General features: G+C 45.5%; 4 protein-coding genes across 4 annotated transcripts; 1 reads left to right on the forward strand and 3 right to left on the reverse strand.

Moving 5' to 3' along the window:
* Window positions 1-616: 616 nt before the first annotated feature.
* LOC139832592 (uncharacterized) lies at window positions 617-1,477 on the reverse strand. The gene has a single exon (XM_071822382.1). The coding sequence runs from the start codon at window positions 1,475-1,477 to the stop codon at window positions 617-619; it is 861 nt and encodes a 286-aa protein (XP_071678483.1).
* A 9,418-nt stretch (window positions 1,478-10,895) lies between these two features.
* On the forward strand, window positions 10,896-13,862 carry LOC127306521 (WAT1-related protein At5g45370). Its single transcript, XM_051337170.2, has 6 exons — window positions 10,896-11,251; window positions 11,367-11,483; window positions 11,567-11,843; window positions 12,393-12,548; window positions 12,841-12,992; window positions 13,292-13,862. Exons 1-6 carry the CDS (start codon window positions 10,977-10,979, stop codon window positions 13,497-13,499), a joined length of 1,185 nt encoding a protein of 394 aa, XP_051193130.1. The 5' UTR covers window positions 10,896-10,976; the 3' UTR covers window positions 13,500-13,862.
* Window positions 13,863-14,369: 507 nt separating this feature from the next.
* On the reverse strand, window positions 14,370-16,637 carry LOC127306520 (9-cis-epoxycarotenoid dioxygenase NCED1, chloroplastic). The gene has a single exon (XM_051337169.2). The coding sequence runs from the start codon at window positions 16,517-16,519 to the stop codon at window positions 14,588-14,590; it is 1,932 nt and encodes a 643-aa protein (XP_051193129.1). The 5' UTR covers window positions 16,520-16,637; the 3' UTR covers window positions 14,370-14,587.
* A 7,169-nt stretch (window positions 16,638-23,806) lies between these two features.
* Window positions 23,807-29,826, reverse strand: LOC127306518 (DNA polymerase alpha-associated DNA helicase A). Its single transcript, XM_051337166.2, has 6 exons — window positions 28,362-29,826; window positions 27,966-28,249; window positions 26,564-27,601; window positions 24,987-25,155; window positions 24,691-24,848; window positions 23,807-24,513 (listed from the first exon to the last, which is right to left on the reverse strand). The coding sequence occupies exons 1-6, from the start codon at window positions 29,398-29,400 to the stop codon at window positions 24,265-24,267; spliced, it is 2,937 nt and encodes a 978-aa protein (XP_051193126.1). The 5' UTR covers window positions 29,401-29,826; the 3' UTR covers window positions 23,807-24,264.
* Window positions 29,827-72,089: the final 42,263 nt, after the last annotated feature.

Genomic DNA, 72,089 nt, shown 5'->3' on the forward strand with positions numbered 1-72,089 from the left:
ACCACGGTATCCTGGGCATCCATAATTGCATATCAATGGTCGTTCATGGCTAACTTTGAGTTTGAGGGAACAACCACGACGCCAGCTGGAAGCCTACAAGTGGGCACAACACCGTGTTCATGAACGATTCTGACCGTTGTGCCTTCATGTTGTAGATGCTGCAGGAGAACCGCTCCTTTCCCAAATAGAAGTCCTCATCGTGACTGTGTGGAATAAGATATGGTTCCCCATGTAAGTGGTGTACTTGTGGGGGATATGGACGGACCGGGAGCACCAACGCCCAAGGAAGAGCATCTGATCGTCTCAAGTGGCTAGTGCATATGTGGATTGCCTAGCCCTTTCTATTAGTTCGGACTTTTGGTTCAAGTGGCTAGTGCATGAAGCTTAACATGGTATCAGAGCCCCAGGTCTCAAGTTCAAATCCTGGCTTTCACATGGTTTCGCAATTAAGCCTAAAAATTGCTGTTGCCCCCCTCTGCCACCGCTGTTTCGGTGTGCTCTTCTTCTTTCACGTGTTGACTTTCTCTTCTCCCGTCACACGCGAGTGGGGGTGTTGTGAAGTGTATATGTGGATTGCCTAGCCCTTTCCATTAGTTCGGACTTTTGGTTCAAGTGGCTAGTGCATGAAGCTTAACACTATGCTCCTCTTAATCTTCCATCGCGACTTCTCAAAGTCAGCTACAAACACATTGAATTTGGTCGACATCTCTGTGTCCAATCCACTCAACAGAGGCCAGAGAGGTTCGGCTACTTTGTTGGGGTCCACCCTCTGGATCACCAGCAACGCACCGCCGGATTCCACGAGGTAGCAGTTAGGAGGTTTGAGGCGGCCTAGGTTCTCGATGGCGCGGTCAACCCGAGACACAGACGGATCAGCGGTGCCCTGGTCTACACAAAGGGAGAAGAGGCCGTGGTTATAGCTGAGAACATAGAGCTTGCCTCGATAAAATATAATGTCTTTGACTATTGTTAGCTGTTGATCGCCGCTTGCCACCAACGCCCAGGAGGCTGCCCCTGGTCTGCATAGGAATATCCTGGGATGACCTTTCTCGCCGGCGATTGCGGCGACAAGGTTATTACCTCGGCACACCACTAGCTTCCACATCGATGGCAGCCCGGGGAGCACCATGGTGGTAATAGTGGAGAAAGGGCTCACAAGAGTCATGGCACCGTCATGGCGCTGGAACACGAGCCACTCGCCGCAGGAGCTCTGCGCGTGAGTCCTTCTATGGCCGCTGAGGTTGATCGGAGGCAGCGGCTGGAACGCTGAGCCGGGCAAGCTGTAGAAGGTCCGGTCAGGTAGCGCGATCCAAGGAAACTGTGGGGGCAGGACAGTGTCGGCCGAGCGCCACTCGCAGCATACAGCGCCAAAGCGAACGCGATCGACATGGCTAGGGCCTAGGGAGGCGGCGGAGCACGACGCCCGCGAGATCCCCCGGGAGGCTAGACCAGGATCTCTCCTTGTCTTGTACAACATGTCGGCGTCGCACGCGACTACGTGACAGCTTACGTGCGTTCGTCATCGATCCGATGTCGCGGTAACAGAGGCAAAACCCTGGCTTCCCGATCCGAACCCTAAATCCAGTATATACGAACAACACCCAACTCGCAGCCCAGCCCAGCCCACTCTGCACCAACACGGCCCACTGGAGCTCCTTCCAAAATTAGGAAGTCCAATACAGCCCGCCCAGCAAATGGACTGCCGATGGCGACGGCCAACCAAAGGTGGGGAAAAAGGTTCACAGGAGTAGTCTCTACTCAGACCGTGCGCCGAGCCCGGGGGGATCGGGATCGGCGGCGAGGGCGGCGGCGGCGGCGCGCGACGGGGAGGCGAGGCGGGCGCACGCGGCGATGGTGGGGGCGCAGTTCATCAACGCGGGGTACCACGTCGTCGCGAAGCAGGCGCTCAACGTCGGCGTCAATCGTGTCGTCTTCTGCGTCTTCCGCGACCTCCTCGCCCTCTCCGTCCTCGTCCCCATCGCCTTCTTCCGCCACCGCGGCTCGCCCGCCCAGGCGCGGCCGCCGCCGGTCACGCGGCGCCTTCTCCTCTCCTTCTTCCTCCTCGGGCTCACGGGGTAAGCCATCCACCCGCTCGCTCGCTCGGCGTCAGACAGACTGATCGGCTGAAGCAATGCCGCTTCCCTGCTTACGAATTTCGTTCTGTGACGCGTCTGTGTGTTCAGTCCCACTGGCAACATCATATGTGGCACGAGACATCAGCGCGCCTGTCCAACACCATGTGCGTCGGAGCCGGCAAGGAGTTATCGACAGTTTTATTCGGCTCCAAATTTTGCCTGACACATTATTGGGTGCGCTGATATGAGTCAAAATATGACAGGCCCTAGGTCGAGGGCGCTATTTTTTCGAAATGGGGAAATATTTCCTCAGCTTCTGCATCCAAAGGATGCACACGACTTTTTTATTAGATTATTCACGAAATCTTACAAGAAACAATACAAAAGATCAATCTCGAAGCAACCTTACTATACCTACAGTGGGATGAAGAGGGTGACAATACACCAACTCACATCATCCAAAACTAAATGCCTTCCCAAACCGCCCAATAGCAGGTGAGAATCACATCCAGACAAGCAGACTCTCAGCGCACGCCAACGCACACGCCACAGGAGTTGCTCCCGCCGTCTTCCTCGACTCCATCTTCAAGAGATATCATCGCATTAACCTTGCAAGACCTGCCGTCGATGCCACCATGACGCCAGACGGCTCCACCATCCTGCATGTATACATCATCCCGCATCTGTCGTCGATACCCTGCAGCACCACGCCGCTGAGACTCAGCGCCAATAATATGGTAGATGAACACCACTCCACCGAAATCCGCCAACATCCAGCAGCTGCTCCAAAAATGATGCCCCAAGAGGTAGAATGACGCAGGCCGCGCCGCCATCGTCGGATCCGGGAGGCCTGGACCTAGGGTTTCCCCCGGAGCAGCACGAGCGAGAAAACCGCAGACTGCGACGACGATGCCTTCAAGAAGGTAGCAGTGCGACACGTCGCCATCGTCCGCCAACCAAGGTCGGAGCACGGTTTTCACCGGCAGCCGCGCATCCCCAACTCGCCAAGCGTAGTGCCAAGACGGCGAAGATGACGCCTTCGACAAGGTAACGACGTCGACCGCCGCCGCCATCATCCGCCAAGACCGAGGTCGAGGCTCAGTTTTCACCGGCCGCCATGACACCCCGGACTAGATCACCATTGCCGGAAACCTGTGTGAGATCCCATGATCCCCCACATAGGACTACCAGCCTAGTCGACCACCTCCGACGAAGACGAAGGCCGCCTCCACCGTCGAACCCGAGGCTGCTGCCCCGGGCGTCCTCGAACCGCGGGAGAATCCCAAGGTCACCACCCCGTACCGGCGAGAGGCGGAGGGGATGGCCCAACTGTCCCACCACCAGCCACCACCGGTGTGCCACCGATGGGAGGCAGGGGAGGCCGCAGCACCATGGCCACCGTCGCCCCTCCTTCCTCCGACCGCCGCCGCCCCACCATCACACGGGAGGCAAGAGGTCCCCCACCGCAGCCTCGAGGAGAGTACCCAGCCGCCGTCCCTGCCGCAGCAAGAGGGAAGCCCGGGGCCCCCGCCACGCCCCGCGGCCTTTGCCTGGCGGCGCCGCCGACGATGGCGGCGGGAGGAGACTAGGGTTTCAGAGGGGGGTGCGGGACGGGTATGTTGTCCTTTTTTCAGAGGGGCTCGAAAGATACCTGCTTGCTAGTAAAAAGTCAAGGGCGCTATTGAGGCAGCCGCTGGAGCTCTAAGAACTCAGGCGCCCTAGTAAAAACATCGAGGGCCCTATTTAGGCAGCCGTTGGAGCTCTGAGAACTCATGTGCCGTAGTAAACACATCGAAGGCGCTATTGAGGTAGCCGCTGGAGCTCTGATAACTCAGGCGCCCTAGTAAACACTAGTAGAAATTCTCTTAAGGCTAGCAAGCAGTGATAAGCTAAATATGAGCGAGATCACATCTTCTTTTGAGGCCCATAGCCCACTGGCCTACTCACTGCTCACATTATTTACTTGTGTCTGCTATTGGGCCCACCACACATCAGAGGGCTTCACCTAATGAGATTATGTCTGGTGGGCCTATTTAAAATAAACAACAAATACATCGTTTGCAATAACTTCTTGCTAAATTCCCTGAAAACGTCTAGCTAAAAAAGAAGTAACACATCCATAAATGCCACATACCCACACTGTCCATTTAGTAGCTAAGGCGAACACTACGCGTTAAAACTGCTCTTTTCTCGTCCCTCTCTCTAACGTCAGGAAAGGTCTTCTCATTTTAGAATTTTGTTGCTATACATATTTCCTTGGGAGCACATGAATTTCGATCGATGGTTACGATCAAATAGGCAAACTAGACTGCCCACACCAACTCAAAGAAGATAATTAGATGTATACTTTTTTATTAAGGAATGTATATAGTTAATGGTTTGGCTGGTTGGTTCAGCATGCATTCTAGTACTACTACACAGAGTTTTGATTACTCGATCGACGGTATTTGGGTTACCATCCGGTAATCCGTGTTTCATTAAGTACCGGACTTGTTTGAATTTGTTTTCAGTTAGCATTTTTAGCGAGTTTTCAGCTAACTAAGAAAAAAGTGTAATTTCCTAGTGGATGAACAGCAGCCATCTAATTCATGGTTATCTCTCCGTGAAATTGACTTTGTGTTCTTCGATACTCGCTAAAAATATGAAGATTGGGCCTAGATGTGGGCGATGAGCTGATAATCATAGATGTGGCCTAAATGTAGTTCTTTGAACACTACATTTGCCCATTTGAGTTTTACTTGGCCCCAAAGGCGTTGATCTCCATTTAGATTTGGACGGAGGTCACTCTTATTGGGCCTAGATGTGGGCGAAGAGCTGATAATCATAGATGCTTCAATGAATAGAATTTCTTAAAAATATGGGTGGAATTTGCACACGATATTTCACGCAGAGGATATACATGCATGCTTGTGCCGGGTTTTTCCCGTAGTTTTTGTTTTATGAGCGTTGTGTCCTTTTTTTTATTAGGTACGAGATAGGACAAAAAGACGAGGCGCAGATGGTCCAATATCATCTCGGGCATGCACATTCAAAGCAATTTTGTATAGAACATTACAAAGACTAAGACTGACGGGTCTAAAAAAATTAGATGCTCTGGATTATTAACTTTTGGAATCAACACGATAACATAGTCACAAAAACTTCCTGGAATACCATCACCTAAAAGAAAGCCCCTAACAGCTGAGCAAAGATTGTTCTTCAGAATGTCCCGGTGAGTTTGATAGAATAGTGTCGGGAAGCCATTAGGACCTGGCTTTTTAGTGGGTCCCATCTGAAAAAGTGTTGCCTTTGTATCCTCGTTCAAGTATGGTTTAGTGGGTTAAACATTCATCTCAACCGAGATTTTTTTTGGTAACATCAATAACAACAACATCGTCAAAGGTTTCCGAGGAAAATAAATCACCACTAAAACTTCCGCCATTACTTTGATGCTAGGGGGATCATCACAACGGGTACCATTATCAGTGAGAAGAGCACGAGTTTGTAGTTTTGTACGCCCTCTAGCCAAAGCATGAGCGTGAAAAACTACCATATTTTGTTCCCCCTCTTTGAGCCAGTCAACCCTAGACCGTTGTCATGCAATGATTTTCTCGTGCTCAAACAGTTCACAGAGACAGACGCTCAACCTTGCTTGCAATCAAGTCATTACAGTTGACCGAGACTAAAGACAAAGTGCTTTGCGTGATGTGGCCGATCCCCTGCCTCCGCCGGCCACTTCGGCGGCGGGAGGTTGGGGAATCGCCGGATCCCGGCGTGTATATAGTGTAGGTTCAAGTGGGTGGTTTGCCGGCGGCGCGGAGGAGACGATGGCGCGGTCGGTGTGGCCTTTTGTGGGGGCTGACGTCTTCTCCGATGGCGGTGCTCTGCGGGGCGTGGTCGCGGATCTTCCTCCTCTTGGCGCTCGTGGCTCGGTGGAGCTGTGGGGTGCCTCTTCCCCGTCCCGGAGGTCGTGGAGCGGCGGCTCCGGTGTGAAGCTTTTGAAGGTGAAGGTGGTTGCGAATCAGATCGAGGACGATGGCGACGAGGCGAGGTGGAGGCTCTTTCGAGCCGAGATCCGTGACTTCCTATCCGCCTGGGGTCTCCGTCCGTGTCCAAGGCAACTGTGGAGGAGCGGCGGCGGCGTGTCGCGGGACGTCTCCTTTGTTGACGGCGTCTTCAAGATCCTACAAGACTTGGGTGTATTTTTTTTGTTTCTCAGGGTATGTTCTGTTTGATCTCTGGTTCTATATCACTTGATCTTTCCCGCAAAAAAATAGTGCTTTCAGCTTACGCTAGAGATGCTTGATTTCCCGCCGCACCGAGCCGAAGCTCCCAAAACCCCACTTATGTAACTTGGCGGCCACCATGGATATTGTCCCTCGTCGAAACTACTTATTTCTATATTAATTGAGCAAATTATATATTATGATATTTATTTTCACCAATAGCCCCTGATGTACATGTGTATATACATATGTTTCTCTAGAGCTGGAACACAATTATAGGAGTAACTCGTTCATATGACTGTGCAAAATATGAGTAGATGTGTGGTGAATAATACATCTATTGAATTTACGATCTCTCAAGCATGTATGAGGGGATAAATAGAAGTGTTGCGAATCGAAGGAGAGCTGCTTGCAGAATGATATAGTTATGTGACGGTGCTGTGAGTCTCCACTAATGAATACTCGTAACCTTGGAAGATACATGAGGGCCGTCGGTGCTAATCTACACAAGTGGGAAGGCCCTAGAGAAATCGTGGCATTGAGAAATAAATTGAGAAATGTTGGAGTTTTTTTTTTTTGGTAAGAGGATTCCAGTCGGAGTAGAGAAATGGTAGGTTGCAGCTTAGGATGTGTATATATTTTACTCCGTGGGCCAAATTAATTGACGAATGGAGTAAAATTATTGTAAACTGGTGGGTCTGAAGAGTAAACAAATCATGGATCCAGATCTCTAGCTCTTGGGGGCCCACGGCGAGCAGCACTCTACTAATCTACTTGTCTACTTGTCAATCTAGGGTGGCTCCACGGACCAGGGTATCTTCGGCATCCATAATTGCAAATCAATGGTCGTCCATGGCTAGCTTTGAGTTTGAGGGAACAACCACGACGCCAGCTGGAAGCCTACAAGTGGGCACAACAGCGTGTTCATGAACGATTCTGACCGTTGTGCCTTCATGTTGTAGATGCTGCAGTAGAACCGCTCCTTCCCCAAATAGAAGTTCTCATTGTGACGGTGTGGCGAAAAGAAGATACGGTTCCCCATGTAAGTGGTGTACTTGTCGGGGATATGGAAGGACCGGGAGCACCAGCGCCCAAGGAAGAGCGTCCGATCATCCCCTATGCTGCTCGCAATCTTCCATCGCGACTTCTCAAAGTCGGCTACAAACACATTGAATTTGGTCGACATCTCTGTCCAATCCACTCAATACAGGCCAGAGAGGTTCGGCTACTTTGTTGGGGTCCACCCTTTGGATCACTAGCAACACACCGCCGGATTCCACGAGGTAGCAGTCCGGAGGTGTGAGGCGGCCTAGGTTCTCGATGGCGCGGTCAACCCGAGACACGGACGGATCGGCGGTGCCCTGGTCTACGCAGAGGGAGAAGAGGCCGTGGTTACAGCTGAGGACATAGAGCTCGCCTCGATAAAATATAATGTCTTTGACTATTGTTAGAGCATGTCTAACAGGACCCTCAAAAACCCCAACCTTCAAACCGACTTTGAGGGTTGAGAAATTGTCGTTTTGAGGGCCGAAAATCTCTGGCGCAGATCAGTGCCCTCAAACCAACCCTCAAAACAGAAGGTTTGAGGGCACTGATCTACGCCCCGGCCTTCAAACCCTCAAAACTGGACAACATGTATTTCAACCAACTTTCATACAACAAACATAACCATAATCAACAACAAATAATTGTTCTAGTTATGATTACAACATCAAATAATTGTTTCAAGCTCACAACAATCATTCTACTTAGTACAACAATGTTTGAATCAAATAGTACATAGAAAAGTAAAACAAATATCCATTACAACAATGTTTGTATCACAAATAGGACATGGAATGAATCAAATAGGCCATCATTAGCGACGGTCAAGCAGCTGCCAGTGGTGCTCGACCAGATCATTGCGGAGCTGGGTATGAGTGTTGGCATTTTCAATATCCCGATGTGTTTGAAGAAAAGCTTGAATGCGATCCGGGTTCCTCTCCGGTTGCACTCGGGTACCAACATTGTCATAGAAACATGGCAAGTTTAACCCCCTCTCATCCTCGAGTATCATGTTGTGGAGAATGACACAACACTTCATGATGTTGACAAGGGTTTTCTTGTCCCTAAAACGAGCTGGACCCCGAACAATGGCAAATCTTGCTTGCAAAACACCGAAAGCTCTCTCAATATCTTTGCGGGCTGATTCTTGTGCCCTCGTGAAATTGGCTTCTTTTTGGGATAAGGGCATCCCTCTCCTCTCTTTAATGGACTTCACAAGTGTTGCCCACTCGGGATAAATGCCATCGGTGAGATAGTATCCCATTGTGTACTCATTGTCCATGACCTTGTAATTGCAAGTTGGAGCATCACCTGAAACTAGTCTTGCAAATAAAGGGGACCTTTGAAGCACATTTATGTCATTGAGTGTTCCAGGCAAACCAAAATATGCATGCCAAATCCATAAGTCTTGTGATGCCATGGCTTCAAGCACAATGGTAGGATCATGGCTTTTACCGCAATACATTCCATGCCATGCCTTTGGGCAATTTTTCCATTTCCAATGCATGCAATCTAGACTACCAAGCATGCTCGGCCATCCCCTTTTTTCATTTATCTCCATCAACCTCTTTGTATCTTCCTCATTGGGAGCCCGAAGATACCAATCACCATACAACCGGATGACCATCTTGGCAAACCTACGCACGGACTCGGTGGTAGTATCTTGGCCAATGCGAAGATACTCGTCACAGTAGTCCGTGGGTATGCCATAGGCGAGCACCCGCATTGCAGCCTATATCTTCTGGTATGCACTAAATCCCATGGCACCGGCAGCATTTCTACGGCGTGTGAAATAATGCGAGTTGGCCTCGCAATCTTTCACAATTCTCTCAAACAAAGTACGGCGCATGTGGTACCTTCTACGGAAGAGGCGAGGTGGGTATGTCGGTACCTCGGCAAAGTAGTCTTGCATGAGTTGCTCGTGGCCGAGTGCACGGTTCCTCTCGATGCAAATGCGCCCTATCTGCGACCCCCTCCTCTGGTCCAGCAACTTCTTGCGATCCTCAAGATCTTTCACGGTGAGAATGACGACCATAATCTCCGTGTCATCGTCTTCTATCATCTCCTCAATGTCTGAATCGTCCGAAGACGACGAATCGGAAAAATACGACAACTCCATCTATTGTCAAAACATCAAACAACAATCAAACAACAATTAAACAACATTAAGGAAACAAAAAAAAGAAAAAAACAACTTACCAAGGCCGACGGCGGGGCGAAGGCGAGGTTGGGCGGAGGCGGCGGACGGCAACGCGGCGGGGAGGGACTCGGGGACGGGCTTGAGGCGGGGAGGGCGGCGGGGCGGCTGCGGGAGGCGGAGACGGGCCGGAGGCGGGGACGCGAGGACGGGATCGAGGCGGGGCGGCGGGGGACGGGCTCGGGAAGCGGGCTCGGGACAGCAGGGCAGCAGCGGGAGGCGGGCGGACGAGGGAGCTCGGAGGCGGCGCGGTGGGGAGGCGGGGCGGAGGCGAGCTCGGGCGGCGTGCGATGGGGGCGAGAGGGCGGAGGCGGAGGTCGGCGACGCGGCGGGGAGGCGGGCCGGCGGTGGTGGCGGCCGGCACCGGCGGATCGAGGGGCGGAGGAGGAGGAAGGAGGAGGCGGGAGGAAATTTCCTCCCCGTGCGTGCGTTGACCGTGTGAGGGCTTCGGCCTGGGAAATTGCCTGCAACCCTCACTGCTGCAGGTTGGCATCGGACTTGAGGGTTCGGCCTGCAAAAAAAAATTGAGGGTTTACAGTTTTGAGGGCTCTGATCTGCGCCCGTTTTTCTACTCAGCACTCAAACTGGCAGTTATTTTGAGGGTTTGACCAGTTTGAGGGCTCTGTTAGACATGCTCTTAGCTGTTGATCGCCGCTTGCCACCAACGCCCATGAGGCTACCCCTGGTCGGCATATGAATATCCTGGGATGACCTTTCTCGTCGGAGATTGCGGCGACAAGGTTATTTCCCTGGCACACCACTAGTTTCCGCATCGATGGCAGGCTAGGGAGCACCATGGTGGTAATAGTGGAGAAAGGGCTCACCAGCGTCATGCCGCCATCATGGCGTTGGAACACGAGCCACTCGCCGCAGGAGCTCTGCGCGTGCGTCCTTCTGTGGCCGCTGAGATTGATCGGAGGCAGAGGCTGGAACGCGGAGCCAGACAAGCTATAGAAAGTCCGGTCAGGTAGCGTGATCCAAGGAAACTATGGCGGCAGGACGGGGTCGTGCCGCACGGCCGAGCGCCACTCCCGGCACACGGCGCCGAAGCGGACGCGGTCGACTTGGCAAGGGAGGCGGCGAGATCCCCCGGGAGGCTAGACCAGGATCTCTCCTTGTCTTGTACAACATGTCGGCGTCGCACGCGACTACGTGACAGCTTACGTGCGTTCGTCATCGATCCGATGTCGCGGTAACAGAGGCAAAACCCTGGCTTCCCGATCCGAACCCTAAATCCAGTATATACGAACAACACCCAACTCGCAGCCCAGCCCAGCCCACTCTGCACCAACACGGCCCACTGGAGCTCCTTCCAAAATTAGGAAGTCCAATACAGCCCGCCCAGCAAATGGACTGCCAGTGGCGACTGGCCAACCAGTGGGGAAAAAGGTTCAAAGGAGTAGTAGTCTCTACTCAGACCGTGCGACGAGACCGGGGGGATCGGGATCGGCGGCGATGGCGGCGGCGGCGGCGCGGGACGGGGAGGCGAGGCGGGCGCACGCGGCGATGGTGGGGGCGCAGTTCATCAACGCGGGGTACCACGTCGTCGCGAAGCAGGCGCTCAACGTCGGCGTCAACCGCGTCGTCTTCTGCGTCTTCCGCGACCTCCTCGCCCTCTCCGTCCTCGTCCCCATCGCCTTCTTCCGCCACCGCGGCTCGCCCGCCCAGGCGCGGCCGCCGCCGGTCACGCGGCGCCTTCTCCTCTCCTTCTTCCTCCTCGGGCTCACGGGGTAAGCCACCCACCCGCTCGCTCGCTCGGCGTCAGACTGACTGATCGGCTGAAGCAATGCCGCTTCCCTGCTTACGAATTTCGTTCTGTGACGCGCCTGTGTGTTCTTCATGTAGCATCTTCGGGAACCAGCTGCTCTTCTTGGTCGGCCTCGGCTACACCAATCCCACCTACGCCGCCGCCATTCAACCGTCCGTTCCCGTCTTCACCTTCATCCTGGCCCTCGTCATGGGGTCAGTCTCACTCGCCCCCTAAAAATATTCAGAGGTTTCACATTTCTCTTTGTTCTCCATTTTAAGATTTTTGCCTGTTCCAGCACTGAAACGGCGAGATTGGGCACACATGAGGGCCGGGCCAAGGTTGGTGGCACCATCGTCTGTGTGCTTGGCGCTGTTCTTATGGTGCTGTACAGAGGAGCAGCTGTGTTTGGTGGCAGCGAGCTCGACCTTGATGTTAATCGAGTCATCACCGAAATGCTGCAGCCAGAGCCAGTGTCTTCTTGGTTCGTTGCGTTTGGGTTGGAAAAGTGGCACATTGGAGTTCTGTGCTTGATTGGGAACTGCCTCTGCATGGCAACTTATCTTGCTTTGCAGGTATTTGTGGTTTTCAGGCTTTTGTTACACTCTATTCCTTATGAGCTTTGATGCTAGTCAATTAGGACACCTCAAACTTTAGTTTTCTATCAAGCATATTCATGGAACAGTTCTGAAATCCTCTCTAAGTTAGATCGGTAATCTAGAACGACTTAAGATTGTATCAAATTTATTGAGATTTGAGAGCATTCTACTTTAATGAACATTTCAGTTTTAACAATTTTTAGTTTCTTTTCCTACAAACGACACATTCTATTTGCTATATGAGTATGACCAACTGGCAACTGCGATACTGAATTTGGTCTGTTAGTTTTGCGAATTGTTAAAAGAAGATTTGTCATGGGCTAAGCAATTGTACCCTTGTATATTCATAGGAGGGGTTGCACGTGTCTGACATTGTTAGAATAACTGTATGATTGTGTGTATTGGATTTTATTGAAGTATCTTGATATTGTGCCCTCAGTGCTGAAGCTTATGATAGAACCAATGTTCTGCAATTCGTTGTGCTTTCTCATTTGTTATACTTATCATGTTCATGTGTTGTTTCAGGCTCCGATTTTGGTGAAGTACCCCTGTAGTTTGTCATTGACAGCATACTCATACTTTTTTGGAGCTCTTTTAATGGTCATCTCAGGAGTGTTTTCAACAACTAATAAAGAAGATTGGACTTTGACTCAGTCTGAGTTTGCTGCTGCTGTATATGCTGTAAGCTCTTAGATGTTTGTAGAGTGTTCCTTTTGTCATGGCTTACACTATTACATCATTATATGCTCTCACATGTAAGTGATTATGTATCTGTTGGTGCTGCTTAATTTGTTCTGAGGTTGTTGCATCCCATTTATGGAACCATGAATTGAAATTGTACAGCTATATGTAGTACTATGGAGGAGATATTGGTTGCAATTATACTAATTTGTGTAGGCCATAAAATAAATAGTTGACACATGCCACCATAAAAATTTATTCTCAAATTCTCTTACTTTCTCCCAAATTTCAGGGAGTTGTTGCATCTGCTCTTAATTATGGTATATTGACATGGTCCAACAAAATTCTGGGTCCTGCTATGGTGGCACTATATAATCCCCTCCAGCCAGTGCTCTCTGCTCTCTTGTCGGTGCTTTTTCTTGGAAGTCCAGTTTACTTCGGAAGGTAATAGTTTATCACACGTTGTACTCTTTAATGGACTTGGCCTTTTCCTTTTTACATTCTCTTTTATGTGAAAGATACTGTTCCCAACCTCTGCTACTTACATGTTAGCAGTTATCATATACAACAACATATGGTGTTTGCACATTGATGCCTTACTCGATTTGACTATCTGATAATCCGATAGATAAATAGTCCATGTTTCTAACATCAATGGATAAAGTACTTTCTTTTTCTTCCTAGAAGTTAATGTTTATCATTACGTTTGATCTGAAATATAATCCGCTATGTTTTGCTTGCAGTATTATTGGAGGGCTTCTAATCGTCTCTGGTTTATACCTTGTCACCTGGGCCAGACGTACAGAGAAGCTGAATGGCACTGGAATATCTTATGTAAAAGTCGCAGCGGAACCACATGAAGATGCTTCTCAAGTTGTAAAAGGCAGAAACTTGAGCCCCAGATCCTCTATATCCCTTTCTAGAGTGTGGAATGTGCCACATGAATCTTGAGACGTTGGCGGACGGAGATATCCAACTTATTTTGGCATCTCCTTGTTGAGAATATATATACAAAATGCATTAGAATTTAGAAAGAGAATTGCTGAAGAGAAGATTTTAGTGAAGATTGGTGGTAGTCATATATATCCGCTTATAAATCATACTTATAACTTTCCCAGTAACACTGTAGGTAATTAGGCACAAGAGACGCCATGTTCATTCAGGTTTGCGACAATATGATAGCACTGAGGATATTGAACTGATGATCCTTGTACCAAATGCATAGCCAGCTCCACCGGCTTACTGTATATCCTGTTAAATCCCAATCCTTGCATATTTATTAACTCTGTAATCATTGGGGTCATGCTTGTGAAAGTTAGGCGAGAAAAAGGGAAAAGTTCAGTAGAGCAGGTGCGCTCTGCGCACTTGCACTTTGTTTGATTTTGTTTTTTTTGTATCTTTCAAGTTATTTATTATTTCTATTTTATTTTTTTACAAGTCACTCAAAAATAACAAATAGAATGGAGGAAAAATAGTTTGCAATTTTTCTGCAATTTTAAATTTCAAATTATTTTAAAATTCAAAATAAATTCTTTTAAAAAATATATACATAATGAAATAAAAAATTCGAAATATTTTTCCTACATTCTAGTGGTTATGTTTAGGTGATCTGGAAAATATCAAGTTCAAAAATTGTGTGGTGTGAGAGATACAAAAATAAGAAGAAAAGAGCTAGCACGGATATTGATGCAATATAGACGGTGTAGATAGGGGTGCGCACTGAGCACCTGCTCTGAAAATCCACTCTCGCGAGAAAAATTTATGTGCATCTGTGAAGTTCTTGCAGTTCATACCTTACGAGCTGACAATTCTGGAAGCATGTTTTCTGATGTAGGTATGTTCTATCAATAATTGTTCTTGTAGAACTGTAAAGGGTATTGCCCGACAATGGAATACAAAGTATATACATCACCTATTTCTCCTATGTGTATGTCATGGAATCCTATTCATGACCTATTTCATGCAGCATATTGCTGGTGTATTGTACATCACGCGTGTGATCAATGGAAGCATCGGACGCGTCGGTGTGTTTCTGATGATCAATGGTGCTGCTGTGATCGGAGCTCGGCCTGCGTGACGAACAGGCCGTGGAAGCCGTAGGGGACACGGGAGGGCAGCTGCACCTCTGCGACGATGTCCAGCTCGGGCGTCCGCGCGTCCATCACCACGAACCGGTTGTCGCCAGTGCCCTCGTCGTGCACGTAGCATACCACGTAGCCGTCGTCCTCGTTGCCGTTGCCCTCGACGTCGTCGGGGACGAAGAACGGCTCCCCGGCGAAGCACCCAGGCCCGAAGTCCCGTCGCGCCACGGTGCAGTCGCCCTCGCCGGCAAGATCAAAGTCGAGCTTGGCCACCCCGCCGATCTTTGGCATGGGGTCGCCCACACCGAAGTAGCCGTAGCGGTTGCGGCGGCCTAGGCAGCCTGGGTTGATCACGCCGAAGTCGAGGTTCCCCGCCGAGAGCGGCGTGCGCGTGACGTTGCCGGTGCGGAGGTTGATGCGCACCAGCTCCACGGAGGCGTGAACCAGCTCCATGCGCTCGAGCGCGTGCTCGATGGACAGGATGTTGGGCGCCACCATCACGATCTCCTCGCCGCCGGCCTCCTCCCACGCGTTCACCGAGTGCATCATGTTGAACCCCGGCACCTCGAACCACCGCATCTCCGACTCGTCCGCGGCGTACTTGGGGATCACGCCGAGCCGGGGCACCATGCCGGAGTCCGCGCCCACGGGCGCGCCGCCGCCCACCACCATGCCCATCGGGTTCATCACGATCTGTATCTCCGGGAATATCGCGTACCGCTCCGTGACGGCGAAGTCGTGCAGGAAGGACGGCTGCTTGACGGAGAAGATGGGCACGTCGGCGCCCTTGTTCCCGGCCGGGTCGAACCGGAAGTAGGTGACGAAGGGAGGCATGGGGCCGTAGCGGAACGCGAAGAGCTCGCCGGTGATGGGGTCCTTCTTGGGGTGCGCGGTCATGCCCATGCTGAGGCGGCCGCCGAAGTCGCACCTTCCCTGCGTGGTGACCTCGCCGGTGGCCGGGTCGACGCGCACGGCGTACGGGAGGTCCGATTCGCCGAGCGCGTAGAGGCGGCCGCCGAAGACGGCCAGGCTGGTGTTGGCGAGCCCCACGCCCTCCACCGGGTTCATCTGGCCCGTCAGCACCCTGGCCGCCATAACGGCACCGCGCGCCATCCCGGCCATGCCGTGGAAGCCGGAGAAGACGTTGGGCAAGACCGGCTCGCCCGCGGCGCGCTCCACTAGGTACTTGTACGTCTGCACGTAGCGGGAGCAGAGGATGGGGTCCGAGTCGGACGTCGTCGGGAGGAGCAGGGAGTGCAGCATGCCGTCGCCGTCGAAGAGGTGGTGCGGCCCGCGCGGGAGGTGCTGCGGGTTGGGCCCGTTGCGAATGTAGGCGCCGCCGGCGAGGCAGCGCGGGATGGTGCCGCGCACGATGGGACAGGGCGTGGGCGGCAGCTCGTCCACCGGCGCGAAGTTGGCGGACAACACGTGCCGTGGGTCCACCGACGGCCGCAGCACCGGCGGGTCGACGAACGTGTTGATCGCCTCCTCCAGCGCGTTGCAGAACGCCACTGGCAGCGAGGCGGCAGGCCGGCGGCGAGGCCGAGACGACTGAACCTGCTGCCTCGGCGCGTCAGATGCCCTGCTTGTTCTCGCCGTAGCAACTCTTGTTGCAGTTGCATTGTTTGTCTTGCCAACGAAGTGCTCCTCTTGCTCTTGTTGCTCGACCTGCTTCGGCGGCGACGTCAGGACGGTGGCGGTGGCGGCAGCCGACGGCCGCGGCGACGACGTGCTCTTCTTCCTTCTGTAGCCGGAATTCGGTGCAGCAGCAGAAGAGGCAACAGGGGAGATGTACGAGAGCCTCCTTGATCTTGGAGCATGAACAGCATTGGTTTTGGATGGGTAGAGATCAGACATGCTGAAGTTAGATGTGACAAGTGCTCCCTCCATTTTCTGCAACCTGTAGATCAGTGCCTGTTTGGATTGCTAGTGGGCAAGTAACAGATTTTTTTTGCTGGAACTCAGGTGAGTAGCAAGTTCTGATACCAGCCCGCTTGCTACTGCCTTTGCTTGCTTTGTATGCTGTGGCTATTTATAGCTTCAGTAAAAGGCAAGCCTACTTGGTGAAAATATACATTTAGTGAAAGCTTGAGGATTTATGTGGACCGTAGGATTGCTACCGGAGAGACTGGCCAATGTGAATTTTCCGTATGTTCCATTTTTTTTTATCATAACTACAAACACTCGAATGAGTCGATTCATGGTTAAAAAAGCCCAGGAAAAAAAAGTTAGTAAGCATACTTTTTGTTCTTATTTGTAAGTCGAACTATTTTAATTTTGATCATCTTTATAGAAAAAATAAGTATAATACTATTATGACATGAGACTAGTATACTATGAAACTACATTTCAAAATGACTCTAGTGGTATTAATTTGATGGTATAAATATTACTACTTATTTTCTATAAAGTTGGTTAAACTTTAAAAAGTTTAACTTAGGACAAAAACTAATCGTACTTATTCTCCCTCGCGGAGGGAGTATATGGTAGAAATTTATGTGCAAAACAGAGGGTTAGAAAACACATGAATTTTGCAAACTTGGGTATTTGCTTCCTATCAATAGTAAAACACAAAATATCCTAATAGACATGATCAAATCAAAGTCAAACCACATGAAAAATGTACAAAATGTTATAATGGCACTAAAGACCCACTCTTTTTTTTGCGCATAAGACAATGGCATTAAAAGAAACAACGAACAGTACAAAGCATCCAAGAAAAATGAAATTACTACGAGATCCTTTAGAAGCCCTTCAACTTCAACCTCTAGACCGTGTCAACGGCGCACCGCCGCTGCCGATCCTTCCTGAGTCGGCTTGACGTTGTTGGTTGCGGACGGGAAGTCGCCGAACGAGTCAAGAAGACCACATCTGTTCTGAAGACGAAGAAGAAAGATGAACTGTCGCTGAAGCTCCTTGACGATCTGAAGATCCCCACAGCCAGACGAAAACCTCGAAGACGACACCACTCCCACAAGCCTCTCGACGTTGCCGCGGAGATGGGGTTGAAGCCGGGGAGACCTTATTGCACGAGGCGGCGCCACCACCACCTGAGTACCGCCGCTACAAACGGAGAACGGAAACCACAAAACAGGGGGTGGAGCCCTCCCGCCGACGAGGGCCGCGATCCACCGCACCCCATGGCCCGAAGGCCGTAGAGGCGGGGAAGATCGGCATCGGCACCGGCAGGAGGCGAGGAGTCCTGGTCGTCTTTCGGTGAGATGCGATCTCGTGCTTAGAATTTGACAAAGAAAATTTTCCTGTTCCATAATTCTTCCTCCACTTCTACTTCAAATGAAAGAGACCCTAAAGTTTTTGAGACAATGAATTAAAATCGTGACACACATTATGGATTAGAGATGGTACAAATTTTTCGGCATATTTTACAATTTCGATGTCTGTTGAGGCCTTTTCAGTACAAATCCTGCCAATTTGCATGCATGGTGTGCTGGCGTGGCTATGTATAGGCTTATTACCTATTGGTTAGCTGGGTCAATTTACATAGACTAATGAAGTGTTGAAGGAGTGGCCACGATGGGTAGATCATCCTATAATTTTTCCGATTTTTTTCATACAAGCGTGCGTACTGTGAAATTATCCAAACCATGATTGGGCAGGACAGGATAATGAACACCCATTTTTTCACCATGTTTCTCCAGTTTATCATCCTATTATTATTTGGAGGGGGACTGGGGGACCCACGGTCCATATCAGCCATCAATGCCTGGCCCCAGCCGGCACTCATCCATGGCTACTGCTTGCTTCCTCGTCCCCCATATCCTCCTTTCCGTTTGTACCTTCCTCGGAATATCAGGGAAGACTCCTATTTTTTACTACTATTTTTTACAAATTCACGAGAACTGATAGTGCACTCTGTCAAGTTGCAGCTCAGCAATATCTGCAGCAAATGCATTTGTATTTTGCGTTGCAGTTGTGAAGAAAAACAAAAGGGATCCATGGTCGCCTTTCGAAGGATTCTCGACACTTGGAAGAAAGGAAAGAGGGTTTCTTGGTGGCCTACTGGTTCAGAAGCGACGCAATCAGCTTCACATGATCACATCAGAATGCGTGCACGCAACTACACCAGTGTACGGCAAGATTCGTCAGGACCTGCATGACCACAGTTTGTTTCACAAGAATTCAGAATTAGCGCAGCATCATCAATCATGCTCTGATGCTCGCCTGCCACTTCCGCTTCCAACCATAGCAAAACTGAACCTAAGAAGCAACCCCGCCCCGATGTTGTCTGACGCGATCAATCAGTCTCATCGACCTCCGATAATATCTGCAACGATCTATGGATCAACCTGTGTACTCCTCCGGAAAATAATGCAGTGGATCGGCAAACTGAGGAGGACCACAGAACTACAGAAGCAGGCTCAGGCGACCGTAGAAAACTTGATCGCATCGGAAGCGAGTGGCAAGGACGGCCGGAGCCCGGGCCACCATCGGTGTCGCTCGCCGTCTCCCTCATGATTCACGCGCCACCATAAACCCTGAAATGGACGAGTCGATCGCGGATTGCCGTTGCTTCCACTCAATCCCAGCGCTTCCATTTTTAACTGCATTAGAATTCAGAGTAGAGCATATCTATACCCTGAATCCCTGATCCTGGTAAGATAGCCAGGTAATTTGGTAGGAGTACTGAGGGCGAGGGGATAACTGCAGCGACGGCGACGGCGACGCGGCAATATCAGCGTGTGCTAGAGTGCTGCTGCTACACATATATCTGGGTTGATCACCTACCGCAAGACCCACCTCTGGACTACGGGCACCGCCGATAGCTCGCGCGCGCTCGGCGACAGGAGGCTGTAAACATCGTGATGCTGCGTGCTTTGTTCACCAGCGATCTGCGAGGTGGGATTCATTCGCCGGTGCCCAGTTTCAGGCTGTTCTGGAGCTCAGGATCGGGACGGGACCCGATATTTCTCGGCGAAGCGTGAAGAGCCGGTTCGGTGGTGGGATGTTTTGTGATGAGGCCTTGCCTGGTTGCGTGCATGATATCAGGATAAGTTTGGTTCAATTTTGAACTGAAAGGCAGGCAAATTTGACCATTTGTTTCTCTGCCCCCTGATTATGATGCGCCACGTTTTGCAATCTCAACAACTCCAGAGTCTGACCAACTTGTGCGGGAACATCGCTGCTTAACTTGGGTGAGTTCCACTAATTGAAGGCAAGATGGAGGTAAAAAAAATGTCGTCAGAACTTCCAACTAAAATTGACAACATCAACACAAAAATCTGAAATAGGTCTTAACTTGCTTTGAACAACTGTTAGGCATGCGGATCAATTTTCTTAAAAGGGAACTGCTCCTCATTAACATGGATACAGACCTGAGCGTTTTCCAATATCCCCAGTGTCGCTGTGAAAAGAAAACTTAGGTTGTCGTGCTTTTGATCACAGGGTCTTGCTTCCTGTGTGCTGTTGGCGTTTGCTTCATTTGTGAGTGTGTGTTGGTGGCTCCATTAGTTAAAACTGTTAAAGTTGATTTGGTCCGGGTCGTTGCTTTTGTGTTTGCAAATATAAAAACCGACAAAAACGGCTGACGATGTATTTTCGTTATCTCCTGATAATGAAAATTCGATCCCTTGTGGGGATTGCTTGGAAAAAACATGGATACAGAGGATAGAAACTTTTGTTGATATTTTTAGTGTGTTGCTGAGAAATTTCCTGTAAAATATTTAGGCATTTCTTTGCATTTTGGTAGGTTGCGGAGAGAGGATTTGCAGCCTCTTATAGAGAGTATTCTGAGTAGGATTACTGGACGGAGAGGGGATGATCTGAAAAAGGACAGTAAATAAATAGGTATACCTAGGGCACTGCAGTTGATTTGCACGCAGTTGGCGATTTTTTTGTGGAGTGGTGAGTAGGGTAACCATAAGATACATTTGGCCAACTAGCAATCTGTTTGCATGAAAAAGGTTTTGGTGGAATGGAAATTCCCAATCTCCAAGATTTAACTAGTATTTATTTGATAGGGCCCTGGATCAAAAGATAGATCTGGGGAGGGATCACTGCGGAAGAAAGTGATTAACTCTAAATACAATATTACCTCCATTCCAATGAATAAGGCTTAAATTCTTTTTGACAAGTCAAAACATCTGAAGTTTGATCAAGTTTTTACAAAAAAAAAAATTAGCATGCAAAATACAAAATCAATATCATCAGATACAACATGAAATATATTTTCATATGATATTTATAGAATATCATAGTTGATGATATTTTTCTATAAGTTTGGTCAAACATTTGCTTAGCTTGACATTATTTTGAAAAAATATAAGCCTTATTAATTAGAACAGAGGTAGTACTAGGAGCCATAACATTTTGTCTTGTCAAGGTGTACATTTTGGAAAGGGGTCATGTGAGCAGCTAAAGCTGTTTTTTCTTTCAAAAAGGCGATTGAGACCCCCAACCTCTGCATCAAAAAGATGCATAAGGTTTTTATGTATATTTTATTCAACAAAGGTCTCATTAAAGCTGTGAAAGTAGGATATAGATGACATGTAGCTAATGGTAAATCTATTGAGTTTTAGGAGGATATCTGGTTTGGAAATTCCCCCTTAGCTACTCAATTCTGGGATACCTATTTTGTTTCAAACTAGCGAAATAGGACTACAAAAGGAGTTGTGGAACCTTCACTCAGGAATGAAGATCCAGTGGCAGGAAATCCTAGCCCAAGCTAGAAGTATAACCTTCTGATTTAGAAGACCAACTTATCTGGCAATATGAGTCAAAAGTAGTTTATTCCTCTAATTCTATGTAAGCAGTAGTGAACTTTAGACGGGTTAGAAAATCTATCTGTGTGGAATTTGAAAATCCAACCTAGGATACATGTTTTGCTATGGCTCTTCTCACGGAATAAAATTCTGACTAAAAATAATCTAAGAGCTAGAGGCATGCCAACACCTTTACGAGTGTGAGTTACGTAGTGAAATAGAAACTGTCAGTGATCTTCTTTTGAGTGAATTGTTGCAAAATTCCTTTGGGGTGATGTTTTTAAATATTTTTTGGAAACAAGGAAAAAGACTTACCATTTTCATTGATTAAGAAAGAGAGTTTTTAGAGGTCTTACAAACCGAATCTTGGCCAACGCCAAGAAACAAAATAAACATTAACATACTCTCGCGGTAAAAGATCACTCATCGCCTTTGCCCCCGGCAAGGCCTAGTAAGCTTCCTCATCTTTAAGTTTGGAAACTAGCATAGATGAGGTGATTGGGTAGTTTTGGAAGACTCACATATTCCGCTGTTTTAGGAGGCGCCCACGGCTTCCCAAGCACATGGTGGGCATGGGAGAGGTGGTGAGGCACAAGAATTGCATGTTGTAAGCCGACCTCATTGAGTAGCAACCATTGGTGGCGAGCTTCCACATAATTGAATCTTTGGTGACATGGTCTAAATGGACGATGTCAAAGCATCTCCGAAAATTTGGCAAATTGGGTAATGTGTTGGACCACCTTGTATGTTGATTTGTGAGACCCAAAAGGCATTACCCAAGGCTTTTGATACCGTGCTCTTCTTCTTCTTTGAGAGGCCGTAGATGAGAGGTACAACATCTTTCGGCCGCATTCCATTGGGCCAAGCGGACTCCCGAAAAAGGGTCTCCTTTCCATCTCCAATGCTAACAATCGTAGCCGCCACGAAGAGGTCATACACATGTGGCGTGCAAGGATTCCCAAACCCAACCCAAGCTTAAAAATCCTTTGTGCCTTCCAGCGGCCTGACATGCAATGACTTTGAGTGGATCACCACCTGAAAGAATTCTGCTGAAGGAACAGTTCATGGCAGCCACACGTAGCTGGAGCAGGGAGTACATAAAGACGCACCCTGAGTAAGATGCAGTCATCCATGTGGTGTTGTGAAGTTTTTGTTTCTGATCGTGGATCGCTTCTACGCGCGGCTTAAGTCTATTGCTGACACGCTAGCTTTTGAGATCGGCCGCGATCGGTCGTTTTGGTCTGGTTGTAAAAACTTGCTTGTGGCAGCTTGATAGTAAATGTTTTTGGATGCTTTTCTGTTTCTATTTAGTAGTTCGTGTAAGCTGAGACTTGGTTTGGTTTCATTAACGAAAATGGAGCCGGGAGCGGTCCATTTTTATCCAAGAAAAACATAACACAAGACGGGCACTAATTCGAACCACACAAACAAGAAAGGTAACTTCTGACGCGAATAGGAGCTAACTCAAACTCAACCGTACAGCTAGTGTCCCTAGCCTCTCGCAACATGTTTTTTTTCACATTTTATTACTCCGCACGTGTTTATTACATCCAAATTTTCGCTATAGAGAGGACATACGTGATTTCATCACGTTACCAGATGACATGCTGTTTCTGCTCCCGGGAGCACATGCTCCTGGTTTTTAAAATTAAATTTCAACATATTATATAATGTCCAAAAATTCTGATAAAAAAAATTACGGATACATCTTGATGTTCTATGTGTTTGCAAAGTCGTTTCACGAAAAATCGATACTTTTTGTGTCATGTGTAAAAAAATTAAAATTTGGTGCTAAATATAAGCTCTTCACAAGACGTTTTGCTTCTCATTTTTACACAGGATACAAAACCTATCGGTTTCGCGCGAAACTTGGCATACACATATGGATTGTTGACATATACACGTGAAATTTGTGTTCGTATTTTTTGTGATATTTTAAAATGTTTTTCTCTGTAGCAGGAGCATATGCACCTGAGATCAAAATTGCATTTCCGCAAATAATTGAACAAACATGACAGGGACAGACATATACACATCTGTAACTTGAAGACGTGTCATTCAACTGGAAGCTGGGACTTTCCAACAAACAAAAAGACTCAACAGTGAATTGTCAATTCACCGTACATATGTGTTTGGGTATCCCTGCCAGCAGTATTTGAGTTTTACAGGAACATGAGTACCATACGGAATATATAGTACTACCTCTGTCCATAAATAGATGCCAAAAATTTGTCTAAATTTGAATGTATCTAGACACAATTTAGTGTATAGATACATCCGAATTTAAGTAAATCTTTGGCATCTATTTATGGACGGAGGGAGTAGTACAACTGAAGTCTACCTACGATGCACGGAAATATGACTATACATCCGTCACATTACATGAAACTGACGTTACCACGCATAAGTCAACAATCACGATAAGGGAAAGGCAGAGACATACTGTAACTTGATGATGTGTCACTAATTGAAAGTATTGAATTTCCAAATAATGCAATTATTATTTTTCTTTTCCAATCAATACTGCATTGTCAATTTGCTATACATGTTTGTGTTGGGTATCCATGTCAACAGCATTAGAATTTACAGGAGCATGAGCATCGTACCAGGCAAGCATAAGGTTAGAGAAACCCAGGACAATGGAACTCTTCCTGCTGCTGAATTAATCATGTGCGCCAGTTCAGAAATGCAGGATCAGCTGGCCTTTCAGTTAAGTTCAACGACCGATGATTGGCCACACATCATGTCAGCCACACACCTGGCGGTTGGCGAAGCTCCTCCATGTCTTTCCGTGAGCATTTTGTTTTCTCATCCTTGAGTTCTTCGTGCATATGTACATCCGTTGGCTCTTTGCATATATACATACTCATACGAGCATATGAATGATGTCATGATGAGAGTAACTAGTGATGAGTGCTAACCGATGGAAGGGAGGGATGGTTGATTGAACCCGAGGCCAGAAACCCCATCTAAGGAACCAGGTGCAACATGTTTTACTTGTCCATACCGCCTGATATGACGGAGGAGACGGGCTAAGAAGGTGCTGTGGCAAATGGTCGAGGTGTCGCATACCACAGTGACATGCCGACGTGCCCTTGTTATAGCCACATTCATGAGCCTGCTGTCACCCATGAACCCTACAGCTCCTAGAGGGTTTGATCGAACCTAAAAGCGAGCAGAAAAATACACATCACTGGGAGTAGGTTAAAAATTCATGTAGCTGGAAATGGAGTATGCAATTATTGCGATCTGAAGTGCCTGTGCTTATAAGTGTCATTTGCTTCAGTATATACTTGGGCGACATAATCATCAGAAAGGTGTACGGTACCATGCAGTACTTACCATTGATAGGACCACTGCATCAGCCTCCCTCCCCTGGAAGCTATCTATGGTTGAAACCTCAACCCCAGAAAGCCCTGGATATTCTTCTAACTTCTCCCTGAGTAACTGCACTTGAGCAATGTAGGGTGACTGAACAGCTATTTCACTTGAACATACTCCTGCAATCATAATTGTACCATGCTCGTAAGTTCAAGAATCTGAGCGTAAGAGTTAGGGGCAAGTTTGACTAGGGAGTGAGAATACTGAATGATCATCCTGATGTGTTAGGATTAGAGAAGCAAAAGATATGTATATACCACAATGAACAAGATTGAGAACATGTTGTGTAACTATATCTGCTTCTCCATCATTATAAAATGAGCCTGTGCCAGCAGGGTCAAAATTCTCCACACAATCCATGTTCAGAATTCCATATGGCATTCGGGTATCAAGTAAAAGCAGTGGACACCGTGTTATCCATGTATCCTGAAATCACAAGGTACATCTTAGGTACAACTTACACGGTAGCAATACAGAAAGCAGTCCACACAGATGCATTCATGACCAAAATCTTCAAACACAGATTTGCAAGTGAATAGGCACAAAAATTAGAAGCATCATGGCATTATTGGTTGGTCCCGGGACTAAGAGTCCTGCAATATCCTTCACAGTTCACACATAACACTGAATAAACAATTATCCACAGCATCTCTATGTGAAATAGAAAACTTTAACCTCATTTCAAGAGTTGGATTGGAAATTCTTTAATACATGTGACTGAGCTCGAGGTTATCCCAACCTTCATATAATCATAAATATGTTAAACACTGATTCATCATGCGCCATACACATGTGGTTGGCCATCCATCATAAAAAGTGAGTGAGTGTGGATCCGGTCTGCAGTATTTGTGACTTGAGTGGATATTACCAAATTTCAATAGGGGGCTGGACGGGTATGGCCAAAATTAATCAAAAAATTATCATAAAACTAAAGAAAGCAATATCGGGATTTGCTTCTGAAAGAACGATCATGGTTCTTACCCTCCGAATTGAGTAAAACCATGACAGCTGGTAAATATTTAGGTATTTCTAAAATATCAGAACAAATTTGCTCTTAAATATCCTTGTGAATTACTTTCTTTGGAATACTTTTTCTAATGCAAGAATTAAAGTGGAACAAAATAAACCCACAGCTTGAATAGGTCTAAGCACTGAGCACAAGAATGAAAAAGGATGTGGGCTCACTAGCTCTGGAAACACATGATATTATAAGACAACAACATTTAAAATGTCAATGTTGCGTCGAAAATGTGCTCCAATTCTTTCCGCAAAAAAAAGTGCTCCAATTCAAATAGATATGCTTTTTTAAAAACCCAGCAGGGGAGGGAGCCCACGTTTTTTAACTAGAAGAGGTGAGACATCAGAAATTCGCCCCAGACAGGGATCAAACTCTGCCAGGCTGTAGAAAGAGCTTAAAAGAAACTGCAGTGGGAAGAAAATAGTTAGCCATGGTTGCAAAGTAGTAGGTATGCTTAACTGTTCTATTTTCAGACTAGTATACAGAAACTTGCAAGAACCCTAAGAGCTGTCAAAATGATCTACAACTACAGTCAGAGCAAAGTTGTGTTCTTAAAAAAGAAGCAACCAATGAGCTGGGTAAGGATTAAAAAACAAAATGGCAAATGATTCAGGTTCACATGAAGAACAAGGCAAATTATTCATTGAAATTTGATACCAAATTCACAATTACACACAATGCTGAGCGGAGTTTTTTAAATAAAAGATTTCTCAATCGTGCCGATGTTCAATTTTCAGCACCAAACCAGGAAATATAGTCATGATCATGCAGACCTGACACCTCAAAGGCTGAAACAGAAAGTATGCATATATGTACCTTCACAACTGGAGAGTCGGCAAGTAGATGTGAAGCAACAGAGTGAGACGACTGGAGCAACCCCTGATACATCTCTTTAGATGCCCAACTAGCTATTGAATCATGCATTCTATGCTGGACTGTCAGTCTTGTAGTAAGTAATCCATCATGCAACAATGAAGCCCTTTCCATCATAGATTTACCAAGCCCGCCTTCGAGGGCCTTCCTTGACAGAATCGCAGGTGCAAGTTGGCAATGATCACCAGCAAGAATACAACGCTTCCCCTGCAGTATCGGAATCCAGCAAGAAGGCTCAATTCCCTGACCTGCTTCATCTATTATTACCAAGTCAAAGGAACCAGTTTTCCTGATAAGCGGATCTGCTGCCCCTGTGTTAGTAGAAAGCACAACCTGTGCATCAGATAGCACTTCCATGATCGTTTCTTTTTCTTTCATTTCCAGATCCCTCCCAAGTTGTTTCAGCAGTTGACGAATGCCTGCTGCTAAAGAATCATCCACTATACAGTCCCTCAAATCCTTTCTTAAGTCAGTTCTCTTTCTCTCAAGCTCCTTCCTAAACTGACCAAGCCTTCCATTCACAATCTCTGCCAAGGACTTCGAAGCAACAGATGGTGATATCCGAGCAGGGTTTCCAACTCGCACAATGTTTAAGCCAGTACTTGACAACTTTTCAACCATGTTATCGACTGCCACATTGCTTGGAGCTGTCACAAGGACATTCTCACCCTGTCCGACAGCACGTACAATAAGTTCTGTGAGCAGGACTGTCTTGCCTGTGCCAGGAGGCCCCTGGATAACTAGAACAGGCCTCTTCTTGTTCAAGCCTAATGAGAGAGCTCTTGACTGGGAGTCATCAAATGCATACCTCTCTGATAGTCTTCGATCATGAAGACTCGATTCGTCCCAATCAATCAGGCAATTCTGTTCCATCTTCATCACGTCTTTGCTGTCACCAAACAGAGTAGCTACAACAGCAATGGAAGCATTACTTTTCTGCAAACCGTTCGTCTGAAGAAGCATCAATGCTTCAAGATTCCTCTGCCAAATAGAATAGTTGGTGAATCAGATGATCCTATCACTGACATTTTAACCTAAGAATAGCAGAAATGGGGATCCCAACTTCATTGTTCTTTCTTAAGGCTGAAAATTTTATCTGTTCTGGTTTTCTCAATTTCATACTACTTGGATATACCATACATACCAGAAACAAAACATGGTTGCAGATCATCAAATGGGATGGTTATGCTAATGCTAAAATTTAATACCAGAAGCTATAGTTGATCCTGGCAAGACAATTTCAGAAATCTTAATGCTAAAATATGCTGAAAGAGGCCAATTATTCAGAATTTCAGACACTTCATTCCTTGACAAGAACCAACGTTCATGTGTATAATTTGAATACCTCGTAAGTAAGTGCATCAGCCAATCCCTGTATCCGGTCAATGCGCACACTTCTCCCAAATAACCTGGAGAAGGTTGGATCACCATGCCGAGATTCCAGAGCCACAGTTATGCTGCAACCATCCTCCCCGAGATTATAAAGAAAACCTTGCATGCAAGAAGTGGCTCCTTCACCACGGCTATTACATGTTCTTACACAAACCATGTCCCCAGGTGACAGTGTGGTTGGAGGCAGCTTGTGTTCACCTTCAATTCTGAATAGAACCAAATGTAGGCCTCCCAACCCTACAACCAGGGATAACAGATGAAGTAGTGTCTTATTCAGTTTTTCAAAGTAATCGAGGATGAAATCTGAACATACAAAGAAAACGAAAGTAGCCAAGTTCTTTGCTCTCACCAGTTGAGCTGCTGACTACATTCAAGTTGCAAATGGTGTCACACTGCTCCTGCTGAGCCTGCCCATGGGTCACCAAGTACTCAACTGGCTTGGGTGGCTCGGAATTGTTCTCGAGCATAGTGGTAGCATTCAGCTCCTCCTGTGTAAACTCTAGCTCCACATCTCGCTCAACTCGCAGCAGGTCTGACATGTGCCTCACAAAGCCTTCAATCCTATCCTGCATCAGTCTCACCTTCTTGAGGCTTATGCCAATGCTACTGTGCACAGCTCTAGTCCGTGGCGTGGTTCTGCGCACAGCCGCCTTATGATTCGTAGAATTGGCCATTTCCTTCAACAGCTTCCATGCTTGCGTGGAACGCCAGTCAGAGACGAGCCCCTGGTTCTGGTAACTCTGGAGGACATCACGGAGCTCACGCTGGAAATGGTCGAACAGGGTGGGGTAGTGTGTGCAGGCCTTGAAGCAGAGTGCCTCCAGACCCTTGGGCATGGGGATGGCTGAGAGATAAGGCTGTGCCTGGATCACAAACCCAAGCTGGCTTTCTGCCGACCCCCAATCCAGAGTCAATGCCGCCGCCCCGAGGTCCATCATGTCACCCTGCAGCTCGGACGAAGCGAACTTTGATGCCATGGACTGCATCCCCTGCCTTAGCCACTCCACCACACACCGGCCGAGCTCCTTCCGCCCTAGTGGATCACCGTTCTCATACAGCGTCCCCACCCTTATGGACGCCTCCTCCACCGATGGCACGCACCCGCCTTGTTCTTGCTCTCCCTCGACCGTCCTGCTCCGCCGCCTCCTCCTAGTCCTGCCATTGCTACCGACAGGTCGAGACGCACCTTTGCTGGGAATGAATGGCACAGCCCGTACAGGCCTTTGCCTGGACGAAGAGATGCCAGGTGACCGCGGGGTCGACGGTGTTGACGGAGACGAAGGAGCAGCAGCAAGAAACGTGACCCTTCTCCTGCTCGAGGGCTTCTTTACAGCGCAAGAAGAGAACAAGAACCTGCACGAGAGGAGATCAAGAGACATGCCGCTCATGCTCGCCCACAGCCCCAGCTGCCGGCGGAGAAAGAGGAAAAGAGCCGAGGAGGGAAGGAAGCGAGGAACAGACCGGCGACTCAGCTCGGCCTCGGCGGGTGAATCCTTACTGGCCGGTAGATATTCTCGGGAATCCCATGGCTGAAGCTGGGGCGCCTGGTGGGTGACTGGTGGCGCAGGAGGCGGCTACGTTACCCACCGTAGGCAAGTAAAGTGCCGTCTCCTGCTTTGGCTTCGCGCGGCTGGCGACCACGTCGTCTCCGCCCAGTTTCCATGGTCCCAAAAGCACCCCGGTACTGATAGCGCCCATCGGATCGGGGAATCGGGCGCTCCTGCTGTCCAACCAACGCATGGCGCGCGATCCCGCTGTCCACGCAGGCCCCGGCGCGTCCAGACGCTGCGTAGATGCAGATTCACTGGTCCGGTGGGGCTGATTCGATCGATCCAAAATCAGAAGAAGTGGCCGTGGATTCTGATGGACCACGTAAACGGAGACAAGAGAATCACGAGAACGCATGGCTGACAGGCATTAGAGCGAACAGGTTACCGGCGTCGCGGTCGGGGTGGGGACAGCAGTCGGGACCTCACGCGCTGCTCTGGACTTTGGACTGATGACACGCTCCGCGAGGCTGCTGCGCCGGTCAGGGACGCACTCGCCGGAGTCCTCGTCCGTGGCCGGCTGCTGCCGCGCCGCGCTCCATAGGTTGCACATGCACGAATGGCTCGGCACCGCGCGACTGGCATGAGAGTAATGATATCCGTCCAATCCCGTAACGTTGTGAGATACTGGAGTTTGGCGCGCGCCGTCGACCAAGTACGAAGAAGGTGATCCCAGCATGGGCGTTCACGACTCCATGAACAAAACCGGCTCAGGGAGGATGTGCCGGTCGTTGCAGGCTTGCAGCACGTCTTTGTTAAGACGAAGACAAAGATAAACCACAATATGAGGGCATCTCCAGCGACACGACGCATTTCGGACGTCCAAATTGTTCGCGGGCGTCCGTTTGCGTCACCAGGCGGTGTAAAAATGACCGCGAGGGGAGAAATGTCCGTTTGTGTTAGGGCTACCTCCAGCGGTCCGACACATTTTGAATTTTTTTTTGTGTTACTTCTTTTCATTTTTTGTTGAATGAGCAAGTTTAAACGCGAAAAAGTAGTACTCGATGATGTCATGTTGCTCCAATCGAATAGATTATAGCCTCAACAATTCACCGGATACTTCAATCGAATAGGTTCAAACATATTTAACATACAAAGAAGAACAAATTTAAAAACATATAAACTAAAACTAATTTTTGGCCTTCTTGTTAGAAGGCCCTGCCTCGTCGTCCAAACTCCTGCGCCTCTTGCTTTTCACCTCCTCGTCGGAAGAGGAACTGGAGGACGATGCGCCCGTCGAGGAGTTGAAACTGGAAGAAATGTCGTCTTCATCGTCGTCGTCGGTGAACGGACGACGACGTGCCGCCCGCGCCAGCGCCCTTGCCCGGGCTCTGGACTTCTTCCTTGCCGCCGCCTTGTCGTCCGCCGCCTCTTGCGCCTTCAACCGGGCGAACTTGGTGTCGAAGTCCTCCTCCTCCTCCTGCCCCTGCTCCTCGTTCTCGGCGTCGCTGCCAGCGCCGCCTCCGTCCTCCTCCTGGCCTTCGCTGGCATTGCCGCCTCCGTCCTCCTCCTCCTCCTCACTCGGCGTGGAGGCAGGGTCATTGGGCGTGGAGCCCGGATCGCTTGGCGTCGCAGGGGATTCCCACCAATGCAGAAATCCGGGCGACTTGCCCTCGCTCGCCGAGTCGGACGGCAGCGTGTAGTCGGTCATGTCGTGCCGGTGTTGGAGAACGAGAAGAATAGGAAGAAGAAGGAGGCGGTTGAACTTGAATTACCGTAGATGTTGGGGTTATAATCTGCGGGGATTAACGGCGACGCGTATAACGAAGAGGCCGACGGTTGCTCTTCCGCGGCGGTTCGGCGCTCCATTGCGGCGGTTGGCGGGTTGATCGGCACGGTTGCCAGACCGGCGGTTGACATTCGCGCGTTGTGAATTCGAGGCCGATCGAACCTGGGTCGCTGCCATGAGGACCCATGGGGAAGCGAGCGGACGCTAGGCGCGACCGTGCAACGTCCGCGGAGACGCAAACCTGGCGCATATTTGTGTCGCGTTTGCGTCGCCGCGGACGCCCCGGACACGATGCGTCGCCTCGCTGGAGGTGGTGCTAGACGCATTTCCGGTCCGCACGGACGCAAACGGTCGCTCAGCGTCCGTTTGCGTCGCCCCGTTGGAGATGCCCTAAAACACCCAAAAAGTACATGTAGAGATAGTGGTTATAAAATAAATGGTTACAAAATAAATTCTGAAAGACGCGAACTAATATTTGAGTTTGTCAAATATAAATTTCGAAAACAAAACATAGATACCAAAACCATATACATGTATACCAATGGAGGTTCTACCATAATTTAAATTTAAACCGCGATACGAAAGTTATGTGAATGTGCGCAACTATTAAACTAATCAACCAGCATCGCATGAGTACCAACACCAATATTTGAGGGAACAATAACAGAACTGCCTTGTCGAATTCACTAGGGAGACGACTAGACGAACAACTATTGTCGAAGACGTAGCATTCGGGACAAAAGTTGCGACGATACGCCTCCTATTGACAACCTTGATAGAAATTCCGAAATCGACATGGCGAGGCGAGATATAAAAGACCGTACCTATAGAATTTTAATCTTTCAACACCACCATTTTTTAAAGGAACACAGTAGAGGAAGCCCCTACAATGTTTTTTTGTTGAAATAATAAGAACCAAAATCAGCGCCAGTCTTGAACCTAGGTGGTTGGATTGTACATCCATTTCCCTAACCAAGTGATCTAGGCTCACTTCTTTTCAACACCACCATTGACGTCGAGAAGAACATCTCATCGCCGAACGAAGGGCGAAACATCTCTTATTGTAGATGATATCATCTTTATTGACGCGGAGGCGAAAAAACAAGATGGCTACCGAAAGCCTAACCTAGTATCTTGAGAACATTATTTTATAGAAAACTCAACTCATAGATTAGGTAAATCAACTTTTCTAATGATAATTATACCGTAAACCTCTAGGTAACTTCATAAGTAATGAGTGGATAATTACTACCTAGATAGCATGGTAAATATATCGATTTGGCGATCATAGTTGTACCGTAAACACATGGGTAACTTCATAATAAGTATTATGTAGAGAGCATGGTAACTGCATCAATTTTGTGATGATAGCTATACCGTACACACCTAGAAACGCTATAAGTACTAGGATGATAACTATATCAATTTCATGTTGACAATTACTCCCTCACATGGATAACTCTATAGGTACTAGGTTGGTAACAAATTGCCTAGAGAACTAGATTTAAATGACCTCGATGCAACACATTGGAGGGCGGTGACATAGGAATCCCCAATGGGCTTGCCGATGATGGTACCCGGGGTTTACTGAAGGCCCACTACCCGAAGAATAAGAAGGTTCGGAAGCTCAAGATATTGTTAAGGAAAGCTAGAGTTGTAATAGGAAGCATTATTTGTAATCTTGCGGGAGGAGTTAGAAACCTACTCGGACTCTATAACTTGTACAATACGAAACCCTCGGCTCCGCCTCTTATATAAGGGGGAGTCGAGGGACGCAGAAAGGATCGAATCATTGTCTCTCAAACCCTAGTTTTTAAATCGTCGAGTACTTTTCAGCTAAAACTTTCGAGATCTACTTGCCCTCTACATCTAACGAAACCCTAGTCTACAATCTGTAGGCATTGACAAGTTGATACCTTGTCAATTGGCGCCGTCTGTGGGATCTAGAGGTTGCAAGGAGCTGATCTCGATGGCACATCCAGAATCGTCGACTTCGTCGGTAGCAAGCAATGCGATGGATCGAGGTAAACAGGAAAAAACTGATCTAGTCGATTTTATTCCTCACCCGCCCTCCCGTTTGGATGCATGTGCGTATCTGGAGGAGCCCATCGTTATGAAGTTCGGAGAATTCTGATTCAGCGTCAACAAGGAAGGATCTTATCGTCTCGAAGTTCCTATCTCGTCGAAATTTTCAGCGATCGATCCTGACTTTTCGACAAGTGATGAAGAGTTTTCGTCGCCACGTTTCATCGACACCAAGGCAAGCGAAAAGTTCGTCAAGATCTTCAGCGACACATCCTTCGGGTCGACTGCGGACTCCTTTATAAGCAGCGACTCCGACAGCGTCAACAGCTTCATCGACAAATCTGCCGCCATCGGAAAGGTCTTCACCAATCTTTATGATGGTGTCACCAATCCCGACAAAAATCAATACTCAAAATATCATCAAGTGTATGCAATTGAAGAGGCAAGCCGAGCAGAACCAGAGACGTCAGAGGCCTTCGATGATTTGGGAAACCCATACGTCGATCCCGCTGATCTCAGAAGAGGCTTAGGCACCAAATATGTCGGGACCTCACCTCGCGAAAGAGTCCAACTCCCGCAAGCAGCATGGGATAGGGCTGCAAGAGCCATGGATGGTTCAGAACCAATGACCACCACAGCTACTGCCGAGGAATTACAAGCCTATCAATATAGACTTGCTCGTGTGAGTAGGGAGTTGGAAAAACAAACAGCATCCCTGAATAGAAGAAAAGAGGCAGCATCCGCGTCAAGCAGGCGTCGAGCAGAGCTCAGTCGACAATCAGGAACTTCAGGAGATAGTCACAGAGAAGCTCGGAGGAGGGCAATATCTCGGCTGCAAAACATACCTGAAGCAGAGAGAGGCAATATAATTCAAAATCTCGACATGTCTTTCATGTCGATTGATACAAGGGGAAATATCATCCCGAAACGCCGAAGTGGATACATGGCAACGCAAGCTTACATCCTCGCCTCCGGACCACCCCCGAGACCCGAGAGAAGCATTGTTCAATATGGCAATGGCTGGAGTTGGAGTCATGGGAACAAGATTCACGACTACACCTCCCGAAGGAACTGCAAGGCAAAATAGTCCACGACCTACTGTTGCAGTGCAAGATCCACCAAGAACAAGTGGGGCAAGAGATACGGCGGCTCAAGTAAGGGTAGACAGAGCGCGGCAAGAAAGAAGAGAACATCGGCATTCACCAGAAGTTGCCGATGAAGATCTGTGCGGGCTTCCGTGCTTTACGAGACGAGTCCGAAAAACTCGAGTACCAAAAGGGTTTAAGTTACCCGAGAATTTCAAAAAATTCGACGGTCTGCAGGATCCCGAGGATTGGCTCGTTGATTATCTCGAGATGGTGAAGCTGGTAGGAGGAACCAGAGCAACAGCCATGCAAAGTATCCAAGTCCACCTGAGTGGTGCCGCGAGATCTTGGATAAAGAAACTTTCCCCAGGTTCCATCGACAGCTGGGATAGTTTTGAAGATATTTTCGTGAGAAACTTCCGATCCACCTGCAAGAAACCTGCGTCATTGGAAGAGTTGAGGGCGTGCCGACAAAAACACGACGAGTCGATGAGAAAATATATACAGAGGTGGAACATTATTAAAAACTTGGCAGAAGATATATCTGACGAGAGAGCAATAGACGCGTTCGTGGCAGGAATCCGACGGGGAGATTTCGTCGAGGACTTAGGGAGAACCAACCCCAAGACAATATCAGCACTGATGGAGATAGCCAACAAGTGGGCAGATGGAGAAGACGCAATATATAACAAGCGACACAGGTCACCAGAAGAGGATCGCGGTCGAAATTTTCAAAATAGAAGGCGATTTTCTCGCCAGTTCTACAACAACGATGCCCCCGGCCACATATCGGCTGGCTTCCGAGGAAATCCTGGAGGAAATAGTCGAGATGACTACCAAAGAAGTAATGAACAACAAGGCGACAATAGAGGTGATTCTCGCGGTCACAGGCAAAATAGTGGACCAAGGTTTCAAAGACCCTATGTGTCCCCCGAGGAGATGATGAACGGACCGTGTCAGATGCACTTTTTTTCTCGATAGCAACGGAAAGAGACAATCAGGACATCTCCAAAAAGACTGTCGCAACTTTCAGGCAATGTTGCGAGCCGCAGGAATTGCAAATACCCAAGCAATGAATAGAAATCACCAGGGACCAAGGAGCGAGATACATCTCCCACCTCCTCCCGCGATTACAGACGAGAATCGGCACCGGCTCAGAATAGCGGCAGCACCACAACCACCTCCGTATGTTGATCCCAATTCTAATGGCGCAGTCTTGATGATTCAGAAAGCTAGGCCATCTAACAGGGCGCAGAAAGTAATTTCGCGACAAGTATTCATGGCAGAAAAGATGCCTCCACCAACAGTCGACTACCTAAATTGGTCGGGACAGGATATCGGCTTCACAATTGCGGATCACCCGCAGCAGGTTCCTCGACCTGGGCAATCCGCACTTATTCTACCCGCAGTAATTGCTGGCTTCGACGTGTCGAGAGTTTTCATAGATGGCGGCAGCAGCTTAAACCTTATGTACGCAGATACACTAAGGAAGATGAACATATCCCTAGCAAATCTAGCACCAACTGACACACGTTTTCACGGGATCACGCCAGAGAAACCAAGTTATCCGTTGGGCAAGATTAATCTCGACGTTCAGTTTGGAACCCGAGAAAATTACAGGATAGAGAAATTGGAGTTTGAAGTTGTGGATTTCCCGTCGCAATATCATGCTTTGTTGGGACGACCAGCGTATGCTAGGTTTATGGCGGTACCTCATTATACATATTTACTGTGGAGGTTACCTGGACCCAAAGGACCAATCACAGTCAAAGGAAGCTTTGCATTAGCTGACAAATGCGACAGAGATTTTCATCAACTGTCAGAAACCTTCGGGATGCAAGCAGAATATATGGCGCCAATGCAAACTGATTATGATGTTTTGCTAGACACAGGGAGGCCGCTCAGGGAACCAACCTTTAACACAGCGAAGGACTCAAAAGAAGTGCAAATCCACCCGACGGACCCGAAGAAAACGACGTCCATTGCAACAAATATGGACCTCGCATAGGAAAGCGCGCTCGTCAAGTTCCTCTGTGAGCACTGGAAAATCTTCGCATGGTGTCCAGCTGACATGCCAGGAGTACCCAGGGAACTTGCCGAGCACCACCTCAACTTGGATCCTCTCGCGAGACCAATCAAACAACCCTTGCGGCGTTTTTCGGAACCAAACCGCAAAGCTATGCTATCAGAAATAGATCGACTTAAGGATGCTGGTTTTATCAAAGAGATATCTACAGAAGCCACATGGGTAGCTAACCCAGTGATGGTGCCGAAGAAACACACGAAAGTCCTTCGCATGTGCGTCGACTTTACGTGTCTCAATAAACATTGTCCTAAGGATCACTTTCCCCTCCCAAGGATCGATCAAATCATCGACTCCACGGCAGGATGCGAATGTCTTTCCTTCTTGGATGCATACTCTGGTTATAACCAGATCAGACTAAAAGAAGACGATGAGGCCAAAACAGCGTTCATAACACCTTACGGCGTGTTTTGCTACAAAACAATGCCCTTTGGTTTGAAAAACGCGGGAGCAACATATCAGCGGATGATGCAGAAGTGCCTTGCAACACAGATTGGGAAAAATGTACAAGTCTACATCGACGATGTCGTGATAACATCAAAGAAGGGGTCAACACTGATCGAAGATTTGAAGGAAACCTTCGACAACCTTGACAAGTTTTGCCTCAAGTTGAACCCGATAAAATGCTCCTTTGGCGTTCCTGCGGGAGAACTTCTTGGATTCTTAGTATCAGCAAGAGGGATCGAAGCTAATCCCGAAAAAATACAGGCCATCGTAACCATGAGGAAGCCAACAAAGTTAAAAGAAATACAACAGCTGACGGGGCGAGTCGTAGCTTTAAGCAGATTCGTCGCCAGGCTAGGCGAAAAGGCGCTGCCATTCTACGCATTGATCAAACAAGGGGAGAAATTTCAATGGAACGAGGAAGCAGATAGGGCTTTCGAGAACCTCAAGCGCACAATTTCGACACCACCAATTTTGGTAGCGCCTAAAGAAAAAGAACCTCTCCTACTATACATTGCAGCCACACCCCAAGTGGTCAGCACGGTTTTGGTAGTCGAGAGAGAAGAAGAAGGAAAGCTCCATGGAGTTCAGAGGCCAGTATATTTCATCAGTGAAGTACTGTCGCCGTCAAAACAGCGGTACCCTCAGTACCAGAAACTGGCATATGGAGTATTTACGACAGCAAGAAAATTGCGACACTATTTTTCGGCGCACCCGATAATAGTGGTCAATGAAGCTCCTCTGTCAAATATATTGAACAACCCAGAAGCTACGGGTCGTGTCTCCCTTTGGGGAATAGAACTTTCTCCTCGGGACATCACGTATGAAAAAAGAAAGGCAATAAAATCGCAGGTCCTACCGGACTTTATCGCAGAGTGGATGGAGCTACAAAATACGGGACCTCCAGATTTATCGAGAACCTGGACTATGAACTTCGACGGGTCTAAAAGGTTAGAAGGTGCTGGAGCAGGCGTGATATTGGTATCACCTGAAGGCGACAAGCTGAAATATGTCTTGCGGATGACGTTTCCAAACGCGTCTAACAATGAAGCAGAATATGAAGCTCTCATACACGGGATGAAGATGGCAAAGGCTTGCGGTGCAACCCGACTGAAAATTTTCGGCGACTCACAGTTGGTAGCACAGCAAGTTATGAACCAATGTGATGCAGTCAATGAGAGCATGATAGCATACAAGGAGATGTATAATGAGCTGGAAAAATTGTTTGATGGATGCGAGGTCAACCACATCAGCAGATTGAGCAATGATGAAGCCGACGTCCTTGCAAACATCGGGTCACAATGTCTCGCAATCCCTTCAGGCGTGTTTTGGGAGAAATAAGTGAGAGATCAACAAAGCCAATGAAAACAAAGAAGAAGGAGAAGGAAGAGAAACCTTCGGATGTCACCAAAAAATCACTGGAAGAAGAAGAAGAGGAACAGGAGCTAGTCATGATGGTACAAATTTCATGGATGCAGGCATACATATCATACATCCTAAGAAAAACAATACCCGACGATCCAGTTGAAGCAAGGCGAATCATTAGGCGATCTAAAGCTTTTACTGTGGTAAAAGGGGAGTTGTATAAGCGAAGTATCTCGGGCGTACTACAGAGATGTGTCACACCCGAAGAAGGACGGATCATCCTGAAAGATGTACACGAAGGAATATGCGGGCATCACGCAAGCAGCCGCGCTATCGCGGCCAAAGTCTTCAGAGCGGGATTTTATTGGTTAACTGCAATCGAGGACGCGAAGGAAATAGTGCGAACTTGTGACGCGTGTCAAAGATTCGCCGCCAAACCTCATTCTCCGGCAGCAGAACTGATGCCAATCCCATTGTCTTGGCCCTTTGCTCAGTGGGGTCTCGATATGGTGGGAAAACTACACAAAGCTTCGCCAGGCGGATATGAGTATATGCTCGTGGCTGTCGACAAATTTACTAAATGGATAGAAGCAAAGCCGATAAATTCACCGGACGGCGCGTCAGCAATCAAGTTTGTGAAAAGCATCGTCTTTCGATTTGGAGTACCTCACAGCATCGTCACAGACAACGGCAGTAACTTTACTTCCAAGGAATTCAAAGCATATTGTGCAGAAGTAGGCATCAAACTGAGTTTTGCGTCTGTCGCACATCCACAGACCAATGGTCAAGTCGAGAAGGCCAACGGCATTATCTGCAATGGTATCAAGAAGCGCTTGTTGGGACCATTGGAAAAAGCTCGACATACTTGGCCAGAGGAGCTGCCAAGTGTGTTGTGGAGTATTCGAACAACACCAAACAGGCGACGCAGGAGACGCCATTTTTCCTGGTCCACGGAGCTGAAGCAGTATTGCCGATAGAAATAGAACATGATGCTCCAAGAGTTACAGAATACGATGAAGAAACTTCGAGAAAAGCCTTAGAAGATGATGTCGACGCACTTGATGAAGCTCGAGGTGAAGTCCTGACACGAGTTGCCAAGTATCAACAGGACCTGAAAAATTACCATAGTCGACGACTGCGACCGAGGTCTTTCCAAGTTGGCGACTTGGTTTTGCGACTAAATCAAAAAAGTCATGAAAAACTCGAGTCACCATGGCTTGGACCTTACATAGTCACAGAGGTAATCGAAGGAGGAGCATACAGACTCAAGGACAAGAAGACAGGGATTGCTGAGCCAAATCCTTGGAACGTGGCACAGCTCAGGCGCTTCTACGCCTAGATGCCGAAATATAGTCTCCTTTGTAAACATACAATGTACTGAAACGCTCGCGAGTTTTCATACGCACTCTTTTCCTTTTTCGGGGCACCGAGTGGGGCCGGGAAAGGTTTTTAATGAGGCGGGCTCGCGGTGCTGCAATATAATAAAGATAGTGGAATTGTATATCTTTCCGACAGGCTCGGGGGCTCTTACCAAGAAGATACAAAATATATATCTCGCTTTGGTATAAAGTACCTCGCCAAATAAAACTACGTCGCAAAATAGCAATCAACAGAAAAGCTCAGGGTTCGCACCCGCAAAAATAGTGTACAAATATAAATTATCTTGCCCTGGGACAACCTCGCATTATAACAAGAGAAAAGTATCGCCATCAAAACGCCCGGGGGCTTGGCACTGAAAAACAGAAAAATAGTAACTTTACAATATAGATTATGTTTACTACACACAAGATACAATCCTTGGAGCAACAAAACTTCAAGAGCTACCCAGTATATTATCTATCGTCAGCCGTTCATTATTTATGGCGCGAGTACTATGTTCTGCATAACTGCCTTTTACGAAGAATTCAGCGTCTAGTCGAAGAAGTTCATCCATCATATCTTCGGCAACAGGAGTCACAATGTCATCATATTTGCCGAAGCTCCTTTTTCTCTTCGCCATCTTCGCCAGACATTTCGGAACAATCTGACTCATATCTAATTTCGGATAGCAGATTTTTATCATAATCATGGCGAACCTCGCGCCAGCAGCTAACTGGGCTCGCACAAATCCATGGATTCGAGGAGCATCTCGAAATTGTTCCATCAGAGCGGGAAGCGTCTCTGGCATTTTATTACGTGGAAACATGGTCCCATAAACTAAAGACAAGGTCCTCATGCAAAAGTCGAGAAAATCGCGGACCTGAAGAGCACGATCTTGAAATCTGACGATTTGGCGAGTCCGTTTAGGTGTGCCCCAAAAATTTGAACCATGATCACGTGCAAGCCTCAGAAGAGCATTAGAACGAGCTTCAACACGTTCATCTTCCGTAGTAGCATCCAAAAAGGCACCTATTTCGATAAAATCAGCGGGCAACAAGAAGACAGGTAAAAAAGGAAGATAAAATGTGACAAAGATACCGAAGCATACCTACCATATCCAAGCTAGCATCTGTTAGCAGTTGAAGCATGAAATTTTCTCGAGACATAGCTACAGCAGCTTCAGCAACGGCGGCATCTTTCTCGATTATAGCATCTTGAGCTTGTCGGAGTGCTACTTTTTCCCTCTCAGAGGATTTCCGAGATTGTTCCATAAGCATAAGTGATTGTTTCTTCACAGACTGGAGCTGTTGTTGAAGCTCTTTCAAATCTTCCGCCGAAGTCTTACTCGCAGAATCTTCGACAAAATTAACAGCGATAGAGGTTATCTTCGAAGGAGGTGAAGGAAAAACCTCGGAAGGACCAGGAGTTGATGTATAGTTGTCAAAAATTAACTGGAAAAAAGAGAAATTTCGACATCAATCATTGGGCAAAGATAGATTTCCATTCATTCCCATAATATATACATGTCTATTACAAAAGAAGGACCTCTAGAGATCTACTGAAGCAGTCATCGCCAAGAACACTATGGCAGTATTGCCAAAAGAAGGAGCCAAGCTAAAAGAAAAAAGCAAAGGGGCATTCAACTAGACCTCCGGCTTTGATGAGCTAGGAGTCGAAGATGGCTTGATCCCGAGATAGGACAAGATTTTCTTCGTACTGGGCTTTGCCGCCTTGATCAGCGATCGCCATTTTTGCTGTTCTATCTGCTCCGTGTCGCCTACTTTCGCCCAGTCGATAGTTTGCTGACTATCTGCAACCAAGGCAACAGTGTTTTCAACAGCGACCTTCATATTTTCCTGGCGCATTTTCAGCCCAAGATCTTCTGGTGGATTAAAGCACTTGGCCAGAGCAAGGAAAGTTGCGGGTTCCTCTTTCTTCGGGAAGAAGTAGGGGAAGAGTCGCGACAACCCTGTTTTAGCTTGATCAATGCCCTCGCGTGCTTCTGTTCCATGAAATTCAAGGAACGAAACAGCGTCAAGAAGAGGATCATTGTCGGGGTCTTCAAGTTCAAATTCTTGACATGTTCTATCTGTCAAGATACAAACTTAATGATCAATAAACGAGCGAAAGAAAGAAAGTTCAAGGGATATAAAGTGGTTCAGATACTTACTGACAAAGCGACGATTTTGCGTCCTTATGCGCTTAAGGACCGCTTCCTCGCGAGCAGATTGTGCAGCTATATGCTCACTCAGCGAAGTATCGGCATCATGAAGTCTCTTCCTAAGATCTTCGACACCAGCGGCATCAGTCTTGGCTTTGTCAGCCTCTGCTCTAGCTTGAACATCATCTGATTCAGATTTCTTGCGGGCCGCTTCACTTCGCTCTAGTTTCTGAGCAAGATCGTCGGCAAGCTTGTTGGCCTCTGCAAGTTTCTCTGTCAAAATAGAAAAGAAAAGTCAAAATTTCGACAAAAACAGGAGCAAGAAGTCAGAAACAATGACAGCAAAAAAGTTATTACCTTCAATCCTGCTGGCATATTCACGGTACCCAATAAATTGGGATCCGATACGAACAAGCTCTTTGATCATGGGCTATCAAAAAAGAACAAAGAAAGAAAATATCGGTACGAGAAAAATATGAAGGCATAAAAAAGCAAACAGAGGAAATACAGGTACTGGTAAGAAAGTCAAAAAACTTACATCATCTAAGAGCGGATTAGAAGAGCTGCCCAACTGAGGGGCAGGCTCCATCATCGTTTCAACCCTTGTCCTTTTGGGTGAAGGGGCAAGAGGACTTGAAGGAGGAGTGGTGGTGACGACGTTTTGTTGAGGAGGCGAGGACTCTTCTCCCTCAACTGGCGTCTCCGAAACAGTTAAAGTATGTGACGTGCTCGTTCGAGGAGCCACATCAACAATTGGTGTTTCTTCCTCATCATCACTGTGATTAAAAATCGACAGTATAAAAAACGAGATAAGACAAAAAACTTCGAGTACAGAAATAAGGGGAAATAAAAGTGACTCACGAGCTGACGAGAGATTCGAGATATGGATCATAAGTTGCCTTCTGACGTGAAGGATCAACTTCTTCGGCTTTGGAGGTGCCGGAATCTTCGACATCATTCCTCTTCCTTTTGTTCCTTCGAGAAACAGCAGGAGGAGGAGATTGTGCCGATGCAGTGCCTTCAGAGGCAGCTTCCTTTTCGATAGATCCCGCAGATTTCCGAGAATCTGCGGGTTCATTCACAAAAGAGGGGGCATCTTGGTTGTCGTCGGTAACAACAGCCCTTTCCTCGACTTCTCCATCTTCAGGGAGGGGAGGAAGCGAGACAGGATTTGGATGGTTCTATATAAAACAGGGGAAGATGTCAATAAAAAGGAATTACAGGAAAATAGCAAGGCAATAACAAATCAACCGACAAAATTACCTCGGGAAGCACATTGGTGGCGCTGTACGGTTTTACACGACAGGACGAAGGGACAGAATCTTTTTTGCTGAGAGAAGAGATTTTTCGGACAAGCTTTTCTAAATCCTTGACCTCCAAATCCACCGACAGCCGATCTACGTCCTCGTCACCAACATACTTCCAGAGAGGATTTTTACGAGCCTGAAGCGGCTGCACTCTAGTCCTAAGAAAATAAGCCGTGATTTGGATACCCGATAACTCTTTGCCACGAGTATTTTGCAACTCGTGGATACGAGCCATCAAGGTTTCTGTCGACGCCTTTTCTTCTTCGGTAGCCTCTGCGTCCCAGGAGCGGCGGCGAAGGATTTTTTCGGCGCCATCAAAAGGAGGGATGTTGTCCTCAGCACATCCATGGTTTTCTTCCTGAATGTACAGCCACTTCTTGCGCCATCCTTGAACTGAGTCAGGGAGTTTGACATCGAAGTAGTCGACAGTGGGACGAACAGAAATTACAACGCCGCCTATATTATAGGCGACATTGGGAGAGCCATTGCGGCGACAGAAAAAAATGCGCTTCCATAGCGCCCAGTTAGGCTGGACGCCAAGGAAGGCCTCGCAAAGAGTGATGAAGATGGAGATATGAAGAATCGAGTTTGGCGTGAGGTGGTGGAGTTGCAGACCGTAGATAAAAAGCAGCCCGCGGAGAAAAGGATGAATGGGGGCAGAAAGACCGCGGATGAGGTGGTCGACAAAACTTACCCGGTACCCCATTGGAGGGGTTGGGTAGCTCTCCTCGCTGGGGAAGCACAGAGATTTAGGCTTCTTGCTGATCCCCAGTTTCTTCAGCATGTTGATGTCTTGGGTGGAAATCTTCGATCTTTCCCACTCCGCCGTCCCCAGATCCACGGCGGCCATGGAGGACTCCGGCGTGTTGTGCCTTGTCAATCGACGCGGAGGCATTAACGATGGCGCAGGGTTTGCAGCTTGGAAACGAGGAGCTTAGGTGGCTGTGAGTCGCAGGAGCAAATTTGCAGAGGAGAGCAGGAAAACGGCGCGAGCGGAAGTGCTCGAGGAGGAAGAAGAAGATCTTATATACATGTGCGGTCAAGCGGCGGACCGTTGGATAAGAAAAATGTGTGGCAGATGGTAGCCACATGGACACAAGGGTAAAAAAGTAATTCAACATTAAAGAAATTACGGTACGTGCGCCAGAAAAAGCGGAGGACGTGTGTCCCCCACTTGCACGACGTGTCAAGATAGTGGATCAATTGGGCCCGTAAGGCAGCGAGAGAAGATTTCTCGAAATTTTTTTGACTAGCAATTGTGGCTATCGTCAGCAATAACGTCACCTTGGCAGAAGGAAAAGTTCGACTCAACAGCTTCATAAAAGGCGACATGGAAAAATAATGCTGAGCCTTTGATCAAATACAAGTTTTTGATCAAATGCTCGGGGGCTACTTTGGAAAGAAGAAAAAGATCCAGAAAGACAAGATAGAAATGGCGTGAGCCTATGACCAAATACAAATATTTGATCATAGCCTCAGGGGCTACTCCCATCGGGAGCGTTGTTCGCGCACCCGAGAAATTATAAAACTTCGGGAGAGAAAAAATATAGCGGCATAAAGCATGGAGCCTACAACCAAGCACAAGTCCTTGGCTGTAGCCTCGGGGGCTACTCCCATCGGGAACGCTGTTCGCGTGCCCGTTGAAATCATAAAAAACAAGAAAAAAAAAGGAGAGAAAGAAAAAGAAAGAATGCAAAGAAGAAAGATAGAAGAGCCAAAGAGTATATTTCGAGTTCTAAATAACTCTGCATATACTCCCATCGGGAGCAAAATATAAGTCATCTTTGACTCAATAAAATGTGCCATTCCCACAGCCGAATAAGCACTCGATAATATATTCTCAGAACGCCAAAGTTGCGATTAATTTCTGAATGCCGCAAAACTTTGCGAAGGTAAGACCCCAGATCCGTTCTGTGAGGCGTGGCGCCGTCTCTGACGTCGGTTTGCTACTTTTATCCGTATCAACAGATACGAAGAAAAATCCTAACGGACGCGTTAGGTACCCGATAAATATAACTGGGACTCGACAGAATGGTAAGATCTTAAGCGGCACCTGTCGAAGTTTGCACCAGTATCCCGAGATCATGTCCAGGGACGTGATTTTGAAGTAGGTTTTTGCGGATTGCCACTAGAGCAGTTAACTAGTACCTGATCCGTCAGATGAACTAGCCCCAACTACCATTATCCCTGCACAATATAGAAACTTATGTGAAGAAATGTAGAAAGGTTTCTGAATTGTCGAGTAAAAATAAACAGTGGAGATTTTCCCTGACTCTACGATTCAAGCAAAATCTCGGGGGCTACTGACATAGGCATCCCCAATGGGCTTGCCGATGATGGTACCCGGGGTTTACTGAAGGCCCACTACCCGAAGAATAAGAAGGTTCGGAAGCTCAAGATATTGTTAAGGAAAGCTAGAGTTGTAATAGGAAGCATTATTTGTAATCTTGCGGGAGGAGTTAGAAACCTACCCGGACTCTGTAACTTGTACAATACGAAACCCTCGGCTCCGCCTCTTATATAAGGGGGAGTCGAGGGACGCAGAAAGGATCGAATCATTGTCTCTCAAACCCTAGTTTTTACATCGTCGAGTACTTTTCGGCTGAAACTTTCGAGATCTACTTGCCCTCTACATCTAACGAAACCCTAGTCTACAATCTGTAGGCATTGACAAGTTGATACCTTGTCAGGCGGCAAGCTCCACCCAGGGATGCCGACGACCTTGGCATAGTCACACACGGACAACGACGGACTCATCAGAGCGTCACAACCATATTACTTCCTCTTGTCAATAATTACCCCACATTTTGGGTATAGTCAAAGTTAAATTTGGTAAACTTTGACTAGATAATTAGAACAAAATATCAATATCCACAATATGTAACAAATATTATTAGAATTATCATAAAATATATTTTTAGGTTACATGTATCAACTACCACAAATGTTGATGTATTTTTCTATTGTTTAGTTAAACTTTACAAAGTTTAAATTTGACCCAGCCTAAAATGTAGGGTAATTTCGAATAGAGAGAGTAGTGATGGCATCAACCACAGCTTGATGTTTTGGTTGGGGATTGAGATGTGAGAAGCAAAGTTGTGAGGAATACAAACATGGAACTGGTGCCGGATCTCAAGGGGATGGAAGAGGGAACTAACATGATGATGAGAGACCGACTACGAGCGAGAGCTAGTCGCCGTCGAGGCATTGGATCAACGGAGAAAGCAAAGCTTCGAGGAGGGGATATAGTGGAGAGAGAGAGGGGCCACAAACCAACAGTTCTTATAGCAATTATATCCTTGTCAGCAGGCTAAGATATTTATATTAGTAAAATCCTAGGTGGAAGAGAGGGGAGAAATAATAAATACGATGCTACATCTTCCGCTCAGCTATTGCAAAAAAGAAGAACAAAAAACTAGCGCCCGTATGCAGCCCACCTGTGAGCGCTAGAGTCGGTGATCTTATCCCATTGAGTCTTGCATGCCACTTCATGACATGCATATATTAAATATTTAAATAGTATATGGAGCCAACCTAGTAATCCCTAAGTTTTGTTTTACTTCGCATTCTAGGTTTGTTCAAAGTGAGACTAGTTTGATAAAAAAAGAGGAAAATAGATCAAGAACGATAATATCTAAGGCATATAATATGAAAATATAGTTTATAGAGATTCTAAAAATATAGATTTTAGATTGTAGATGTTGATATTTTTTGCTAAATATTTAGTGAAACTTTATAAAATTTAATTTTGAATAAATCTACAACGCAATCTAATTGTGAACGGAGGAAGTAGCCAACTTATTTTATGGATGCTTATTGATGATGGCTTTTTTTTGCGGGAAAAAGAGAAAATATATTAAGAAGAAGCAGGGTTACAATCTTGTTCAATGACCTCGTTAATTTTTCTAGAAGGAAATCCACAAACCAGATCACAGTTCTATGTGCCACCCTACCTAGCTTAGCAATGACTAACCATATTAGCATCAAAACTTATTTTTATTACACTGATTTCTCTCTCCCGTAAAAGTTCACGAATAGCAGAAATTCTAAAGGCATATACTGAAGTATTTGGAGTAGTATCCTTAATCAGCTCGGCCGCTTTAGAGAAACCCGTTTCCACTGCGAGAGTTAAAGTAGTCCAGTGCAAGGCTAGTTGCACTCCCTCCTCGATGGCTCTAAGTTCAGCTTCTGTAGCGTCTCTGCAGCCCAACACTTCTGGCATGCAACGTCGATCACCTTGTCATGATGGTTCCGCAAGACCATGCACGTACCCGCGTTGTCATTCTGCGCGTACGCACCATCGACATTCAAATTCACGCACCCCTCATCTAGGGTGTATCTACTTTTTTTTAATCTTTCATCGTCCAAAAGCGTTCTTGTACTTGTTTTTGAAGTCCTAAGCATGCTCGGTAACGATCTTGCCTTTCTCCAAATCTGTATCAGGGTATTGTTTAATTTGTCGAACTGAGCTAAGGTAGATTACCAGAAACCTGTGGGAGCCTTCGATGGATGGGCATGGTTTGTCATGTGTCATCTCGTTGTGGTTGTGCCAGATTCCCACATTGTCATCATAATCTTCACCTGCTACACGTGAGGTATGTTATTCAGCAAACATAGCATCCACTCTGTCCCCGTGGGTTTAAGCAAGTTATCAGCTGGCAGCTTCCATTCATCCCTCATTGAAAGCCAAAGAGCATGTTGATGCGTGCAGTTGATACACGTCCGTTGGGAACCCCAAGAGGAAGGTGTGATGCGTACAACAGTGAGTTTTCCCTCAGTGTGAAACCAAGGTTATCGAACCAGTAGGAGTCAAGGAACACGTAAAGGTTGTTGGTGACGGAGTGTAGTGCGGCGCAACACCAGGGATTCCGGCGCCAACGTGGAACCTGCACAACACAATCAAAGTACTTTGCCCCAACGTAACAGTGAGGTTGTCAATCTCACCGGCTTGCTGTAAATAAAGGATTAAACGTATGGTGCGGAAAATGATGTTTGTTTGCGAAGAACAGTAAAGAACAGAGTTTGTAGTAGATTGTATTTCAGATGTAAAAGAATGGACCGGGGTCCACAGTTCACTAGTGGTGTCTGTCCCATAAGATAAATAGCATGTTGGGTGAACAAATTACAGTTGGGCAATTGACAAATAGAGAGGGCATAACAATGCACATACATATCACGATGACTACTATGACATTTAATCAGGGCATTACGACAAAGTACATAGACCGCTATCCAGCATGCATCTATGCCTAAAAAGTCCACCTTCGGGTTAGCATCCGCACCCCTTCCGGTATTAAGTTGCAAACAACAGACAATTGCATCAAGTATGGTGCGTAATGTAATCAACACAAATATCCTTAGACAAAGCATTGATGTTTTATCCCTAGTGGCAACAGCACATCCACAACCTTAGAACTTTCTGTCACTGTCCCAGATTCAATGGAGGCATGAACCCACTATCGAGCATAAATACTCCCTCTTGGAGTTACAAGTATCTACTTGACCAGAGCCTCTACTAGCAACGGAGAGCATGCAAGAACATAAACAATACATATATGATTGATAATCAACTTGACATAGTATTCCATATTCATCGGATCCCAACAAACACAACATGGAGCATTACCAATAGATGATCTTGATCATGATAGGCAGCTCACAAGATCTAACAGGATAACACAATGAGGAGAAGACAACCATCTAGCTACTGCTATGGATCCATAGTCCAGGGGTGAACTACTCACACATCAATCCGGAGGCGATCATGGTGATGAAGAGTCCTCCGGGAGATGATTCCCCTCTCCGGCAGGGTGCCGGAGGTGATCTCCTGAATCCCCCGAGATGGGATTGGCGGCGGCGGCGTCTCTGGAAGTATTTCCGTATCGTGGCTCTCGGTACTGGGGTTTTCGCGACGAAGGCTTTAAGTAGGCGGAAGGGCAGAGTCGGAGGCGGCGCGGGGGCCCCACACCATAGGCCGGCGCGGGCCCCTCCCAGGCCGCGCCGCCCTATGGGTACGGGCCCTCGTGGCCCCACTTCGTATTCCCTCCGGTCTTCTGGAAGCTTCGTGGAAAAATAAGACCCTCGGCGTTGATTTCGTCCAATTCAGAGAATATTTCCTTTGTAGGATTTCTGAAACCAAAAACAATGAAACAAAGAATCGGCTCTTCGGCATCTCGTCAATAGGTTAGTGCCGGAAAATGCATAATAATGACATAAAGTGTGTATAAAACATGTGAGTATCATCATAAAAGTGGCATGGAACATAAGAAATTATAGATACGTTTGAGACGTATCAAGCATCCCCAAGCTTAGTTCCTACTCGCCCTCGAGTAGGTAAATGATAACAAGGATAGTTTCTGAAGTGACATGTTATCATAATCTTGATCAATACTATTGTAAAGCATATGAGATGAATGCAGCGATTCGAAGCAATGGTAAAGACAATGATTTAACAATTGAATCATATAGCAAAGACTTTTCATGAATAGTACTTTCAAGACAAGCATCAATAAGACTTGCATAAGAGTTAACTCATAAAGCAATAAATTCTTAGTAGAAAGCTTTGAAGCAACACAAAGGAAGATATAAGTTTCAGTGGTTGCTTTCAACTTCAACATGTATATCTCATGGATAATTGTCAACACAAAGTAATATAACAAGTGCAATAGGTAAACATGTAAGAATCAATGCACACAGTTGACACAAGTGTTTGCTTCTAAGATAGAAGGAAGTAGGTAAACTGACTCAACATAAAGTAAAAGAATGGCCCTTCGCAGAGCGAAGCATGGATTACTATTTTTGTGCTAGAGCTTTTCATTTTGAAAACATAGAAACAATTTTGTCAACAGTAGTAATAATTCATATGTGTTATGTATAAGACATCCTATAAGTTGCAAGCCTCATGCATAGAATACCAATAGTGCTCGCACCTTGTCCTAATTAGCTTGGATTAACATGGATTATCATTGCATAACATATGTTTCAACCAAGTGTCACAAAGGGGTACCTCTATGCTGCCTGTACAGAGGTCTAAGGAGAAAGTTCGCATTGGATTTCTCGCTTTTGATTATTCTCAACTTAGACATCCATACCGGGACAACATAGAAAACAGATAATGGACTCCTCTTTTAATTCTTAAGCATTCAACAACAGATAATATTCTCATAAGAGATTGAGGATTTGTGTCCAAACTGAAACTTCCACCATGATACATGGCTTTAGTTAGCGGCCCAATGTTCTTCTCTAACAATATGCATACTCAAACCATTGATCATGAAAATCGCCCTTACTTCAGACAAGACGAACATGCATAGCAACTCACATGATATTCAACAAAGGTGTAAAAGTTGATGGCGTCCCCAGAAACATGGTTACCGCTCAACAAGCAACTTATAAGAAATAAGATACATAGCAACATATTCAATACCACAATAGTTTTTAAGGCTATTTTCCCATGAGCTATGTATTGCGAAGACAAAGAATAGAATTTTAAAGGTAGCACTCAAGTAATGTACTTTGGAATGGCAGAGAAATACCATGTAGTAGGTAGGTATGGTGGACACAAATGGCATAGTTTTTGGCTCAAGGATTTGGATGCACGAGAAGTAATCCCTCTCAATACAAGGCTTAGGCTAGCAAGGTTGTTTGAAGCAAACTCAAGTATAAACCGGTACAGCAAAACTTACATAAGAACATATTGCAAGCATTATAAGACTCTACACTGTCTTCCTTGTTGTTCAAACGCCTTAACCAGAAAATATCTAGACTTAGAGAGACCAATCATGCAAACCAAATTTTAACAAGCTCTATGTACTTCTTCATTAATAGGTGCAAAGTACATGATGCAAGAGCTTAAACATGATCTATATGAGCACAAAAATTGCCAAGTATCAAATTATTCAAGACATTATACCAATTACCACATGAAGCATTTTCTGTTTCCAACCATATAACAATGAACGAAGCAGTTTTAACCTTCGCCATGAACATTAAAAGTAGCACTAAGAACACATGTGTTCATATGCAACAGCGGAGCGTGTCTCTCTCCCATACAAAGAATGCTAGGATCCGATTTTATTCAAACAAAAACAAAAATAAAAACAAACAGACGCTCCAAGTAAAGTACATAAGATGTGACTGAATAAAAATATATTTTCACTAGAGGTGACCTGATAAGTTGTCGATGAAGAAGGGGATGCCTTGAGCATCCCCAAGCTTAGATTCTTGAGTCTTCTTGAAATATGCAGGGATGAACCACGGGGACATCCCCAAGCTTAGACTTTTCACTCTTCTTGATCATATTGTATCATCCTCCTCTCTTGACCCTTGAAAACTTCCTCCACACCAAACTCGAAACAAACTCATTAGAGGGTTAGTGCATAATTGAAAATTCATATATTCAGAGGTGACATAATCATTCTTAACACTTCTGGACATTGCACAAAGCTACTGAAAGTTAATGGAACAAAGAAAAATCCATCAAACATAGCAAAACAGTCCGTAAAGACGAATTTTTCTGGGGCACTTAACTTGCTCAGATGAAAAAGCTCAAATTGAATTAAAGTTGCGTACATATCTGAGGATCACGCACATAAATTGGCAGAATTTTCTGAGTTACCTACAGACGGGGCTGCTAAATTTCGTGACAGTAAGAAATCTGTTTCTGCGCAGTAATCCAAATCTAGTATCAACATTACTATCAAAGACTTTACGTGGCACAACAATGCAATAAAATAAAGATAAGGCGAGGTTGCTACAGCAGTAACAACTTCCAAGACTCAAATATAAAACAAAAGTGCTGTAGTAAAATAATGGGTTGTCTCCCATAAGCGCTTTTCTTTAACGCCTTTCAGCTAGGCGCAGAAAGTGTGAATCAAGTATTATCAAGAGATGAAGCATTGACATCATAATTTGTCCTAATAATAGAATCATAAGGTAACTTCATTCTCTTTTTAGGGAAGTGTTCCATACCTTTCTTGAGAGGAAATTGATACTTAATATTACCTTCCTTCATATCAATAGTAGCACCAACGGTTCGAAGAAAAGGTCTTCCCAATATAATGGGACAAGATGCATTGCATTTGGTGACCGGAGGGATACGTGAGCACGGTCTAGTCCTCGTTAGATCAGCATTGAGATTCGGTTTCTGCCTCACGGCAATCACACGGCGTGAATACTTTTGTGCCTGCTATCTTGTGGACCACGTGGGACTGGCAGCTGCTGACCTGCACTTTTAGGAGATGCGCATTGCCCTCTCGAGCGCCTAGATGGCCGCAGCGCCGACCGCATCCCGTGCATACGAGAAGGTGTTGCAGCGTCCCGTGGTGGGGAGACCAGCGGTGGTGCCATCGAGGTCTCAACGGCGGCTGTCGGTGGCTGTCGAGGTCTCAACGGCGGCTGTCGGTGGCTGTCGAGTGCTCTCCTCCACCCTCACCTAAAGCTCCGACGTTAGCCGAATCTAAAACTCCTCCGCCTGATCTATTCGCCCCCAATCAGTTTGGCTACTCCCCACAAATTCGAGCTCTCTAATCTGTATTGGGATGTCGTCGATGGGGAAAGCGGTTAATGGCGGTAGGTGCGGGACAGGGGCCGTATCGGAGCCCCCGTTTTGGCTCAACGTTGATGGGTGCGATGGGTTCGGCTGCTCCCCTTGAAAGGAATCAACGGCGGGTGCAGCGGCTCGCTGGGTAGGTGCAGGTGTGGCGGCTTGCAGGCCAGCGCGGCGGCAGAGGAACTAAGAAGGGCGCTCATCTACCTCCGCCGCAGACAGAATCCAAAGATGAGACGTTGGCCATGGCACTCCGATGCCTGCGGCTGTTCACGTTCAACGTCCTGGTGCCTCAATTTTGGGTGGCGTCGTTGAGCTTGGGCGAGATTGAGTGGAGGTGTGTGTGTGGCGCGGCTGCTGCAGCGCTGAAGCGGCATCCACGCAGCCCATCCATCCCCTCTTCACGGAGTCGATTCTCGGATGGAGGCGGCGGCAGAGGAGGGCGACGTGCGCCGAGCCGAAGACTTGACGGGCCATGCTGTAGATCTGATTTCCGTCCATCGTCTCGTCGGAGCTCACTTGGAAGATGAGCGCGAGGAGCCTCTCGTGCAGCGGCCCCGCTAGCTTCTTCACCCGTTCCAAGAACAGCAAGGCTCCGCGAATGTCACCGTCGTCGTCGTCGCTGACGGCGGCCAGCGTGGGGCGGCGCTCTCTTCTGGGTCGCGTCGGTGCCGCCGTGGCGTTGTCTTTGCAGGCTGTCTCGGGCGCGTACTCGTCGGGGGAAATGAGTGGAAGCAGCGGACGAGGTCGGGGTGGCCGCAGAGGAGCGCGCTGGCCTTGTCTATGACGTCGCGGCGGTCAACGGTCTCGCCTGTGCTGAGGCTCCGGAGGAGGCGAAGTAGCTCCGCATAGACGGCCGGATGAGACGCGGCTTTGACGTGCTGAAAGAAGGACTTGGCTGCGGTGAACTTGCTCACCTAGATCAGCTGTGAAGAACTGGAGATGAGGTGAGATGGATAGGAATGAGAGGATAAAAGAGGTTGGACACTTGGACGGCAGGACAGTGAATCGTTCATGGTGGGTTAGTGGGGTCATGGAGAGTGAAATATTCTACTAAACGGACAAACATACGTCGTTAGACACGTGTCGGATATACAGCGCGTGCTCACGTACCCATATGATCACCGGGATTCTTCCGTTGCATTCAATATCCAAGACAACAAAATCAACGGGGGCAAGGTTATTGTTAACCATAATGCGAACATTATCAATCCTCCCCAAAGGTTTCTTTATAGCATTATCAGCAAGATTAACATCCAAATAACAATTTTTCAATGGTGGCAAGTCAAGCATATCATAGATTTTCTTAGGCATAACAGAAATACTTGCACCAAGATCACATAAAGCATTACAATCAAAATCATTGACCCTCATTTTAATGATGGGCTCCCAACCATCTTCTAACTTCCTAGGAATAGAAGTTTCAAGTTTTAGTTTATCTTCTCTAGCTTTTATGAGAACATTTGTAATATGTTTTGTGAAGGCCAAATTTATAGCACTAGCATTAAGACTTCTAGCAAGCTTTTGTAAGAACTTTATAACTTCAGAGATGTGACAATCATCAAAATCTAAGCCATTATGATCTACAGCAATGGGACCATTATCCCCAATATTTTGAAAAATTTCAGCAGTTTTATCACAAACAGTTTCAGCAGTTTCGGCAGTTTCAAGCAATTTTGCACGCTTTGCACTAGGAGTAGAAACATTGCCAACACCAATTATTTTATCATTGATAGTAGGAGGTTTAGCAACATGTGAAGCATCAACATTACTAGTGGTGGTAATAGTTCAAACTTTAGCTACAATATTCTTAGCAAGTTTTTCGTTTTCTTCTCTTTCCCACCTAGCATGCAATTCAGCCATGAATCTAATATTTTCATTAATTCGAACTTGTATGGAGTTTGCTGTAGCAAATAACTTAATATCTTTATCTTCATTAGTCATAACTTTCAATTTTAAAAGATCAACATCAGCAGCAAGATGTAGGATAACGTTGCATAGAAAACAAAAATTTTCCTACCGCGAACACGCAATCCAAGCCAAGATGCAATCTAGAAGACGGTAGCAACGAGGGGGTATCGAGTCTCACCCTTGAAGAGATTCCAAAGCCTACAAGATGAGGCTCTTGTTGCTGCGGTAGACGATCACTTGCCGCTTGCAAAAGCGCGTAGAAGATCTTGATCACGATCGGTTCCGGCGCCACGAACGGGCAGCACCTCCGTACTCGGTCACACGTTCGGTTGTTGATGAAGACGACGTCCACCTCCCCGTTCCAGCGGGCAGCGGAAGTAGTAGCTCCTCTTGAATCCGACAGCACGACGGCGTGGTGTCGGTGGCGGTGTAGAAGTCCGGCGGAGCTTCGCTAAGCTACGCGGGAAATATGAAGTGGAGGAGCAAAGCTAGGGTTTGGGAGGGGGTGGCCGGCCACTCAAGGGGGGCGGCCAAGCTATGGTCTTGGGGTGGCCGGCCCCCTCCCTTGGCCCCTCATTATATAGGTGGATCCCAAGTGTTGGTGTCCAAGTCTTCGAATAAGACCCGAAACCAAAACCTTCCATAGGAGGGGGCAAACCTAGCCCAACTAGGACTCCCACCCAAAGGTGGGATTCCCACCTCCCATGTGGGGGGTGGCCGGCCCCCTATGGTGGAGTCCACTTGGGACTCCACCCCCACTAGGGCTGGCCGGCCATGGAGGTGGAGTCCCTTGTGGACTCCACCTTCCTTGGTGGTTTCTTCCGGACTTTTCTAGAACCTTCTAGAACCTTCCATAGAACCTTCCGCGACATTTTATTTCACATAAAATGACATCCTATATATGAATCTTATTCTCCGGACCATTCCGGAACTCCTCGTGATGTCCGGATCTCATCCGGGACTCCGAACAAATATTCGAACTCCATTCCATAATTCAAGTGCTACCATTTCAACATCCAACTTTAAGTGTGTCACCCTACGGTTCGAGAACTATGCGGACATGGTTGAGTACTCACTCCGACCAATAACCAATAGCGGGATCTGGAGATCCATAATGGCTCCCACATATTCAACGATGACTTTAGTGATCGAATGAACCATACACATATATTACCAATTCCCTTTGTCTCACGATATTTTACTTGTCCGAGGTTTGATCTTCGGTATCACTCTATACCTTGTTCAACCTCGTCTCGACAAGTACTCTTTACTCGTACCGTGGTATGTGGTCTCTTATGAACTCATTCATATGCTTGCAAGACATTAGACGACATTCCACCGAGAGGGCCCAGAGTATATCTATCCGTCATCGGGATGGAAAAATCCCACTGTTGATCCATATGCCTCAACTCATACTTTCCGGATACTTAATCCCACCTTTATAGCCACCCATTTACGCAGTGGTGTTTGGTGTAATCAAAGTACCTTTCCGGTATAAGTGATTTACATGATCTCATGGTCATAAGGACTAGGTAACTATGTATCGAAAGCTTATAGCAAATAACTTAATGACGAGATCTTATGCTACGCTTAATTGGGTGTGTCCATTATATCATTCACACAATGACATAACCTTGTTATTAATAACATCCAATGTTCATGATTATGAAACTAATCATCCATTAATCAACAAGCTAGTTTAAGAGGCATACTAGGGACTTCTTGTTTGTCTACATATCACACATGTACTAATGTTTCGGTTAATACAATTCTAGCATGATATATAAACATTTATCATAAACATAAAGATATAAATAATAACCAATTTATTATTGCCTCTAGGGCATATCTCCTTCAGTCTCCCACTTGCACTAGAGTCAATAATCTAGATTACATTGTAATATACCTAACACCCATGGCATTCTGGTGTTGGTCATGCTTTGCCCTAGGGAGAGCTTTAGTCAACGGATCTGCTACATTCGGATCGGTGTGTACTTTGCAAATCTTTACTTCTCCATCTTCGATGTACTCGCGAATCGAGTGGTAACGCAGCTTGATATGCTTCAGCCTCTTGTGTGACCTTGGCTCTTGTGCATTGGCGATGGCACCCATGTTATCACAAGAAATGATTAATGGGTCCAATGCACTAGGAACCACACCGAGCTCTACAATGAACCTCTTCATCCATACCGCTTCGATGAAGCCTCACGAAGCCGCTATGTACTCGATTCTGTTGAAGACTTCGCCACCGTGCACCGCTTCGAGCTTGCCCAGCTTCGCAGCACCATTCAATATAAACACGTACCCAGATTGTGATTTAGAGTCATCGGGATCGGTGTTCCAACTTGCATCGGTGTAACCGTTTACAACGAGCTCTTGGTCACCTCCATAACAAAGAAACATATCCTTAGTTCTTTTCAAGTACTTCAGGATATTCTTGACCGCTGTCCAGTGTTCCATTCCTGGATCACTTTGATATCTGCTAGTCAAACTAACAGCATGTGCTATATCCGGTCTAGTACATAGCATGGCATACATGATAGATCCTGCCGAGGCATAGGGGATGTTACACAGCCTTTCTCTTTCGTCGGCCGGAGCCGGCCCTTGAGTTTTACTCAATACCTTGCCTCGGTAACATAGGTAAGAACCCTTTCTTACTTTCGTCCATTCTAAACTTCTTTAGAATCTTGTCCAGATATGTACTCTGTGATAGCCCTATTAGGCGTCTTGATCTATCTCTATAAATCTTGATGCCTAATATATACGATGCTTCACCAAGGTCTTTCATTGAAAAACTATTATTCAAATAACCCTTAACATCGCTTAATAGTTCTATATCATTCCCGATCAATAATATGTCATCTACATATAATATCGGGAATGCTACAGAGCTCCCACTCACTTTCTTGTAAATACAGGCCTCTCCATGACACTGTATAAACCCGAAGTCTTTGATCACCTTATCAAAGCGTCGGTTCCAACTTCTTGATGCTTGCTTCAGTCCATAGATTGAACGCTGAAGTTTGCATACTTTGTCAGCATTTTTAGGATCGACAAAACCTTTGGGTTGTACCATATACAACTCTTCCTCAATATCTCCATTAAGGAACGCCGTTTTGACATCCATCTGCCAAATCTCATAATCGAAAAATGCAGCTATTGCTAACAAAATCCTCACAGATTTTAGCTTCGCTACAGGTGAGAAAGTCTCATCGTAGTCAACTCCTTGAATTTGTCGGAAACCCTTTGCGACAAGTCGAGCTTTATAGACAGTAATATTACCATGAACATCTGTTTTTCTCTTGAAGATCCATTTATTCTCGACAGCCTTTCGGCTATCGGGTAAGTCTACCAAAGTCCATACTTTGTTATCATACATGGATCCCATTTCGGATTTCATGGCTTCTTGCCATTTGTTGGAATCTGGGCTCATCATCGCTTCTTCATACGTCGCAGGGTCCTCATCATTGTTATCTACAATCATGACATTTAGACAAGGATCATACCAATCAGGAGTGGCACGTTCCCTTGTCGATCTGCGAGGTTCAGTAGTTTCCTCGTTCGAAGTTTCATGATCATTATCATTAGCTTCCTCTGTTGCCGGTGTAGGCGGTACAGTACAACTTCCGCATCGCGCTACTCTGATCAACGAGTATAGATTCATCAATCTCATCGAGTTCTACTTTTCTTCCAGTCACTTCTTTAGTGAGAAATTCTTTCTCAAGAAAGGTTCCGTTCTTAGCAACAAAGATTTTGCCTTCGGATCTGTGATAGAAAGTGTACCCTATAGTTTCCTTAGGGTATCCTATGAAGACGCATTTCTCCGCTTTGGGTTCTAGCTTGTCCGGTTGTAACTTCTTTACATAGGCTTCGCAACCCCAAACTTTCAGAACGATGACTTAGGTTTCTTATTAAACCATAATTCATACTGTGTCGTTTCTACGGATTTTGATGGTGCTCTATTTAAAGTGAATGCGGCTGTCTCTAATGCATAACTCCAAAATGATAACGGCAAATCAGTAAGAGACATCATACTACGAACCATATCTAAGAGAGTTCGATTACGACGTTCGGACACACCGTTTCGTTGAGGTGTTCCCGGCGGTGTCAATTGTGAAAGTATTCCGCATTTCTTTAAATGCATGCCAAACTCATAACTCAGATATTCACCTCCACGATCAGATCGTAGAAATTTGATCTTCTTGTTACGTTGATTTTCTACTTCACTTTGAAATTCCTTAAACTTCTCGAAAGTTTCGGATTTATGTTTCATGAAATAGATATACCCATATCTACTCAGATCATCTGTGAAGGTTAGAACATAACGATAACCACCGCGCGATGCTACGCTCATTGGTCCACATACATCGGTATGTATGATTTCTAATAAGTCAGTAGCTCGCTCCATCATACCAGAAAATGGAGTCTTTGTTATTTTTCCCATTAGACATGCTTCGCATCTATCAAGTGACTCAAAGTCAAGTGATTCAAGTAATCCATCAGTATGGAGTTTCTTCATGCGTTTCACTCCAATATGACCAAGACGACAGTGCCACATATAAGTAGAATTATCATTAAGTTTAATTCGCTTAGCATCAATGTTATGTATGTGCGTATCACTACTATCGAGATCTAACAGAAATAAGCCATTCTTTTGTGGTGCTCGACCATAAAAGATATTATTCATAAAAATAGAACAACCATTATTCTCAGACTTGAATGAATAACCGTCTTGCATTAAACAAGATCCAGATATAATGTTCATGCTCAACGCAGGTACATAATAGCAATTATTTAGGCTTAAAACTAATCCCGAAGGTAGATGTAGAGGAAGTGTGCCGATCGCGATCACATTGACCTTGGATCCATTTCCAACGCGCATCGTCACTTCATCTTTCAGTAGTTGTCGTTTATTCTTTAGTTCCTGTTTCGAGTTACAAATATGAGCAACCGAACCAGTATCAAATACCCAGGTACTAGAACGAGAACTAGTGAGATAAACATCTATAACATGTATATCAGATATACCTTCTTTCTTTTTCTTGACAAGGCCGCTCTTCAGATCTGCCAAATACTTGGAGCAATTATGCTTCCAGTGTCCCTTCTCCTTGCAGTAATAGCACTCAGCATCAGGCTTAGGGCCGTTCTTAGGTTTCATAGGAGGCGTGGCAGCTTTCTTGCCACCCTTCTTGAATTTTCCCTTAGACTTGCCCTGTTTCTTGAAACTGGTGGTCTTGTTGACCATCAACACTTGGTGCTCTTTCTTGATCTCAATCTCAGCAGCTTTTAGCATGCCAAAGAGTTCAGGTAACTCCTTGTTCATGTTCTGCATATTGTAGTTCATCACAAAGTTCTTGTAACTTGGTGGCAGTGATTGAAGGACACGATTAATCCCCAGTCTGTTAGGAATCACTATTCCCAAGTCACTGAGTTTCTTCGCATGCCCGGTCATGGCGAGCATGTGCTCACTAACGGAGCTGCCTTCTTCCATCATACAGCTGAAGAAATGTTTCGATGCTTCATAGCATTCCATCGCCGCATGAGTCTCGAATATAGCTTTCAGCTCATTCATCAACTCATGAGGATCATGGTGCTCAAAACGTTTTTGAAGATCGGATTCCAGATCGCACAGATGGCACACTGAACTTGAGAGTACCGAGTTTTTCGAGTCGCGTAAACAGCTTTTACTTCATCGGATTCATCTTCTGCAGGAGGGTCACCTAGCGGTGCATCAAGCACCAATTGCAGATTTCCGCCAGAGCGGAAGATCCTCACATGACGGAACCAAATGGTGAAGTTGCTACCGTTGCTCTTAAGTTTCTCTTTCTCTAGGAACTGATTAAAATTGATTGGGGACGCCATCTCTACAACATATATTTGCAATAATTTAGACTAAGTTTATGACATATTGAGTTCAAATTTTAATTCAACATAATTAAAAACCTAAGTGAACTCCCACTCAAAACAATATCCCTCGCATTGTCTTAGTGATCACACGAACCAAATCCACCGCACCTAAACCCGATCATCACGAGAAAAGGTGTGATTTCAATGGCGAACACTCAAAGTGTTCATCATATCAACCATATGATTCATGCTCTACCTTTCGGTATCACGTGTTCCGAGACCATGTCTGTACATGCTAGGCTCGTCAAGGCCACCTTAGTATCCGCATGTGCAAAACTGTCTTGCACCCGTTGTATGTACTTATCGAATCTATCACATCCGATCATCACGAGATGCTTCAAACGATAAGACTTGATAACGGTGCTACTAAGGATGAACACTTTATTATCTTGAGATTTTAGTGAGGGATCATCTTATAATGCTACCGTCGCGATCTAAGCAAAATAAGATGCATAAAAGGATTAACATCACATGCAGTTCATATGTGATATGATATGGCCCTTTTGTTCTTGCGCCTTTGATCTTCATCTCCAAAGCACGGATAGGATCTCCATCATCTTCGGGCATGATCTCCATCATCGTCGGCGTAGCGTCAAGGTCAATGGCGCCGTCTTCATGATTGTCGTCCATGTAGCAACTATTACAACTACTTTGAAATACTACTCAACATGAAATTTAAAGACAACCATAAGGCTCCTGCCGGTTGCCACAATACAATAATGATCATCTCATACATATTCATCATCACATTATGGCCATATCACATCACCAAACCCTGCAAAAACAAGTTAGACGTCTCTAATTTGGTTTGCATATTTTACGTGGTTTAGGGTTTTCGAGAGAGATCTAATCTACCTACGAACATGAACCACAACGTTGATACTAATGTTTTCAATAGAAGAGTAAATTGAATCTTTACTATAGTAGGAGAGACAGACACCCGCAAAGCCTCTTATGCAATACAAGTTGCATGTCGAACGAGGAACAAGTCTCATGAACGCGGTCATGTAAAGTTAGTCCGAGCCGCTTCATCCCACTATGCCATAAAGATGCAAAGTACTCAAACTAAAGATAACAAGAGCATCAACGCCCACAAACCATTGTGTTCTACTCGTGCAACCATCTATGCATAGACACGGCTCTGATACCACTGTTGGATAACGTTGCATAGAAAACAAAAATTTTCCTACCGCGAACACGCAATCCAAGCCAAGATGCAATCTAGAAGACGGTAGCAACGAGGGGGTATCGAGTCTCACCCTTGAAGAGATTCCAAAGCCTACAAGATGAGGCTCTTGTTGCTGCGGTAGACGATCACTTGCCGCTTGCAAAAGCGCGTAGAAGATCTTGATCACGATCGGTTCCGGCGCCACGAACGGGCAGCACCTCCGTACTCGGTCACACGTTCGGTTGTTGATGAAGACGACGTCCACCTCCCCGTTCCAGCGGGCAGCGGAAGTAGTAGCTCCTCTTGAATCCGACAAAGCACGACGGCGTGGTGCTCGGTGGCGGTGTAGAAGTCCGGCGGAGCTTCGCTAAGCTACGCGGGAAATATGAAGTGGAGGAGCAAAGCTAGGGTTTGGGAGGGTGGCCGGCCACTCAAGGGGGCGGCCAAGCTATGGTCTTGGGGTGGCCGGCCCCCTCCCTTGGCCCCTCATTATATAGGTGGATCCCAAGTGTTGGTGTCCAAGTCTTCGAATAAGACCCGAAACCAAAACCTTCCATAGGAGGGGGCAAACCTAGCCCAACTAGGACTCCCACCCAAAGGTGGGATTCCCACCTCCCATGTGGGGGTGGCCGGCCCCCTATGGTGGAGTCCACTTGGGACTCCACCCCCACTAGGGCTGGCCGGCCATGGAGGTGGAGTCCCTTGTGGACTCCACCTTCCTTGGTGGTTTCTTCCGGACTTTTCTAGAACCTTCTAGAACCTTCCATAGAACCTTCCGCGACATTTTATTTCACATAAAATGACATCCTATATATGAATCTTATTCTCGGACCATTCCGGAACTCCTCGTGATGTCCGGGATCTCATCCGGGACTCCGAACAAATATTCGAACTCCATTCCATAATTCAAGTGCTACCATTTCAACATCCAACTTTAAGTGTGTCACCCTACGGTTCGAGAACTATGCGGACATGGTTGAGTACTCACTCCGACCAATAACCAATAGCGGGATCTGGAGATCCATAATGGCTCCCACATATTCAACGATGACTTTAGTGATCGAATGAACCATACACATATATTACCAATTCCCTTTGTCTCACGATATTTTACTTGTCCGAGGTTTGATCTTCGGTATCACTCTATACCTTGTTCAACCTCGTCTCCTGACAAGTACTCTTTACTCGTACCGTGGTATGTGGTCTCTTATGAACTCATTCATATGCTTGCAAGACATTAGACGACATTCCACCGAGAGGGCCCAGAGTATATCTATCCGTCATCGGGATGGACAAATCCCACTGTTGATCCATATGCCTCAACTCATACTTTCCGGATACTTAATCCCACCTTTATAGCCACCCATTTACGCAGTGGTGTTTGGTGTAATCAAAGTACCTTTCCGGTATAAGTGATTTACATGATCTCATGGTCATAAGGACTAGGTAACTATGTATCGAAAGCTTATAGCAAATAACTTAATGACGAGATCTTATGCTACGCTTAATTGGGTGTGTCCATTATATCATTCACACAATGACATAACCTTGTTATTAATAACATCCAATGTTCATGATTATGAAACTAATCATCCATTAATCAACAAGCTAGTTTAAGAGGCATACTAGGGACTTCTTGTTTGTCTACATATCACACATGTACTAATGTTTCGGTTAATACAATTCTAGCATGATATATAAACATTTATCATAAACATAAAGATATAAATAATAACCAATTTATTATTGCCTCTAGGGCATATCTCCTTCACAAGACTATCAACCTTAGAAGCAAGAATATTAATTTTACCAAGCTTTTCCTCAACAGATTTGTTAAAAGCAGTTTGTGTACTAATAAATTCTTTAAGCATGGCTTCAAGACCAGAGGGTACATTTCTACTATTGTTGTAAGAATTACCATAAGAATTACCATTACCATTACCATTATTAGAAGGATATGGCCTATAGTTGTTACCAGAATTATTCCTATAAGCACTGTTGTTGAAATTATTACTTTTAATGAAGTTCACATCAACATTCTCTTCTTGAGCAACCAATGAAGCTAAAGGAACATTATTAGGATCAACATTAGATCTACCATTCACAAGCATAGACATAATCACATCAATCTTATCACTCAAGGAGGAGGTTTCTTCAACAGAATTTACCTTCTTACCTTGTGGAGCCCTTTCAGTGTGCCATTCAGAGTAGTTGATCATCATATTATCAAGGAGCTTTGTTGCCGCCCCCAAGGTGATGGACATAAAGGTACCTCCAGCAGCTGAATCCAATAGGTTCCGCGAAGAAAAAATTAATCCTGCATAGAAGGTTTGTTCAAAGTGAGACTAGTTTGATAAAAAACAGGAAAATAGATCAAGAACGATAATATCTAAGGCATATAATATAGTTTATAGAGATTGTAAAAATATAGATTTTAGATTGTAGATGTTGATATTTTTTGCTAAATATTTAGTGAAACTTTATAAAATTTAATTTTGAATAAACCTACAACGCAATCTAATTGTGAACGGAGGAAGTAGCCAACTTATTTTATGGATGCTTATTGATGATGGCTTTTTTTTGCGGGAAAAAGAGAAAATATATTAAGAAGAAGTAGGGTTACAATCCTGTTCAATGGCCTTGTTAATTTTTCTAGAAGGAAATCCACAAACCAGATCACAGTTCTATGTGCCACCCTACCTAGCTTAGCAATGACTAACCATATTAGCATCAAAACTTATTTTTATTACACTGATTTCTCTCTCCCGTAAAAGTTCACGAATAGCAGAAATTCTAAAGGCATATACTGAAGTATTTGGAGTAGTATCCTTAATCAGCTCGGCCGCTTTAGAGAAACCCGTTTCCACTGCGAGAGTTAAAGTAGTCCAGTGCAAGGCTAGTTGCACTCCCTCCTCGATGGCTCTAAGTTCAGCTTCTGTAGCGTCTCTGCAGCCCAACACTTCTGGCATGCAACGTCGATCACCTTGTCATGATGGTTCCGCAAGACCATGCACGTACCCGCGTTGTCATTCTGCGCGTACGCACCATCGACATTCAAATTCACGCACCCCTCATCTAGGGTGTATCTACTTTTTTTAATCTTTCGTCGTCCAAAAGCGTTCTTGTACTTGTTTTTGAAGTCCTCAGCATGCTCGGTAACGATCTTGCCTTTCTCCAAATCTGTATCAGGGTATTGTTTAATTTGTCGAACTGAGCTAAGGTAGATTACCAGAAACCTGTGGGAGCCTTCGATGGATGGGCATGGTTTGTCATGTGTCATCTCGTTGTGGTTGTGCCAGATTCCCACATTGTCATCATAATCTTCACCTGCTACACGTGAGGTATGTTATTCAGCAAACATAGCATCCACTCTGTCCCCGTGGGTTTAAGCAAGTTATCAGCTGGCAGCTTCCATTCATCCCTCATTGAAAGCCAAAGAGCATGTTGATGCGTGCAGTTGACACACGTCCGTTGGGAACCCCAAGAGGAAGGTGTGATGCGTACAACAGTGAGTTTTCCCTCAGTGTGAAACCAAGGTTATCGAACCAGTAGGAGTCAAGGAACACGTAAAGGTTGTTGGTGACGGAGTGTAGTGCAGCGCAACACCAGGGATTCCGGCGCCAACGTGGAACCTGCACAACACAATCAAAGTACTTTGCCCCAACGTAACAGTGAGGTTGTCAATCTCACCGGCTTGCTGTAAATAAAGGATTAAACGTATGGTGCGGAAAATGATGTTTGTTTGCGAAGAACAGTAAAGAACAGAGTTTGCAGTAGATTGTATTTCAGATGTAAAAGAATGGACCGGGGTCCACAGTTCACTAGTGGTGTCTCTCCCATAAGATAAATAGCATGTTGGGTGAACAAATTACAGTTGGGCAATTGACAAATAGAGAGGGCATAACAATGCACATACATATCACGATGACTACTATGAGATTTAATCAGGGCATTACGACAAAGTACATAGACCGCTATCCAGCATGCATCTATGCCTAAAAAGTCCACCTTCGGGTTAGCATCCGCACCCCTTCCGGTATTAAGTTGCAAACAACAGACAATTGCATTAAGTATGGTGCGTAATGTAATCAACACAAATATCCTTAGACAAAGCATTGATGTTTTATCCCTAGTGGCAACAGCACATCCACAACCTTAGAACTTTCTGTCACTGTCCCAGATTCAATGGAGGCATGAACCCACTATCGAGCATAAATACTCCCTCTTGGAGTTACAAGTATCTACTTGGCCAGAGCCTCTACTAGCAACGGAGAGCATGCAAGAACATAAACAATACATATATGATTGATAATCAACTTGACATAGTATTCCATATTCATCGGATCCCAACAAACACAACATGTAGCATTACAAATAGATGATCTTGATCATGATAGGCAGCTCACAAGATCTAACAGGATAGCACAATGAGGAGAAGACAACCATCTAGCTACTGCTATGGATCCATAGTCCAGGGGTGAACTACTCACACATCAATCCGGAGGCGATCATGGTGATGAAGAGTCCTCCGGGAGATGATTCCCCTCTCCGGCAGGGTGCCGGAGGCGATCTCCTGAATCCCCCGAGATGGGATTGGCGGCGGCGGCGTCTCGGTACTGGGGTTTTCGCGACGAAGGCTTTAAGTAGGCGGAAGGGCAGAGTCGGAGGCGGCGCGGGGGCCCCACACCATAGGCCGGCGCGGGCCCCTCCCAGGCCGCGCCGCCCTATGGGTACGGGCCCTCGTGGCCCCACTTCGTATTCCCTCCGGTCTTCTGGAAGCTTCGTGGAAAAATAAGACCCTCGGCGTTGATTTCGTCCAATTCAGAGAATATTTCCTTTGTAGGATTTCTGAAACCAAAAACAGCAGAAAACAACAACTGGCTCTTCGGCATCTCGTCAATAGGTTAGTGCCGGAAAATGCATAATAATGACATAAAGTGTGTATAAAACATGTGAGTATCATCATAAAAGTGGCATGGAACATAAGAAATTATAGATACGTTTGAGACGTATCAAGCATCCCCAAGCTTAGTTCCTACTCGCCCTCGAGTAGGTAAACGATAACAAGGATAATTTCTGAAGTGACATGTTATCATAATCTTGATCAATACTATTGTAAAGCATATGAGATGAATGCAGCGATTCGAAGCAATGGTAAAGACAATGATTTAACAATTGAATCATATAGCAAAGACTTTTCATGAATAGTACTTTCAAGACAAGCATCAATAAGACTTGCATAAGAGTTAACTCATAAAGCAATAAATTCTTAGTAGAAAGCTTTGAAGCAACACAAAGGAAGATATAAGTTTCAGCGGTTGCTTTCAACTTCAACATGTATATCTCATGGATAATTGTCAACACAAAGTAATATAACAAGTGCAATAGGTAAACATGTAAGAATCAATGCACACAGTTGACACAAGTGTTTGCTTCTAAGATAGAAGGAAGTAGGTAAACTGACTCAACATAAAGTAAAAGAATGGCCCTTCGCAGAGCGAAGCATGGATTACTATTTTTGTGCTAGAGCTTTTCATTTTGAAAACATAGAAACAATTTTGTCAACGGTAGTAATAATTCATATGTGTTATGTATAAGACATCCTATAAGTTGCAAGCCTCATGCATAGAATACCAATAGTGCTCGCACCTTGTCCTAATTAGCTTGGATTAACATGGATTATCATTGCATAACATATGTTTCAACCAAGTGTCACAAAGGGGTACCTCTATGCTGCCTGTACAGAGGTCTAATGAGAAAGTTCGCATTGGATTTCTCGCTTTTGATTATTCTCAACTTAGACATCCATACCGGGACAACATAGAAAACAGATAATGGACTCCTCTTTTAATGCTTAAGCATTCAACAACAGATAATATTCTCATAAGAGATTGAGGATTTGTGTCCAAACTGAAACTTCCACCATGATTCATGGCTTTAGTTAGCGGCCCAATGTTCTTCTCTAACAATATGCATACTCAAACCATTGATCATGAAAATCGCCCTTACTTCAGACAAGACGAACATGCATAGCAACTCACATGATATTCAACAAAGGTGTAAAAGTTGATGGCGTCCCCAGAAACATGGTTACCGCTCAACAAGCAACTTATAAGAAATAAGATACATAGCAACATATTCAATACCACAATAGTTTTTAAGGCTATTTTCCCATGAGCTATGTATTGCGAGGACAAAGAATAGAATTTTAAAGGTAGCACTCAAGTAATGTACTTTGGAATGGCAGAGAAATACCATGTAGTAGGTAGGTATGGTGGACACAAATGGCATAGTTTTTGGCTCAAGGATTTGGATGCACGAGAAGTAATCCCTCTCAATACAAGGCTTAGGCTAGCAAGGTTGTTTGAAGCAAACTCAAGTATAAACCGGTACAGCAAAACTTACATAAGAACATATTGCAAGCATTATAAGACTCTACACTGTCTTCCTTGTTGTTCAAACACCTTAACCAGAAAATATCTAGACTTAGAGAGACCAATCATGCAAACCAAATTTTAACAAGCTCTATGTAGTTCTTCATTAATAGGTGCAAAGTACATGATGCAAGAGATTAAACATGATCTATATGAGCACAACAATTGCCAAGTATCAAATTATTCAAGACATTATACCAATTACCACATGAAGCATTTTCTGTTTCCAACCATATAACAATGAACGAAGCAGTTTTAACCTTCGCCATGAACATTAAAAGTAGCACTAAGAACACATGTGTTCATATGCAACAGCGGAGCGTGTCTCTCTCCCATACAAAGAATGCTAGGATCCGATTTTATTCAAATAAAAACAAAAATAAAAACAAACAGACGCTCCAAGTAAAGTACATAAGATGTGACTGAATAAAAATATATTTTCACTAGAGGTGACCTGATAAGTTGTCGATGAAGAAGGGGATGCCTTGGGCATCCCCAAGCTTAGATGCTTGAGTCTTCTTGAAATATGCAGGGATGAACCACGGGGACATCCCCAAGCTTAGACTTTTCACTCTTCTTGATCATATTGTATCATCCTCCTCTCTTGACCCTTGAAAACTTCCTCCACACCAAACTCGAAACAAACTCATTAGAGGGTTAGTGCATAATTGAAAATTCATATATTCAGAGGTGACATAATCATTCTTAACACTTCTGGACATTGCACAAAGCTACTGAAAGTTAATGGAACAAAGAAAAATCCATCAAACATAGCAAAACAGGCAATGCAAAATAAAAGGCAGAATCTGTCAAAACAGAACAGTCCGTAAAGAAGAATTTTTCCGGGGCACTTAACTTGCTCAGATGAAAAATCTCAAATTGAATGAAAGTTGCGTACATATCTGAGGATCATGCACGTAAATTGGCAGAATTTTCTGAGTTACCTACAGACAGGGCTGCTAAATTTCGTGACAGTAAGAAATCTGTTTCTGCGCAGTAATCCAAATCTAGTATCAACAATACTATCAAAGACTTTACGTGGCACAACAATGCAATAAAATAAAGATAAGGAGAGGTTGCTACAGTAGTAACAACTTCCAAGACTCAAATATAAAACAAAGGTGATGTAGTAAAATAATGGGTTGTCTCCCATAAGCGCTTTTCTTTAACGCCTTTCAGCTAGGCGCAGAAAGTGTGAATCAAGTATTATCAAGAGATGAAGCATTGACATCATAATTTGTCCTAATAATAGAATCATAAGGTAACTTCATTCTCTTTCTAGAGAAGTATTCCATATCTTTCTTGAGAGGAAATTGATACTTAATATTACCTTCCTTCATATCAATAGTAGCACCAACGGTTCGAAGAAAAGGTCTTCCCAATATAATGGGACAAGATGCATTGCATTCAATATCCAAGACAACAAAATCAACGGGGATAAGGTTATTGTTAACCATAATGTGAACATTATCAATCCTCCCCAAAGGTTTCTTTATAGCATTATCAGCAAGATTAACATCCAAATAACAATTTTTCAATGGTGGCAAGTCAAGCATATCATAGATTTTCTTAGGCATAACAGAAATACTTGCACCAAGATCACATAAAGCATTACAATCAAAATCATTGACCCTCATTTTAATGATGGGCTCCCAACCATCTTCTAACTTCCTAGGAATAGAAGTTTCAAGTTTTAATTTATCTTCTCTAGCTTTTATGAGAGCATTTGTAATATGTTTTGTGAAGGCCAAATTTATAGCACTAGCATTAGGACTTCTAGCAAGCTTTTGTAAGAACTTTATAACTTCAGAGATGTGACAATCATCAAAATCTAAGCTATTATGATCTACAGCAATGGGACCATTGTCCCCAATATTTTGAAAAATTTCAGCAGTTTTATCACAAACTGTTTCAGCAGTTTCGGCAGTTTCAAGCAATTTTGCACGCTTTACACTAGGAGTAGAAACATTGCCAACACCAATTATTTTATCATTGATAGTAGGAGGTTTAGCAACATGTGAAGCATCAACATTACTAGTGGTGGTAATAGTTCAAACTTTAGCTACATTATTCTTAGCAAGTTTTTCGTTTTCTTCTCTTTCCCACCTAGGATGCAATTCAGCCATCAATCTAATATTTTCATTAATTCGAACTTGTATGGCGTTTGCTGTAGCAAATGACTTAATATCTTTATCTTCATTAGGCATAACTTTCAATTTTAAAAGATCAACATCAGCAGCAAGACTATCAACCTTAGAAGCAAGAATATCAATTTTACCAAGCTTTTCCTCAACAGATTTGTTAAAAGCAGTTTGTGTACTAATAAATTATTTAAGCATGGCTTCAAGACCAGAGGGTACATTTCTACTATTGTTGTAAGAATTACCATAAGAATTACCATAACCATTACCATTATTAGAAGGATATGGCCTATAGTTGTTACCAGAATTATTCCTATAAGCATTGTTGTTGAAATTATTACTTTTAATGAAGTTCACATCAACATTCTCTTCTTGAGCAACCAATGAAGCTAAAGGAACATTATTAGGATCAACATTAGATCTACCATTCACAAGCATAGACATAATCACATCAATCTTATCACTCAAGGAGGAGGTTTCTTCAACAGAATTTACCTTCTTACCTTGTGGAGCCCTTTCAGTGTGCCATTCAGAGTAGTTGATCATCATATTATCAAGGAGCTTTGTTGCCGCCCCCAAGGTGATGGATATAAAGGTACCTCCAGCAGCTGAATCCAATAGGTTCCGCGAAGAAAAATTTAATCCTGCATAGAAGGTTTGGATGATCATCCAAGTAGTTAGTCCATGGGTAGGGCAATTCTTTACCAAAGATTTCATTCTTTCCCATGCTTGGGAAACATGCTCATTATCCAATTGCTTAAAATTCATTATGCTACTTCTCAAAGATATAATTTTAGCAGGAGGATAATATCTACCAATGAAAGCATCTTTACATTTAGTCCATGAATCAATACTATTCTTAGGCAAAGATAGCAACCAATCTTTAGCTCTTCCTCTTATGGAGAAAGGAAACAATTTCAATTTTATAATGTCACCATCTACATCCTTATACTTTTGCATTTCACAAAGTTCAACAAGATTATTAAGATGGGCAGCAGCATCATCAGAACTAACACCAGAAAATTGCTCTCGCATAACAAGATTTAGTAAAGCAGGTTTAATTTCAAAAAATTCTGCTGTAGTAGCAGGTGGGGCAATAGGTGTGCATAGGAAATCATTATTATTTGTGCTAGTGAAGTCACACAACTTAGTGTTTTCAGGAGTATTCATTTTAACAGTAGTAAATAAAGTAAACTAAATAAAGTAAATGCAAGTAACTAATTTTTTTTTGTGTTTTTAATATAGAGAACGCAACAAGACAGTAAATAAAGTAAAACTAGTAACTAATTTTTTTGTATTTTTGATATAGAGAACAAACAAAGCAATGAATAAAATAAAATAAAGCAAGACAAAAACAAAGTAAAGAGATTGGATGTGGGAGACTCCCCTTGCAGCGTGTCTTGATCTCCCCGGCAACGGCGGCAGAAAAGTAGTTGCTGGCGTGCAGTTGACGTGGGAGATAGAAATCTTTGTGGTGTAACTTTTCTTTAGGTCCCCGGCAACGGCGCCAGAAAAATATCCTTGATGCGTGCAGTTGACACACGTCCGTTGGGAACCCCAAGAGGAAGGTGTGATCCGTACAGCAGTGAGTTTTCCCTCAGTGTGAAACCAAGGTTATCGAACCAGTAGGAGTCAAGGAACACGTGAAGGTTGTTGGTGACGGAGTGTAGTGCGGCGCAACACCAGGGATTCCGGCGCCAACGTGGAACCTGCACAACACAATCAAAGTACTTTGCCCCAACGTAACAGTGAGGTTGTCAATCTCACCGGCTTGCTGTAAACAAAGGATTAAACGTATGGTGCGGAAAATGATGTTTGTTTGCGAAGAACAGTAAAGAACAGAGTTTGCAGTAGATTGTATTTC

This window comes from Lolium perenne, chromosome 6 (genome assembly GCF_019359855.2).
Source record: "Lolium perenne isolate Kyuss_39 chromosome 6, Kyuss_2.0, whole genome shotgun sequence".
NCBI classification, from domain to species: domain Eukaryota; kingdom Viridiplantae; phylum Streptophyta; class Magnoliopsida; order Poales; family Poaceae; genus Lolium; species Lolium perenne.

Bases quoted from the DNA above. Each gene is read 5' to 3' on its own strand.
- LOC127306521 (XM_051337170.2), top strand. From the start codon at position 10,977: ATGGCGGCGGCGGCGGCGCGGGACGGGGAGGCGAGGCGGGCGCACGCG. The intron at 12,549-12,840 runs GTAAGCTCTTAG...CCCAAATTTCAG, and splicing joins TTGCTGCTGCTGTATATGCT to GGAGTTGTTGCATCTGCTCT. The intron at 12,993-13,291 runs GTAATAGTTTAT...TTTTGCTTGCAG, and splicing joins AGTCCAGTTTACTTCGGAAG to TATTATTGGAGGGCTTCTAA.
- LOC127306518 (XM_051337166.2), bottom strand. From the start codon at position 29,400: ATGAGCGGCATGTCTCTTGATCTCCTCTCGTGCAGGTTCTTGTTCTCT. The intron at 24,849-24,986 runs GTATATACATAT...TTATGATTGCAG, and splicing joins TCTCAATCTTGTTCATTGTG to GAGTATGTTCAAGTGAAATA. The intron at 24,514-24,690 runs GTAAGTACTGCA...GCTCGCTTTTAG, and splicing joins ATGCAGTGGTCCTATCAATG to GTTCGATCAAACCCTCTAGG.
- LOC139832592 (XM_071822382.1), bottom strand. From the start codon at position 1,477: ATGTTGTACAAGACAAGGAGAGATCCTGGTCTAGCCTCCCGGGGGATC.
- LOC127306520 (XM_051337169.2), bottom strand. From the start codon at position 16,519: ATGGAGGGAGCACTTGTCACATCTAACTTCAGCATGTCTGATCTCTAC.